The 72,089-nt window shown below is 38.5% G+C and overlaps 4 protein-coding genes across 4 annotated transcripts in view; all 4 read left to right on the top strand.

Moving 5' to 3' along the window:
• The window catches only part of LOC308273451 (putative olfactory receptor 2W6), a gene marked incomplete at its 3' end in the record, with an annotated part of 942 nt that extends 289 nt beyond the window's left edge, over positions 1-653 (top strand). Inside the window, exon 1 of the mRNA XM_080710568.1 lies at positions 1-653. This exon is cut by the window's left edge and continues 289 nt beyond it. Within this exon, the coding sequence (XP_080566694.1) occupies positions 1-653 (653 nt within the window).
• A 16,980-nt stretch (positions 654-17,633) lies between these two features.
• On the top strand, positions 17,634-18,575 carry LOC308273449 (olfactory receptor 2B6; the record flags this gene model as incomplete). The annotated part of the gene is made up of 1 exon (XM_080710566.1): positions 17,634-18,575. One exon carries the CDS (start codon positions 17,634-17,636, stop codon positions 18,573-18,575), a length of 942 nt encoding a protein of 313 aa, XP_080566692.1.
• A 21,810-nt stretch (positions 18,576-40,385) lies between these two features.
• Positions 40,386-54,383, top strand: LOC308273233 (olfactory receptor 2W3-like; the record flags this gene model as incomplete). Its single annotated transcript, XM_080710317.1, is given in 6 exon segments — positions 40,386-41,300; positions 41,302-41,423; positions 46,434-46,743; positions 50,858-50,923; positions 53,915-54,133; positions 54,219-54,383. Coding segments are annotated over 6 exon segments (1,797 nt in total).
• Positions 54,384-61,605: 7,222 nt separating this feature from the next.
• LOC308273450 (olfactory receptor 2W3-like) lies at positions 61,606-62,526 on the top strand (the record flags this gene model as incomplete). Its single annotated transcript, XM_080710567.1, has 1 exon — positions 61,606-62,526. One exon carries the CDS (start codon positions 61,606-61,608, stop codon positions 62,524-62,526), a length of 921 nt encoding a protein of 306 aa, XP_080566693.1.
• Between the last annotated feature and the right edge of the window lie 9,563 nt (positions 62,527-72,089).

Raw genomic sequence — 72,089 nt, forward strand, 5'->3', positions numbered from 1 at the left:
GCTGTGCCATCCAGCTCTACTTTGTCCTGGCCCTGGGAGGGGTGGAGTGCGTGCTGCTGGCTGTCATGGCCTACGACCGCTACGCTGCGGTCTGCAGGCCACTGCGCTACACGGTCATCATGCACCCCCGGCTCTGTGGGCAGCTGGCTGCAACAGCCTGGCTGAGCGGCTTTGGCAACTCCCTCATCATGGCTCCCCAGACACTGATGCTGCCCCGCTGCGGGCGCAGGAGGGTGGAGCACTTTCTCTGTGAGATGCCCGCTCTGATCGGCATGGCCTGCGTGGACACGGCGGCCCTGGAGGCGCTGGCTTTTGCGTTAGCCATCTTCATCATCCTGGCCCCTCTCATCCTCATCCTCATCTCTTACGGCCACATCGCACATGCAGTGCTGCGGATCAAGTCTGCCGCCGGGCGCAGGAAAGCCTTCAACACCTGCAGCTCCCACCTGGTTGTTGTGTCTCTCTTCTATGGCACGATCATTTACATGTACCTCCAGCCAGCCAACACCTACTCCCAGGACCAGGGAAAGTTCCTCACTCTTTTCTACACAATTGTCACGCCCAGTGTCAACCCCCTGATCTACACCTTGAGAAACAAAGATGTTAAAGAGGCCATCAAGAAGGTGCTGGGGAAGGGGAGTGCAGAAGCGTAGCAAGCCATGGTCAGGTTGGGTTGGTCTTTTGACCTATCTTCTTTATACAGAACGATCTGGCTTGTAGGCCCAAGAGGCACTTAATGAGATGGGGAGTCAGTGGTCAGCTAGGCTGAGAAAGCGCAATGTTCCTCTGAGTCCCCTCAAGTTCCTCTAAGCCAAGCATTCATCGCTGAGAGGGCTTTAATCAGTAGAACCGGTCATCTAGGCTAATACTAGCTGTGAATGTAGTCGCCAGACATTTTGTTACTATGCCAACTTCTATCACAATGATGTAAGTTTAACAGGTCGTCAACAAATATACATATAAAGATCTCAGAGCTGAGTATAGTGGTGACTGCAGTACCAGTACTTGAGAGGCTGAGGCTGAGACAAGAGGATCTCAGGTTCAAGGCCAGCCTCAGCAACTTAGTGAGGCCCTGTTTCAAAATAAATAAAATAGGGCTGAGGGTATGGCTCAGAGATAGAATGAGTTCAATCTCCACGAACATATGTTCTTGCTTGCGTGCACACACAGACACACACACACACACACACACACACACATTTCTGAGAGGTAGTGCAGAAGAAGCAGCTTACTTTTTCTAGAAAATTCAAATGTGCTTTTACAGTGCCAAATGCCTCAATGAGAGCCAAAATAAATTCTTAAGTATGTAGCTTTAGTACCTCCAACACCACGGACTCATGGGTTCTGGTTCTGCATATTTTAAGACATTTTTATTGATGGAGCTTGATGACATGTTTGACTTTCTGAAGCAACAAAGAATGAAGAATAAAAAATATAAAGCAAGATCATAAAGTATTTGCTATATTCTCAGGGGAGAATTTGGGTTAATATTTGCTAATGAGAAAAGAAGGCAAAGGGGTCTTGCTTAAAATGTTTGAAAAATTATTTAATCTCTACTTTTCCAATATTTTATCAGCATAACCATGAGTAAAGGCAGAGAAAAATGAGATGGATGTGGGATGACTGTTGGAATTTTTGTGAGTGGTTGTTCTTTGCTCTTCTTCACTTTTGCCTTAGTGGCCGCACAGCATTTCATCAGCGATAAAGGGATTGGATTTGAATAGTTTGTGTCAAATAAATGAGTGTCCATCTTAAAGGCAAGTGTGGTTATTCAGACCTTACATATCATGTGGATGAGTCCTGTCTCATAACTTGAGTAAATTTATATTATGCTAATTTTTTGCAAGTGAATAAGGATTAAACAGTTGATAGTATTGTCAGTGGCAGCATTAGGAGTAGAACTAAAAAAGGGCTAGCAATTCCTCATTTAAGGTTCTTCAAAAATTTTAAGAAAGATCAGGTTAATCTAGATGCCTCAAAAAATAAACCATACACCTAATAAATTTTTAAAACATATTGTTGCCAGACACAACGTGCATGTTTTCTTACTTTTGAGCATTAACTGTCATATTTTGTCCTGATAGATTAGATTTTTAGACTTTCTATAGATTAGTTAGGGTTTACAAGAATGGATTTTTTAATTAAGTTTTGATTACAAAGGATATTCTTCTAATCTCATAGGAAGGCAGACAAATTGGAATATATTTGATGATGTTTATGAAAGAGATCATTAAGTATAGCCAACGTTCAGAACTTAGGGACCCATTGTTCAACATTTCCCATCTCTTCTATCAAAACAACTTCATAGTATGCATTCTACTGGCATAAAAATAGCTTATTTATTTCTAAATAAATCCTTTAAGGGTCATTCTCTAGAGAGCAATTATAGTAAGTGTGTGTATGTATGTGTGGTCCTGAGGATTGAACCCAGTGATATTCTATTTCTGAACTATACCAGCCCTGGGTTTTTTTTTTTTATTTTGAAACAGCATCTCTCTACATTGCTAAGAGTCTTACTAAATTGCAAAGGCTTATCTTGACCTGAGATTCTCCTGTCTGAGCTTCCCAAGTACTGGGATTGCAGGTTTGTACCACCACACCTGACTGATTAATTTCTAATCGTATCCCTATGCCGTTTAGATATGCATTGCTTTCAAATCAATATCTTACAGTAGAGGCAGGAAAATGAGTGACAGAGTATATATAAACAGTGATTTTGAAAGCCCCTTTTAGGAATTTCTGACTAATTCTCTAAAAACTTGACTTTCCCTCCACAAAGTTCATGTTTTTCCTCATTCTTCTCTATAATACTTAAAACCTCTACCATAGATCCTAGGAAAAAGCAGAGGCTGGATTTCAAGGGGAAATTGTCACCATGTCCTTCGTGACCTCCCAGAGCCCTCTCACCTAGGTTCTAGATAGTCTCAGTGTTTACTCAAGTATGACGCGGGATGCGTCATATATTAAATATATTTTGATTATTCTCCTGCCTTCTTGTGGGCATTGCAGAACACTCTTCATAATAAAAATTAAATAAAAATTTTATTTTTACTCTATAAATTTTTCTTTTACTAATCTATGACTGATCCTTATTGATTGATCTTTTACATAAAAAGATGGCGGTTTAGGTAAATGATCACCAGGATTCTACCCACTGTGCTCAGTTGTGTATCTCTTAGCCGTGGCGCTTGAACTTCCTCCAAGAGAAATAAATATGACCTATATGCGTCTATGCATTCATGTTCACACTCACTGTGATTTTAAGTCAGGAGCTATGAGAGGACAGCTGAGTAAGTGATCAGATTATCCGATTATTTTTCATCTTTTCTAGAAAGGCCCTGAAGACAACTTTCGCCTGTTTATATTTTATGCTCAAGATTTTCCTCCCCATTCACTCAATAAGCAAATACATATTTGCTGGCCTCTGCAGTTTGGGATATTTTGGGGTTCAGTCCATGGCAGTCCAGGTCTGCAGAAGTCAGGGCATAGTGGTGTGGAGCATAGAGAGGGGGAGAGAAAAGCTTGACTCTCATCATGGCGACCAGAAGCAAGCAAGCTGGCAAGCAAAGCCCAGTCCCTAAGGCCACACGCCCAGGGGCCCAGCTTCTCCAGCTATACCCACCTGCCTAGGTGACCACCCAGTGAATCCATCACAGATTCGCCCACTGATGAGAGCACAACCCTCATGCCTTAATTACATCAACTCTGAACATTAATACATGAACTCTTCAGAGGACGTTCTATATCTAACGACAGCAAAGATTCAAGAAAATGCAGACTCTTCTTACCAGGACCTGAGCCATGGATATACAACTTCTAGGAGAAAGACCACAAACTCCTCTTCACATGGGGTAAGAACATAAGCTCCACATAGTTAATTCAGCTCCCATCACTGTATTTGCCCACTTCCAATAATCAGCAGTCAGTCCTGGTGACAGGAAAGATTAGTTTCTGGAGTTTGTCCTGCAAGGTTTTGCCAGGAGCCGCATGGTTTTACCATAGCCCTTCCCTGTGATCCATGGGCGTGTCCAGCTGTCCATACCCAGCACTCCCATCTGGAGCCTGGCTATACAATAAAATACTTGCTACTCCAAATCACTCTGTTCTTCCGCACATATGATAAGCCTGTGTTTAATTAAAGCTAATTTTGAAATTCTGAGGATATATATAAAATCATAGACTTGCTTGAATCCATATCCACTCAAGATTTTACCCTGGACCCATTTTCTCACTTAAAAATCTTATGGATAAATTAGTGCAACCACTTTGGAAAACAGTATGGAGAATCCTCAGAAGAATAGGAACAAATCTACCATTCCATCTAGCAATACCACTTCTGGGTATCTACCCAAAAGATAGGAAGCCAAACTACCAAACTAATGCATGTGTATCTATGTTCATAGCTGCCCAATTCACCATAGCCAAACTATGGAACCAGCCAAGATGTCCATCAACAGATGAATGGATTACAACACTGTGGGATATGTACAGAATGGAATTTTACTCGGCCATCAAAAAAAAAAAAAAAAAAAAAAACTCAATTACATCATTTTCAGGGAAATGGATGGAACTGGAGGACATTATGCTAAGTGAGATTAGTCAGTCACAAAAAATAAGAAATCAGATGCTTTCCCTAATATGTGAGAGTTAGGGAGAAATGGGTCATAGGAAGAACTCTTGAAAGAGGAAATCCTATAGAGGAGCAAACAAGACAACCTAAAGGAGGAAAGGAGGGGGGAAGAGGAAAATCTCTAAAACACACAATGTACTTAAACATATCGAAGTCAATCACTAAACCAAGCAAGGGAGGGAGGGATGGGGAGGGAATGGGGTGGGAATTGGGTAGGGGTTAAATCAGCGATGAGTACATGTTTGTACACACAAGTTTTTTTACCCCAATATTATGTTTGAATATAATGCACCAATAAAAAAATTTTAAAGAAAATAAATAAATAAATAAAACAAAAATAAATAAATAAATATTATGCCATCAAAAAAAAGGATTTCTCTTCAGCCTTAAAAGAAAACAAATGTGTAATTAAAAGTAAGGTTTTTTATAAAAACATAAAAGATAGGCAAATTTATATAATTATGAGGTAGAGAAAGCCTTTTAAAACATTGTGCTAAAGGCAGGAATTAAAACTAAAATGATTGATGTAATTGTATTTAATATTTTAAAACCAGAAAGTAATTTTTAGATCATTGAAAAATAAACATTTATTTGTAAAATATGTGATAGACAAAATTCAGTATAGTTAATGTATTAAAATTTTGTATAAGTCAGGCATGGTGGCAGACGCTTGTAATCCCCACGCTTGGGAGGCAGAGACAGGAGGATCGCGCAAGTTCAAAGCCAGCCTCAGCTGACTTAAGAGACCCTGTTTCCAAATAAAAAAAGTATATATAAAATAGGTCTGGGAGTATAGCCCGGAGGTAGAAGGCACCTGGGTTTCATCCCCAGTACCACCAAAACAAAAAAATTTGTATAAACTAATAAAGGAAAATCTAAAAATATTGACAAAATAGCATAAATAAGTTTGCAAATGAAAAAATGACTTCTCATATATTGAGATTGAAATGTTGTTTGATACATACAACTATTTTTCTGTGGCAAGTTTGTTATTGTAAAATGCATTAATGCTCAATTATTTTAATTGCCTTAGATTTTGTTCTTTAAATATAAAATACATTTATAAGTGTAATTCATCAAGCTTCAACTTTATGACTGTTATCATTCCTGAAAATCTTATGGCCATTTTGATTTTCTGAGAAGTTTTAAAATACTTTGTTTTGTGTAGTTTCTTTAATTTTTATAATTCAACTCTTTCTCACACTTGGAATTTATTTTGAATGCACTGAAAAATGGAATTAACTTTATTAACGATTTAATGGGTCTAATGTAGTACATTAGCTGTTTATTATTTTTCTAGTTTTTATGTTACATATTATTAGACATCCATTTATTCACATTTATTCATCAAATACTAAATTATTAAGTTTTGGTGAGCTATGTGGCTATTTTACTAGCATGAATATTTGAATTGTTACTGATTCAGAGCAGATTTTTGTATTTAGTAGTATTATCTACCTAAAATGTAACTCTTTTCCAATTTTTTAGTATATCTATATTTGCTTTGTTTTCCCAAATCAACTTTGTAGATTTTTAAAAGTTCTTGATATAGGTGTAGTTGCAGGCAACAATATGATTGTAGGTTATGTGTGTATCTGTGGTATATTTGTAAGCTGAACTGATGATTTAGTGGGGGAGAAACAGGTTAAAAAAATGTTATGGAGAATATTGACACTCTCAAAAGACTATTTTGATACTTCAATGAGTTAATATACAAATATATTCAGAACAGTTTCTGACCTGTAGTAAGCCCTGTATAAATGGAGTGTTGTTGTGATACCTCAAGTATAACAGAGCTAAACAAAGACCATTCAAAGGCATCTCTGCCAGAAACTAGTTCATACTAAGTTCACATGGGAAAAAAATGTACGAATAGCTAATTGACAGTGGAGGACAAAAGCCATGAAGGAGACCTGGCCCCATCAAATATTAATAGCTTAAAGCTCTATAATTAAAATAGTGTACTGGTACATTAGTAATGCAATAAAATAGAACAGAAAGTCAATAATTTACATTCAAGTACTATTTGGTAATTCAGTGTATGACAAAGATGGCATCCTAAATTGCTTACTAAAGATGAAATGTTTTTAATGGCTAAGGAACATCTAGCTCATCGTTTAAAAAAAAAAAAGAAAGAAAAGCAGATCATCCCTTTGTATCCAATAAAATAGACTAGGAATCTAAAGAAAATGAAATCATATAAGCACCAGAAGGAAACAATGAATTTCTCTTGAATCTATGTAAGAAAAGTTTTCTAATTACTATTCAAGATCTCCTCCGGTCAGTGATGATTGAAAAGTTTGATGCACAACTTTTTAAAATTATGGCAAAAACATCATAAAACAAGGTCAAAAGACAACTGACAAAAATGGAAGAAAACATGCAGAACATACAGGCAGACAAGGGGCTTAAATCTCTATCCAAAGACGCCTGGAAAGAGAAAGGGTAAACATCAAACGGAAAAATGACCTGACACAAGCCAGAGAAAAATAAACATCAAATATATGAAAAAATCTAAATGTACTCACATTTAGACTAGAGCAAGTAAACACAACACAGAAACACTGTTCTTGTTAGAGGGGTGAGAAAAGTTTTAAAAATTGGCATGTTCTTTCTGTGGATGCAAGCTCTGGCCACCAAGAGCTCTGCCATGTGGGCAGCTATTGAGTAGCCAAAGAAGGCAGCAGCTGGAAGGAAAGGAGCAGTGAGTTTTAAATTCACTAGTGAGATAAAGCAGAGACCCATCTGCACTTCCATCTTCCCCATGGAGCCCCTTAGCCCTGGGGAATCTCTAACAGCTGAAGGCCCCATCAATGGGTTAATCCACTATGCTTTTCTGCAGCCTGAAACATTGGAAGAGCCTTTTCCTGCTCTGGGACCAACTCAGTAATGGCAACCTTCCATACCACTGGTACCTAGGGCCAAGAAGAGTCCTAAATGCATTTACTTCGGAAGCTACAACTCAGAAAATCTATGAGGCATTCTTGAGCTATAAAAGGACAGCCTTTCAGAGGTTTCCCAATAGAGGTAAAAGATAATGGACTTTTGCAAACTTGGGAGACGTTATAACCATGGCTTGACATTTTCCTATGGCCAAGGAGATTCTGATGATATTGTTAGCACTTTGGATGAGTGCATCGGCTCTGAGAAATTTATCTGGGTGGAGGATCACAGTGTCCATTACATTAGGTCTGCAGAGGACTTGCATCATATTTTGTGTGGATCTCAGGACCCTGGACTTTGAGCACGATGCCATGGTTGGACAGATTTTACACTTCTCATATGGAAGTGCGGTTATCAGTGCTATATTGTTAAAATTGCTCCAATACTGTACTCCTCTCTGTATTCATGACATTTGCAGGATGACTTCAGAGCTCCTCCCACCAAAATATGAATTCTGTTTCCTGACCACCAGAATCTAGGTTGTTCTTGTGACTTGCTTTGGCCCAGAGAAGATGCGAGAGGCTTTGCCTCTTCCAACTCTCTTTCAGGCTTCCATGATTTTGCCTTGGGAACACGCTCAGGATAGCGAGCTGGAGAATGACTAGCTAGAATGACTAATTGAGCCAGGTTGACTCAGTTTCCTCAACTGAGGCCCCAGCCAAAGTTGGTAAATTTACTGTGTGAAACTGAATAAGACCTGAAAAGTGGAACCATGCAGCTAATCTGGCACGTATACGCAAAAAATAAATGTTTGATTTTGTATGCCCGAGGGATTTTGTGATTATTTCTTATATACTATTACTCTGAAGTAAAGAAGTAATACAATTTCATAATTCCTTTTATAGAGACACCATATTTTGGGTGTCAAAGATAAGAACATTACAAGAGAGGAAAACTAGACACCATTCTCTTACGAATATACATATAAAAATCCTAGACAATTATCAACAAGTTTAACATACTATTCGGATAATGGAGGAGAAACTTCAGTGGAGTCAGGGAGGTGGTGTAGAGGAAAGGGAAAAGGGAGAATGAGGATTAATGAAGGAATTGCTTCCATCGACCTTATGTACATATGTGAGAACACCAATGTCAATCTCAATACCCTGCCTGTAGAGAGAAGAGGCGGTAGAATGGGGAGGAGCCATAGGAAAGCCCACCAAGGGTTGTGCCTCTACCTCACTATTATTATGATTTACATAATGATGTAAGACTATAATGCACCAATAAAAGTATAAAAATTTATAACATAGTTTATAATACTATTTCTGCAGCCTGGATCTTTGGAAGAGCCTTTTCTTGCTCTGGGACTCACTCGGCAATAGCAACCTTCCATACTACTGATATATAGGTCCAAGAAGAATCCTCAATGCATTTTCTTCTGAAGCTACAAATCAGAAAACCTTATGAGGAGTTCTAGAGCTGTAAAAGGACAGCCTTTCAGAGATTTCCCAATAGATGTAAAAGATAATGGACAACTATTGGAGATTGGACTTAGGAATAGACTCATGTACCATTTTAAAATGGATTAATGTTATCAAACGTTTAAATAATTGAATAATCATAGGCAAATCTCTATAGATTCAGGAAAAGCATTTAATTAAAAAATCCAATCCCCCTTTTTTTTTGGTTTTGGGGATTGAACACAGGGACATTCTGTCTCTGAGCTACAGCCTCAGCCCTCTTTATTTTTTGTTTGTTTGTTTGTTTGTTTTGAAACAGTATTACTAGGTTGCTGAGAGTTCACTATATTTAAGAGGCTGTCTCTGAACTTGTGATCCTCCTATCTCAGCCTCCCAGGTTATTCTTTTTTTAAATCTCAGTCCAAAGCCAGGTGTGGTGGGACACACTTGTAATCCCAGCATTTGTGAGGCTGAGACAGAAGGTTCGCGGACAGCCTCAGATACTTAGTGAGGCTCTTTGCAACTCAGTGAGACCCTGCTTCAAAATAAAGAATAAAAAAATAGGGCTGGAGGTTTAGTTCAGAGATAGAATGTCCCTGGGTTCCATCCCCAGTATCGCAAAAAAAAAAAAAAATCTTAGTCCAGTAAATTGTACATACATATTCTGTTTTTAGACTCATCAAAAAAAGTCTAGAGAAAAGTATTTGCGAGGCCCAATGAAATGGGTACAGTCCAAGTGCTATTCATCAACTAGATAATGTCAATCTGAAGATCCTGAGAACGAGGTTGCCACTTTTTCTGTGCTACATGATCAAAGGAATCCAATCATCAGGCTGAGACCCCTATATCTCAAGTTTTCCATCTACAAAGCTTTCTTTAAAAGAAGAACTCTGAGCCAGGTGTGGTGGCACACGCGTGTAATCCCCGCACTTGGGAGGCGGAGACAGGAGGATTGCGCAGGTCCGAAGCCAGCCTTGTTGGCTTAAGAGTCCCTGTTTCCAAATAAAATTAAAAAATAAACAAATAAAATAATTCAAAAAAATTTAATTAAAAAAATTTTAAAAAGAAGAGTCCTGCACTCCTAAAAGATATCTCTCTCGCTCCAGAGGTTGCTCGTGTTTCCCTTGAATGTGTATTCTTATTTTCCCAAATAAACCTCTGATTATGTCTCTGACCAGCTTATGCTGAAACTTTTTTCTGTCACATAAGACAAGGATCCTGAAGATACTGAGTCGAGGAATTGTGTCTTCTCCCATGAAAACCCCATATAGGAATATAATATATAAAATTATGTTTGGGATATTTTAGTCACTGTTTTCTAGTTAAAAGTTTTCTTTATTTTTTCTTTCCTCTTTATTTTCTCATTCAGAAATATCACAGAGAAATATGTCTAGCTCAGATTAATTATGTTAATCAATTCCTCCATTGAGCAAGTAATTTTTTCTTCACTCTTTGCTGCTACAAACATTGATACGGTAAAAGTTTTTTCTGTCTTTTCATAGCAGTGATGCATTACTGGATGGATACTTATTAATGGTATTGCTAGTATTTTTTAAAGATTAATTATTCTATTTATTTAAAAAAGGCCAGTGATGCTTAAATTTCTACCTGTAATTTGTGAGCATAGCCTTTTCCCTTTGGCAACATTAAGAATAGAAATTACTGCTCCTTTTTTTTTTTAATGAAGAAACTTATCATTACTTTAGTATATTTCCTTGTGTATTTGAAAATTTAAAATCTGTTCATATAGATTTGCTATTCTGAGTTGTATATGTATATTATGTGGCATTTTGTATTGTATTATTTACATTTTTTCAGGACTTTATAAAAACTCTTTTTATATAATACATGCAAACCTTTTTATAATATTTTCTCATATTTACTCATCCAAAAATTGATAAGAAACTACATATTAGAAAATATAAAAATAAATCCTAAATAGAAAAAGAACTATATATAAATTTTTCTTGAAACTTACAAAAGAAAAATAAATCTAGGAGGCTGCACTGAACAGAGGGAGAACTTAACTAAATCCAGAAAGCAAAATCTATGAAAGCAAAGAATTATTTAAAACTGGGTGCAGTGGCATATACCTGCGATCCCAGTACTTGGGAGGCCGAGAAAGTAGGATCATAGGCTCTAGACCACCCTCTGTTTCAAAATAAGAAAAAAAAAAAAAAAACTGGCTAGTAGTATAGCTCAGAATACCCTTGAGTCAATCCCCAGTACCTCTCCTCCCGAAAGAGATTTTTGGCTATACAATGTATAAAATTGTTCTATGTAAACCAAAGCAATAAAAATACTTTTATAGCAAATGAAATGGAAATCTATTTTATTTTATAAACATTGACCTCAGAATTTCAAAACAAATGGACAGTTTAGTTTATCCTGAAAAAAAAAATTAATTCCCCACTCGGATGACACAAAAGTCAAACTTTATTGGATAAAGTATTTTGGTCCCTATTGTCATTCCCCTTTGTTTTGGAAAAAGTTGAGGAGAGGGTCCCCAGAGAAAGGGCATTGTTCAGCAAATGTGAATGAAGATTGAAATAGTTTCACAGAGACCTACTCTCTTTTCCCCGTTGAATATCATGGTCAATTACCACAAGTCCCAAGCATTTCTACCTCCCCTGAGAGCTGGGCACACTCCACATGAGTGAGGAAAGTTTTCTTTTCTCCTCACTTATTTTGCAAATCCGGTGAGGCACATTCTGAAAAGAGCAGTGGAAACCTTACCACTTGGCGATGTGATGCCAGAAGACACATTCTGGCCGCCCGCAGCACTTGGTCCATGTTCTCATCTTTTCTGAGTTAATCCTGAGTGGAGATTTCATAATGTGCGATGAAAGAGTGAAACAAGGGGAAACTGAGCAAACTTCATCATATTAGTTTCACAATTGTATGAAGTTGTTGACTCTGCCTGCTTCTAATTAGGTCTATTTGAATTCAAATCTCCTTGGACACACATACAGATACAAATCATCCTTTCTCTAAAGCTCAGAATGGAGGTACGTAGAGTATTTTTCTGAAAAGTGTTATATAAAACATTCTGGGGAAATTTTTAAATATGGAAACTTGGGTGTTCAGAGCACTCATCATAGTTTGTGGATGGTACTAAGGATTGAACCCAATGCACTGTAACACCAAACTATGTCCCTAGCCCTTCTTATTTTATTTTGAGACAGGATCTTGCTAAGTTACCCAGGCTTGCACTGAACTTGTAGTCTCCTGCCTCAGCCTCCTGAGTAGCTGGGATCACAGGAGTACACCATCATGCCTGGCCTGAGCTCTCATCTTATGACTGTTTATTACATAACAGAAAAATCTGCCACAGCATTGGTCTCTTAATTCCTTGTATTTGTCTTGTAAGGCTGTTTGCATGTATTTGTTGTCTCCAGTAGAAATTAAAACTTAAGAGCAGACCATTCTTGGGTTCTAATCTTCTGTCTCCTTTTGTGCTAGCTGGTGAAAATAATCTCTCCAAACTTCTAAATTTGGATTTTTGCCTGCAAGATTATTGTTTTATTGGTGTGTTGTAATCACACACTTCCCCCTACTCCCTCTCCCTCCCTACATGGTTAATTTTTGCAAAATAGTAAAACTATTGACAAACTTCCCTGTAAATTAAAGCCTAATTGCAATGTGGTATGAAAGAAATGACTCCTTTTAATGATCTTTATACTCCAGTAGGAAAGCAGGCATTAAGCGTAGCATTTAAAAGCTTTCCATACAATTACAGAGGCATGATAATTTGAGCAAATTTAAAAGCTAACCATTTTTATGTAGGGTGAAAAAGAAAAAAACATAGTTATAGAAGATTGGACTTCCCTCCGCAGCTGCCGAGGTGACTTGCCCACCGTGTGGTGGCTCGGTGGCAGGAACCAACCGTAACTGCATTCGCGTTTCTAATCCCACTGCTCCAGCCATAGCAATAGTTTAGAAAGAAGTTTCCAGCATTTTTTTTTCCCTAACTTCATCCTTTTGAATCCTCAAATCCATAAAATGGGAAAGTCTGTTCTGTAGCTAACGCATGTGCTGTCACCTAATATACAGGCAAACAGGCTAGAGGGTTGATACTTTCTAGGTAATACAAATCAAATAGCTGGAGGTATGTAGAGATAAAGGTTCTAAAAATACCAAACAGCCCCATTCAACTGCAGCTCTCCTTCCTCACCGGCTAGTGTAACCCAGTAGCTCTGCTTCCTGTCCGACTCCTTTGTCTCACCTTATTAAAATGTCTTCCTATGTTGACCAATGGAAAGCTCATGAATCAAAATGAGGATAATGCTCTCTGAAGATGCTGCAAACAGAATCCTCCTTGGGAGCAGAGGAATGGATTGTGGGGCCTTGTAAGATCCCAGCCACAACGGCCACAAGGGCAGTCAGGTTTTTTTGGCATAGTAGAGATAGTAGAGATATGGTAGGATTTCAGAGATACAGGCTTCCTTGTTTGTTTCAGTTAATGAGTCCTTCCCATCTAATGTTAGTGATAAGAATAACAATTCAGAAGAAGGGAGGAAGAAGGCTGAGGTTCATTAATGGAAAAGCTACATTCAAATATATGTATACATGTGAAAAGCTACACTCAAATATATGTATACATGTGAATATAGCATTGTTAACCTGGACACTCAGTATTGTGAGAGAGGAAAAAGGGGAAACGAGGGGGGAAGGGCACCAAGTACTGTGTGAATATATACCATTGTCAACATGATTCACATTTTGATGTGAGACTACAGTGCACCAATAAAACAAAACAGTTAAAAAAGAATAACAATTCAAATTACTTGAACTTTCTCAACACCAACAGATATTCCAACATTTTATTCAAAAGGTTCTCTTTTTAGAGTTGATATAAACCGAAATGACCGGGCATTTGAAACAAGGAGATTTGCCTCCAAATGAGCAAAGCCAAACACAAGGATTAGACACCTACACCCCCTCCCCGCCATGTGTTCCTTCGGCACCGCTTCTGGCCCACGGTGTCGTCCCCTCTGGGCTTCCTCCGTGTTGGTCTTTCCTCTACTTTGGGCTCTCACAGCTGAGGACCACAGAGGGCCATTACCCCTGAAGTGCCCACCCACACTTATGTTGAGATAACAAAAGCAAGCTCACTGCTTCTGTAATTACTGAGCAAGTGAGAACAGGTGAGAAGTTAATTGGATTTCTCATCAGCCAAGAGCTCCTTGCAGTCAGTCCTTTGGCTGAATTCTAGGAAAGGATAGCCAAGTGCAGAGCTGGAGAGAGGAGTCAGAGGAGAGAGTACACGCAGCATCCCAATAACAGTGTGTCTTCTGGACAACTGCAGAAGCAGCTCACACTTAGTATTCACACTCACACGTCAGTAGTGCTGTGAGGGAGACCCTAGAGCTTCTCATCCAGAAAGAGTACTCCTGAGAACCCATGCTCTGAAAGTATGTCAGGACAGCAGTGCACTGGGCAGCTCCCAGGGAAAGGCTGGGGCACTTGGGCACCCAACTCTGCATGGGAGGGTGTCCTACAGCCCTTGGGTAGCCGAAGGAAACCGGAAAGCTGAGATTGCCCCCTCACCAATTCCATTTGTTCTAGTTTTCAGATTTGCTAGGATAGCCTACCTTCTTTCCTCCCTTCCTTCCTTTTTTCTCCTCCTCCTCTTTCTCCTTCTTTTTCTTCTTTCTTTCTTTCATTTGTCTTTCTCTTTCTTTCTTTTTCTTCCTTCCTTTCTTATATACTAGATGCTCCCATACTCCAGCTTCTTAAAAATGTCCATATAGAAAGCCGGGCGTGGTGGCGCACGCCTGTAATCCCCGCGCTTGGGAGGCAGAGACAGGAGGATCGCGCAGGTTTGAAGCCAGCCGCGCACGCTGGCTTAGGAGACCCTGTTTCCAAATTTAAAAAATATAAAAATAGGTCTGGGAGTGTAGCCCGGAGGTAGAAGGGCTTCCAGGAACCCCAGTACCACACACACACAAAAAAAAGTCCATATAGATTAATCCAGATTTAGTCTTAAGAATCCATTCAGGGATAAAAGGTTATATTTATGTACTTTTTATAGCATTAAAATCTAAAGCAATGTTGGTCTTCATAGTAAAAAGCGGGCTGTGAAAAGACGACTAGGGCACCTACAGTTATTACATAAAATAGTTTTTAGCAACAAAACTATTATATTTATTTACTAAAAATTGAATAGAGTCAGGATAAAGTTAAATATTAAAATCTGATTTCCTTTCTTTTTTTTTTTTTCAATTTCCACTCCTTAGAACTAAGAGCTTTTAACCCTTCTGCATACTTCCAGGTAATTTTCTACATATGTAAGTAATGATATATATTATATTGGCTTATGTAAATACATGCAAGCATGCTAAATTCTTGTTTAGACTTTTTTCCCCTTGATCTGGGCATGGTGGTGCATGCTTGTAATCCTAGCACTTGGGAGGCTGAGACAGGAGGATTCCAGGTTCACCACCAGCTTCAGCTACTTAGTGAAGCCCTCTGCAGTTTAGTGAAACCGTTTCAAAATAAAGAATAAAAAATAGGGCTGAGGATGTAGCTTGTCAGTAGAATACCTCTAGGTTCAATCCCCAGTACCACAAACAGAAACAAAAAAATTTTTTTTCTTGAAGATTTGAGTATTTTTGCACATTCATATCTATATCTGAATTTATATGTGTAATATAATACTTTGTTTTATTATAGGTACAAAACAAAGGGATCATGGGAGAGGTTATATAAACCCACCTGTCACTGCTCAGAGCTAGAATAAATGAACAAAACTTAAATACAAATCTAATAATAATTCAAAAATAATGTTCCTATCATTAAATTCATGCTTTTATACCAATCAACAAAATAATAATAATAAAACAATAGAGGGTAGTGTTAGTATTGCAGATGATATTGGGATGGATACCTTTTCAACCGATAGCTTTGAATTTAGTATCTCCAGCAAATTTGGGGATCTGAACAACCTCTGCCCTGAGCAGCTGGCTTCCTGCTCTTGGCACTATGCCAAGAAATTTGTGTAAATGATCAAATTTATATTTCACATCTCTCTTGCTGAAACCAATGGTTTGGGAACTGTGGAGAGAATGGGGAGATAATAGGCTTCACATTTTGAAGAGTTGTTTCCCACTGGTAACCCTAGGATACTTAGAGAAAACCATAAACAATTCAGAGGCTGTGCGTGACTATAGTTCCTTTAGTCCACACTGAATATCCCTGTACCTGGAAGGAATTGCCACTGTGCATTTTATAGATGAAAAGCTGAAGGCTCATAGAGAATGAGAAGCATCCTCGGGACGACAAAATTAATGACATCCACAGCAGGGCCTTTGCTGCTTGTTAGGTTCTAAATTCCACTAGACTATATTCCACTGCTACTATAAACTTTTTTTTTTTTCCAGTACTGGGATGGAACCTAAGGGCATTCTACCTCCGAGCTACACTCCCAGCCCTATTTTTTTAGTCTTTTTTTTTTAATTTTTATTTGAAACAGGGTCTCACTGAGTTGCGAAGGGCCTCTGCGCTAAGTAGCTGAGACTGTCCGCAAGTCATGATCCTCTGGTCTCAGTCTCCCAGATGCTGGGAGGTTCTCAGAAACTTAGCAAGACCCTGTTTCCAAATAAAAAATAAAATAGGTCTGGGAGTGTAGCCCAGAGGTAGAAGGCCCCTGGGTTCCATCCCCATTACCACGCACAGCTTACTATAAACTTTTGATTAATGAGTTTCTACAAGTCAAAAAGTATTTCTTTGAAATGTGTCTGATGGCTTGCTAAGAATCTATATGCAAAGTTTCTTGGAAATCTAAATTGTGTGTGTGTGTGTGTGTGTGTGTGTGTGTGTGTGTGTTAATAGGGATGAAACCCAGGGGCCTTCTACCTCTAAGCTACACTCCCAGACCTATTTTATTTTTCATTTGGAAACAGGATCTCGCTAAGTTTCTGAGAACCTCACTAATTTGCTGAAGCTGACTTTGAACCTGTGATCCTTCTGTCTTGGCCTCCCAAGTACTGGAATTACAAGCATACACCACCACGCCTGGCTTATTCTAAATAATTTTAATGGTTTCAGATGACAAGGCAGTCTACTTGATGTTGCAAAAGTATTTTGTGTGTGTGTGTGTGTGTGTGTGTGTGTGTGTGTGTGTTTGTGTGTGTGTGTGTGTGTGTTACTAGGGATGGAACCCAGGGGCATTCTACCTCTGAGCTACACCCCAGCCCTATTTCTGTGAAGGGCATTGCTAAGTAGCTGAGGCTAACTGCGATCCTCCTGTTTCCACCACACCAGGCCGCAAAAATAAATTTTTTTTTAAATGAAATAAAATAATGTGGTCAGGATTATGACTGAATCTTCTTAGTTAACAGTCATCCACATAGAAAGTAGTGTAAACAAAAATTAACCAACTGACAAAGGACAAAATATACAAAAATTGTTTAAATCAGGAACTTTCATTTTTGAAATTTTTGGCTTTCACTTTTGATATAAAAATAGAAAGGTTAAATTTTAAAAATACCTAGATAATTATGAACATTTCAACTTCTGTTTCTAATAGCATAAGAAATCTCAGTTCTGAAAATGTCTTAAAACAGATAGTAAAATAAGTACTTGATACTAAGTATGTGTTATCTGACTTTATGTGAATTTTTATGTTCCAGGACATACAACGTGAGCCGTCGATCATGCGCTGGGTAAATGAGAGCATCGTAGAGCAGTTTGTGCTCTTAGGGTTCTCAGATCGACCCTGGCTGGAGCTGCCTCTCTTTGTGGTCTTCTTGATCTCTTATCTTGTGACCATCATTGGCAATCTGACCATTATCCTAGTGTCCCGCCTGGATTCCAAACTTCATACTCCCATGTACTTCTTCCTCACCAATCTATCCCTCCTAGACCTTTGTTACACCACGTGCACAGTTCCACAAATGCTGGTCAATTTACGCAGTGTTAGGAAAGTCATTAGTTATGGTGGCTGCGCGACTCAGCTCTTCATGTTTCTGGCCTTGGGGGCAACTGAGTGTGTTCTGCTGGGCGTCATGTCCTTCGACAGGTTCATAGCGATTTGCCGGCCTCTCCACTACTCAGTTATCATGAACCGAAGGCTCTGCCTGCAGCTGGCGGCTGCGTGCTGGATTACGGGCTTTGGTAATTCTGTGTGGCTGTCCGTCCTCACTCTCCAGCTGCCTCTCTGTGGCCCCCGTGTGATAGATCACTTCCTCTGTGAAGTCCCTGCTCTGCTCAAGCTGTCCTGTGTCGACACAACAGCAAACGAGGCTGAGCTCTTCTTTGTAAGTGTGCTCTTCCATCTAATACCCCTGACGCTCATCCTTATATCATACGCTTTTATTGCCCACGCAGTGTCTAGAATCCAGTCTGCTGAAGGTCGGCAAAAAGCTTTTGGGACATGTGGCTCCCATCTAATAGTGGTGTCACTTTTTTATGGTACAGCTATCTCCATGTACCTGCAGCCACCTTCACCCAACTCCAAGGACCGGGGAAAGATGGTTTCCCTCTTCTATGGGATCATCGCACCCATGCTGAACCCCCTTATCTATACACTTAGGAACAAAGAGGTGAAAGAAGCCTTTAAAAGATTGATTGCCAGAGTCATCTTAATCAAGAAATAGGGATTATGGTGTGGATCTGCAATGTCCCCTGAAAAGTTCATATGTTGAAAGGCAGGTCCTCGATGTAGCAAAATTTAGAAGTGGGGCTTTTAGGTAATGGTTGGCTCATGCGGGCTCTCATATAATCAGTGAACTTATCATTCAATGCATTATTTGAATGGATTCACTAGGAGGTGGTAAAAATGACAGGCAGCAGGGCCTGCCTAGAGGAAGCAGTCACTGGGGACATGCCCTGGGGACTATCTTTCTCCTCATCCCCTTCCGGTCTCTCTCTCCACTTTCCTGCTGCCATGAGCTGAGCACCTTTCCCCATAACCATGCCTTTCCACCATGATGTTTCTGCTTGGGAGCCAAGTGACCATGGACTGAATCCTCTGAAAATGTAAGACCAAATAAATCTCCTCTAAATTGTTCTTATCTACAAATGATCTAGGGTCTCACCAGGTCTCTTCCCCTTTCTCCTGTCCTGATGGAGAAATCTGGAGTACTTTGACAGCTCTGTGACCTGGCCAGCAGCACTTTTGTCCCCCAGGCTTGACACCAAGCCAGGCCTTGAATAGTCTCAGCTGTTTAGATTGCTGCTCTAAACCCTGAAAGAAGCTAGACTTGGACCTGCACCAAATCCCCTTACAACCTCATATAAATTCAATACTCTGACCCCCTTGTTACAGATGCGCCCAGGTAACATCCTTCACTCTCCATCAGGAGGACGCTATGAATTCCCTAGTAAGTGCTTTGGATTGATCTGATTATCCTAGCATTTAGAACTTTTTCTTGGATCCCAATCAGTTCCATCTCAGGATGGTTGGAGGCACCCCAATGGGAATTCCTCTGCTGCAATTTTGGGGCCACCCCAGCCCTGGGTTTGGCCAGGATGAAGCAAGCTTTGTTAAGGATATGATGTTTACTTGGCTCAGTAACTTCTCTTCCTGTTGCTCTATTTTCATCATTCCTATAGATAACTGCTATGGTTTCTCTCACATATAATTTCATTGACTTAGAGCTACATTTGTTTTGTGTTGCCTAAACATATTCAGTGAACAAGTCCCTCAAAGTGGCTTTCCAGATCACCGAAAACTGTAATCACAAAATCTTCAAGATTCATCAAACTTTACAACAATGTTTGTATAATTCAGTATAATTTAGATCCTCTGAATCTATGAAGCAAACCAGAAACTCTTTCCCCATTAATACCACATACTCACAAGTATACCTGTGTGTGTGTACTCACACACATATATGCACATACAAATATACAAACATACACACACACACAAATACTTTTTCACACATAGAGGTTTACTAAAATCCTGAAAACCAAACACTGTAAATTTACATGAGTTTAACAATCCTAGTTTTATATTTTCTATTCCTACATCAACCTAATAATAAGACCTATAAAATTTTTTTCTAGAATTGACCAGATTTCTACTCTCTTGCCATATTACTAAACCCATGTTTTCTTCCTAAGTGAAGTCTTCCCTTTTTATTTGCTTTATGGGTCATATCCTAAGTATTTACAAGGCTAAATTTTTTCCCTGTACTGGTGATAACCAGAGGCATTCTATCTCCGAGGTACACCCCCAGCCCTATTTTTTATTCTTTATTTTGAAACAGGCTCTCACTAAATTGCAAAGGGCCTCACTAAGTAGCTGAGGCTGTCCACAAACCACAATCCTCCTGTCTCAGCCTCCCAGATGCTGGGATTAAAAGCATGAGCCACCACACCCAGCTAGGCTGAGCTAATTTTCACTTGAAATTTTTCTTAGTTCTCCCAACCAATGATATTACTATTTTCTTAAACTCTAAAGTTTCTATAGCCTAGATTTTAAGATAGCATATCATACAATAATTTCCAGTGATTTCTTGTTTAATATGCTTTTCTTGCACAGTAATGATTTCATTAAATTATAGTTTCCTTGAGAGTATATAAACTGTCATACATTTTGTATATCAATTTTGAAGCTATCAAAGTTGTGAGCAAGTAGCATACATGTCATTATTAGTTGATTCTTTTGATACATGATCCATTCTTCTTTATTATTAAATAATTGTGTTATTATCCTTCTTACTCCATTGTTTTTTTATATTAATACATTACCCACATAGAAAATACAGTCATTGAAATATATATTTGTCATATTTCCTCCTTAAAACATATAGTAGTACTTTGAACTTTTGTCATATTATATTAACAAATAAAAGAAATAAATGATTGCCAAATTCTTATTTCAGTTCTCTTTCCTATTAGAAATAATAATCGTCCAAAGTATAAATCAAAACAAAATATTGATAGAGTATATTAAAAGGCTAAGATAATACTTTCCTCACTAAATATTCATTCCTTACTAGAGGTTAAAATAATCAATATATCCAATTACCAATGACAAATATGCATCTCAAAGCCAATGTCATATTTCACATTCAGCCAATATGAAATATGAAGATATTGAAGGAGAACAATAACTCCAGAAATTAGAATAGTTTGAGCTGCCCAGGTTTGGTGGTGCACAGCTGTAAGCCCAGTGCTTGCGAAGCTGAGACAGGAGAATTGTAGGTTCCAGGCCAGCCTCCTCAACTTAGCCACATCCCCAGCAACTTAGTGAGACTGTGTTTCTAAATTAAAAAGTAAAAAGGGCTGGAGGTGTAGCTTGATAGTAGAATGCCCATAGGTTCAATCCTCAGTGCCAATTTTTCAAATGAGGGATTAGCTGATTCAATTAATTTTATAGTAAAAGTTTTGGTTTTATGTTGATGTTTATATTGGTATACTGGTATATTTTTGTATTCTGGTAATTTCTATAACAGATATTACCTATTGCCTTGAGATATTAAACTAACTTCATCTCATTTTTTGAAATTCCAATAAACTTAATTTCCTAGTCCAAATCAGTTTTAAGAATATATTTTGAATTTTTTCAGTGTGGTAAATATACAGAACATAAAGTCAGATGGTTTAATCATTCTTAAGTGTACAAATTAGTGGCATTAAGTGCATTCACATAGTTGTACAACCATCCAGCTCCAGAATATTTTTCATCTCCAAAATGGAAACTCTGCACCCATTAAACAAATACCCAGCCTGCTCCACTCCACCACCCTGCCCCTGGAAACCACTATTTTGCCTTTCTGTGCAATTATATGAGGTAACTCTTGTTACCTCATATAAATGGAATCACACAATATCTTTGCAACTGGTTTATCTAACTTAGCATAATGTCTTTAAGGTTCATCCATATCAAAGCAGGAATCAGAATTCCCTTCCTTTTAACAACAATATTCCATCCCATGTATACACCATATTTTGTTAATATTCATCTGGCAGTGGACATTTGGGTTCCTTTTACATTTTTGGTTTATAAATGCTGCTATGAGCATAGTGTACACATTTCTGCTCAAGTTCAAGTTCCAGATTTGTTTCTTGGATATATTCCCAGGAATTGAATTGCTGTATAATATGGTAATTCTATCTTTAATCTTTGGAGGAACTGCCACACTATTTTTTATAGTGGCAGCACCATTTGACATTATTGTTGACAGCTCACAAGAACTGCAATTTCCCCACATATCTCATTTTTTATCAAGATCTTGGATAGATATAGTAGAGACACTATATATATGTTAGCTTCAATCTAAAATCTAAAGAGGTTTCTTATATTTCTCTTTTGGTTGTACTGAGGATTGAACTCAGGGGTATATCTATCTATCTATCTATCTATCTATTTATTTATTTATTTTTCTTTTTTCTTTTTTTTTAGTGGTACTGGGGTGGAACCCAGAGGCTTTCTACCTCCGGACTATACTCTCAGACCTATTTTATACTTTATTTGGAAACAGGTTCTCACTAAGTTGCTGGAAGCCTCACTAAGTAGCTGAGGCTGGCTTTGAACCTATGTGATCCTCCTGTCTCAGCCTCCCAAGTGCGGGGATTACAAGTGTGCGCCACCACGCCCGGCTTTATTTTTTATTTTAAAGAAGGCTCTCACTAAATTGTGGAGGACATCACTAAGTCACTGAGACTGGCCACGAACCTGTGATCCTCCTACCTCAGCTTCCCCAGTAATGGGATTACAACCATGTGACACCATACCTAGTTTATGATATATTTCTAAGACAGAGAAATAATAACCAGAAAATAGTGATTATGTTTGTTTTACTACTTGTATATCTTCATTCAAAAGCTGATTAATAAAGCATTGCTCCAGAAGAATTTTATTGCAGTGGTACATAAATATCCCCTTTTAATACATAATACTTAATATCTTAGATTAAGGTGAAAAGGGCATACTTATTAGAATCATAGATGACATAAAACAGAGAGAGAAAAGAGAGAGAGAGGAAGAGAATCACAGCTAATACTAAAGGATATAGGAATAGATTAAACATAAGAGCAATAAAAATGCTAAATTAAAACCAAATGATAGGTCTGGGCATGGTGGCAAATGCTTATAATCCCTATACTTGTCAGGCTGAGACAGGAGAATTGCAGGTCAACATCAGCTATGTAGTGAGGCCCTCTACAGTTTAGTGAGACCCTGTTACAAAATAAATAATAAAAATGGGGCTGGCGTTGTAGCTCAGAGGTAGAATATTTCCATCCCTAGTACTTAAAACAAACAAAACAACAACCATAAAAAAATAAAATAATAGGATGAAACTCAGCATTAGTTTAAAGCTTTTACTGGATGGTATATTCTATAGGATAGTGGAAATTTTAAAACTGGCAGTGGTCTTCAGAAGAATAAAACTAGGGATACATATTCACTGTACCAGTTGTAGCTAACTGAATTCAGTTCAGTCCTGACAGCTTATTTTTACAGTGAATATACTTGTCCTTATAATTCTGTCTTGAGAGTTCTTGTGATGAAATTACATGCATTCTCATTGAGGACCAAAGAAACAAAATAGGGAACAGAAATGATAAATATATACAAACATTTGAGGAAAAAATGCCATGTAGAAGAGAAGTTATACTTAAATTTGTATGGTTTCTAGAAAAAAAGAAGGGTGGGTAATAGTGCTGTAGCTCAGTAGTAGACCACTTCTACAGATCTGTGTTCACAAGATCTTTTGCACCACAGACACACAAAAGAACTAAAGGAAAGTTACACAGAAAACAATCCTGACTCAGAATATAGACGGTCTCTGAGTCCTCTACATATAGTATGGGACAAAAATGGAATGGTGTTACTGGACAAATAAATTCCCTCGGTAATAATTACTCCAATATCACCTTGTCAGTATAGTTTGTGGATATAGTTTATATGTTATTCAAATACTAGAAAGGTGATTGGAGTACATGACTTGTAGGATCATTTCTTACACAAGAATAAGTACAAATGTAGAAGTAAATTTGTGAGACAAACGTAAAAGGAATTTAATTCAGGAACAAAAATAATTAGTTGACGTCAAAATTATGTTATAATGAAATCTTTAGTTAAATGTTAGCATGAGACAGCTAATATATAGATATTCCAAGCCATATAACCTATTATACTCTAATTAAGGATCATAACATTAATTTGTTTTTTACTGCCTAATGATTTTTAGTAAATATATATACCCATATGTATACCCTTTTACCAGGTGAGGTACCTTATGACTTACCCCAGTTTGGGTTATTCTGACGAATGTTTATCTGAAAATTCACATACAAGTCTACATATTTTCATTTCCCATGAGAAAATACCAAGGAGTAGAAATGTCAGCTTTTATGATAAATTCATGCTTCACTTTTTAACAAACTACCTGTCTTCCAAAGTGGTTGTGCCATTTTACATTCTCTCTACCAACATGCGGTTTCTAATTTCTCCACATTATCAACAACACACAATAATTTTAGTGTTTTTGATCAAAGCCATTCTACAGTAGGTGAGGTAATAATTCACTGTGACTTTAATTTGAATTTTTCAGCTGATTAATGGTACTGAATTTATTTTTATTCATTTATTATATATATATATATCCTTTTAAGTATTTATTAAATGTTTGCCTATTCAATTGAATTTTTTCTTCTTAAAAATGGTCTTTATATGCTGTAGATATGAGTTCCTTTTCAGATATATGTTTAGAAATTATTTTCTACCAGTATATGACTTTTTGCTCCATTTTCTTTCTTTCTTTCTTTCTTTCTTTCTTTCTTTCTCTCTTTCTTTCTTTCTTTCTTTCTTTCTTTCTTTCTTTCTTTCTTTTGGTGGTACTGGGGATCCTGGCTTCTACCTTCGGGCTATACTCCCAGACCTATTTTATATTATTTTTATTTGGAAACAGGGTCTCTTAAGCCAGCCAGGCTGACATCAAACCTGCGCAATCCTCCTGTCTCCACCTCCCAAGGGCAGAGATTACAAGCGTGTGCCACCACGCCTGGCTTTCATTTTCTTTTAAAAATATCTTTATTGAAGTATAATTCATGCATGATAAAAATTCATTAATTTAAAATGTTCATCTCATGGGCAATTGAATAGACACTTCATAAAAGAATAAATACAAATGACCAATGAGTGTATAAAAAATGTTCAACATCATTAGCAATCAGGGAGATGCAAATCAGAACTACACTGAGAGTCCAGCTAACCCCAATGAGGATGACAAACATGAAGATGTCAAACAATAATAAATGCTGGTGAGGATGTGGAGAAATGGGAACTCTCAAATACTGTTGGTGAGATTTCAAATTACTTCAACCACTTTTGAGATCAGTGTGGAGATTCTTCAGAAAACTGGGAATGGATTCACCATACAATCCAGCTATACCACTCCCGGGTATCTTTCCAAAGGGATTAAAATAAGAATTATTGTAGTGCATAAGTATCCATATTTATAGCAGCATGACTCACAAAATCCAAATCATGGAACCAACCTAGGTCCATCTCTCCATCAACAGATGGATGGATCACAAAATTGTAGAATATACACAAAATTAAATTCTACTCAGCAATAAAGAAGAACAAAATTACATCTTTTGCAGGGAAAATAAATAGACCTGGAGAAATCATATTAGTGAGATTAGCCAGTCAGAAGAAGTAAAGGCTCATCTATTTTCTCCCATATGCAGAAGCTAGGGAATAATTGGGATACAAGAAGGACTTTAGAAAATGGAGGAGAAACTCCAGTGAAGTGATGGAGGGGGTAAGGGGGAGGGTGGTGGGGAGACAGAGTGAGAATTAATGAAACACTTTCATGTTATGTACATAAGTGAAATTATCAATGCCAGTCCCAATATCATGTATGGAGGAGGGGAGGGAGTGGAAGGAGCTAGGGGAAAGATCACCAAGTGCTGTGTGCAGATATGTGCCTGTCACTCTGAATTACAGTATGATGTGAGACTTCAACACACCAATAAAACTACATTTAAAAACAATAAAAATAAAAATGAACAAAATAAAATGTCCATTTCAATACTTTTGGGTATATTCATAAAATAGAATAAATAGCACCACAATCTAATTTTAGAACACTTCCATCATACCCCAAAGAAACTTTGTACATGTGATCAGTTATTCACCAGTCTACCTCCTAACCCCCAATCTAAGTCCCTGGCAAGTTAAAAGGCAGCATCTATGTGTCAGGAAATGGGTCCTCATCAAACACTGAATCTTCCAACACCTTAATATTAGACTTTTCACTTCTGAAACTGTGAGAAATAAGTGTCTACTTTTTATATAAACTATCTAGTTTATGGTATTTTGTTATAGCAGGCTGATTTATGATGCTTGGTGAATGTTCCATAGGCACTTTAAAAAAAAATATCTGGTCTGGTGGTGTTGGTTGCAGTGTTCTGTGGATGTGAGTAATTTCTGTTGGTTTTCTATAGTGTTGGGATATACTATGTTCATGGATTGGAAGACTCATTATCACTAAAATAGCAAGGCTTTCCAATTTGATCTATAGGTTCACTGCAATCCAAATCAAATTCCAGGTATATTTTATTAGGGATATTTGATTCTGGTTAGCAGAAAGAGGCAGAGCTAATTCTGGATAATAAGGTCAGGGAAGAATTCATGTGGAATAGAGTAACCTATTTGGGAACCTTCTGATAACTACTCACCACATTGTTACCATGGAAAGACAGATGCAACAACTCCAGACTGAGATGAATCTGATTACACATGCATCAGAACTTCAGAAAGGAAGATCTGAGTCATCCTCTCATGTCAGTAACAAAGATATATCAAGACCCAGTTTTCTTGAGATGCTCTTTCTCCTTTGCAATGTTCTCAGGCTACACATGGGCAAAAGAATATGTTTCAACAACTAAGGTCTCACCTGCACTCAATATTTTTTCTCATTGTTTGAATCTAGTAAATAGTCTCATTCCTTTTTCCTCCTCAATATCTGTACATTTCTTTAACTTGTTATTACTTTCCATGTCCATCTCTTGCCTATGTTTCTGAAACACTATCTAATTTCTCTCTTGGTCTCCAGTCTTGCTTTCCTTGAGTTTCTTCCCAGAATCCCATGAAACACTCATGCTGAAGTATAAGTCAGTTTAGTCATCTTACAGCATGCTGCAGATTAAACCATCAAAGTTACTCACCCCAAACCTTCACCATAATTATTAACATTTAAACTGTTAATGCTATGACTCCCTGCACCATCACCCCAGCCAGTGCAAAATTTTCTCTTTTATTATATAATGTCATTTACTCTCATGTAAAATTCATTTCCTGTAGTGTAGTATATTACTTTGTATAAGTAGGCTGTATGAGCATATTAGGTCTTCAACTAATATTCATTCTATTTTCTACTATTATAGGTAAAGTAGTTATCAATGTTCTTGTATTTATCCCTTGGGTCTGTGGTTTTTGTTTTGTTTTGTTTTTTGTTTCTTTGCAGGTTTGAGGGTGGAACCCAGGGGCATTTGACCTCCGAGCTCTGCTCCCTGCCCTATTTTTTATTCTTTATTTTGAAACAGGGTCTCACTAAGTTGCAGAGGGCCTCACTAAGTAGCTGAGGCTGTCCTCTAACCACGATCCTCCAGTCTCAGCCTCCCAAATGCTGGGATTACAAGTGTGCACCACCACTCCCGGCTTGGGTCTGTGTTTTCTTATAGGTGAGGATTTCTGAGAATCTGGGAATAGTATATGTGACTCTTCTATTTTACTATATGTCACCTGTTTTCATTTATTTATATTTGTTGTTTTTATTTATTGTTAAGCTACATGTATACAATGATCGATATTACATATGGGATATGGAGATACATGAAGCAGAAATAAGATATAAATGATCACTCTTTTATTGTCAATATAAAGTTTAGTGCTACAATAATTTGCCTTAGAATGTACTCCATCACCATTATTTTTACTTTTCAAAATACTTATTGTAAAGCCAGGCGTGGTGGCACAGGCTTGTAATCTGGGCATTCAGAAGGCTGAGACAGGATGACTGCAGTTCACAGACAACCTCAGCTACTTAGTGAGGCCCTTTGCAACTCAGTGAGACCCTGTTTCAAACTAAAGAATAAAAAATAGGGCTGGAGGTGCAGCTCAGAAGTAGAATGCCCCTGGGTTTCATCCCCAGTACCACAAAAAAATGCTTATTTTGAAGGTTACAAATCTACATATGTTATATTTACTATGACTTTATATAGTAACTGATACAGCCAACAGGTATCTATTGAGACACTACCAGGTACCAGCACTCTGGTAGGCACTGGGGAATGCAGCAGTACAGACAATACCCACCAGAAATGAAAATCCCAATGATGGGAGAAACCTGAACAGTTAACAAACACAGTGGAACAGACAGTCCAGGTTGGTCTTTGCTGGGGAGCTTAGGGAGGTGACCTTGTCAGAAGGCTGCAACTTCCTCATGCCACCTTCTTGGATGGCAAGATCCTCAAGGGCAGGTAAAGGACACTTATTTACACACTAGGTGTTTTTCACAGGTCCTGGAAATGTTTGAAGAAACATTGCATCCTCAGAGTAATGTCTCACTAAAAATGTTTAGTGGGAATTATTACCATCATTATTATTAATTCTGGTACTAGAGATTAGACCCAAGAGCATTCTACCTCTGAGCTACACCCCTAGCCCTATTTTCTTTTTTATTTTGAAACAGTATCTCACAAAGTTGCTGAGGGTTTTGCTAAGTTACTCAGGCTGGCCTTGAACCTGTAATCATCCTGTCTCCCACCTACTGAAATTACAAGCTTGTGCTACCATGCATAGCTTTCGATGGAAATTATTGCTGGAGGGTTAAGTACAGACTATGGAAAGCCCCTGGTGGAGGGCAGCTCTCCCAGGTAGTCACCAAATCCCTGGCTAGTGCCTTTGGCAATGACGGGTGGTTCTGAGTCTAGTCTGAAAAGTTTGAGAGGTGATGTAAACAACAGCGCTGGGTGTGTCCCCAGGGAAAGCAGGGTGACACGCACAGACTAACTTCAGCACCATTAGAACCAGCCCTCAACTCCCAGTTTCTCCTTCAAGACTGAAGACCCTAGAGATTGCTCCATTTTGTGAATTATTATGAAACACATTTGCAACTTTTTTAATAGCTGCACTCAATGGGAAAAAACACTTTAACAAGTTCTGCTCTTCTAAGAGTCAGATCCCTGTGGGCCTGGAAAGAACTCCTCCTCATGGGCTGTGACCGAAGTCGTCATTGTAATGAGATCTCCTGGGCCCGGTTCTTGTCAACTTCTGTAAAGAATTGTAGGTGCTGAAAAATCTCTCTCAGGTATTACCCAGTGGCCTCATCATCCAGAATCCCTCAAGATTTTTCCAGTTACACAGAGGAGATCACATGGGTAAATGTAGCCATCCTTCCATTTCACCAGAAAGCAGAAACGGCCCAAGAAAAACTACTTTTATCAATAAATCCAATCATTTCTCATTCTTTTAAATTTATAATTCTATCTTTCCTTTCTTACCTTCTTCAGAACACAGCTTTCAGAGTAATTAAGTCAATTTATTAATAAGCTGCATATTTTTTCAATTAGAAGACAGGCGAAACGGGAGGAAAAAAAAAAAACCCACAACAACAACCAAAGACTCAAGCTCCAGTGTTTTCTTCTAAGTTACTTAGATTTATTAATTTTAGGCTCATGCAAAACAGTGCAAAACACTTATAGGTAGAAAACAATGTATTATTGTATCTGGTCTTCTTCCAAATGTTTTTAAACCATTACTTTGAAAAACGGCAAGAAAGTTAAGCTAATTTGTTGACAAATTAGTAGTTTGTGAAAAATGCTTTTAGTAGTATTATGTTTACGGGTGTTATTTGAACCCACAGAATCAAACTATAGTTTAATTTAGAGAAAACATACAAATATCTGATGGAAACCACACCAGATTTTGTCAGTAGAACTATGATCAGGTCTCAGTTTTACAATTAATTTTTCTGTTCTTACTTTGAAAAAACATTTGTTTTCTATACCTAATTGTCAGTTTATGAAAGAAGCAACATTTTTTCCTACCAAATTCTTGGGTGTTCTGAGGAAATAATGGAATGATGAATTTAATAATATGTGACTGAGGAAAATTAGACACTTGGAGGGCTCTCTACCCAGGTTATCCTAGGTCACTATCAAAGACAGAATCATTGGCTAACTCATGCATGTAACAGATTGCAGTAATTATTTATGCTTTAGGAATGAGAAGCAAAGATATATGTTCTTTGTGAGGTTAAGTATTTCTGAGGATAAACTATTAAAATCAAGGAAAATTATTTTAATTTACTTCCAAACTTTTATTTAACTTTTAAATATTAAAATAACAACAATGATTATATATGTTTATATGGTTATATGTTAACTTTGTGTGTGTTGTGTGTGTGTGTGTGTGTGGTACTGGGGACTGAACCCAAGGGCATTTTACTGCTGAGCTACACCCCCAGCCCTATTTTATTTTTTATTTTGAAACAGGATCTCACTAAGTTGTGGAGGGCCTCACTAAGTAGCTGAGATTGACCACAAACTTGAGATCTTCCTGTCTCAGCCTCCGAAGTACTGGGATTGCAAGCATAGGCCACTATACCTGGCTATATATTAACATTTTAAAACATTTTCGATGAATACCAAACAGAACTGGGCATGGTGCACACATCTGTAATCCTAGTACTTTGGAAGGCTGAGGCAGAAGGATCACAGTTTTGAGGCCAGCCTCAGTAAGTTAGTGAGTCCCTCAGCAACTTAGTGAGTCCTTGTTTCAAAAAAATAAAATAAAATAAAAATGGCTGGGGTGTAGTAAGGAAGTAGACGCCTCTAGGTTCAATTCCCACTTAAAAAAAATTAAAAATCCATTTCTGCCAGTTACCGTGGTGCACGCCTATAATTCCAGTACTTTGGAGACTGAGGATTACAGGTTCAAGACCAGCCTCAGCAAATTAGCAAAGTTCTCAGCAACCTAGCAAGACCCTGTTTCAAAAACAAGAAATAAAAAGAGTAAAATGCCCCTGGGTTCAATCCCTCGAATCAAATAAATAAATAAAAATTAAAGTCCATTTCTTTCAAACTCCAGTCATCTTTACATATGTATATAAACTGTACTATTTTAGAAATAAGTGTACAATATATCTTAAATTGAGAAACATTACTTTTTTAAAAAGTTTAATGTAGGGAGACTTCCGGGAAGATGGCATCGAAGGAAAGCGGGGCTTACGAGCCCCGCTAACAACCAATCTCTATTACCACCTTTCATAGCCTTTCATAGCCAGAAAACACCATCAGCAGAGAAACAAAAAATGTAATTACAAGGGACAGAGAAAAAGAGGGCTGGAAAAACAAGGCACCAGAAAGAAACCAGACCGCAGTGCTGCAGCCGGAGCCTGCAGCGTGGAACGGTGCGGGCAATATCTTTTCTTGCAGCACCAGGCTCCAGAGAGGAGGGGGACTCAGAACGGAGCTTAGAGCCACAGAGGAGATACGCCCGCCGGCCTAACAGCCGAGGACGTGGCAGCAGCGGCGACTTCACCGGATGGCTACGGCTCCAGACCAAGGCACTCAACAGCCCACCAGGCTCCAGAGAGGAGCGGCGGACAGCGAGCCAAGGTGAGCCGCTGCGGATCACCCGGGCAGGATTCGGCAGATTTCTCGGCGCAGCGAGCATCTAAAGCTCCCAAGGGCTGGGCTCAGCACACCTTGCAGGGACTCAGAGCAGAGTTCAAAAACAGAGAAGAAATATGCCACCCTCACAGCCGAGGGCATGGCAGTGGTGCCATATTGCTACCGGTGGCAGCAGCAGCGAATTCACCGAGTCCACTACAGCTCCATCTGCGCACTCAACAACGGTGAGTCAAATTGCAGGCCCTGGAGGAGAAATCCCAGTACTGCACTCCCAGGGACTTGACCCAGTGGGGGAGTGGTGGTGGCAGAGATATCACACCATAGGAGAACGCCCAACCTGGCACCCCCCATGGTCTAAAGCAGCCTTGATTGACTCCCTGGGTCTGAGACTCTGCGATACAACCCAGTAAAGGAGTTGTGGGGTCTGAGATACCACAGACTCGAGATCCAGAGCACCTTAAGTGAAGTCGTAGTGACCCAAGGGAAGAACGCAGAGAAGGCACAAACTTCTGAAATCATGGGAAAGAGGAATAATACTGGAGCAATGAATGCCCACAACCCCACAACATCAGAACCTGATAAAACAGAAATTCAGAGATTTCTAGAAGATCAAATCAGGAAAATAACTGTAGAAATAATAGAGGTGTTTCGAAAAGAATTCAAAGAGAGTCAAAAAGAGATAAAGGATGCAATTAATGAAGTAAAGGCCTCAATTCAAAGTACAAACAACCGACTAGACCACATGGAGAATAGAATCTTGATCTTAGAAGAAGATCATTCAAAAAATGAACGCATAGTTTCTAATTTAGAAAAAAAAATCCGACAGCAGGAATCTGACACTGAAGAAATATGGGCCCATTTTAAGAGAGCTAACCTAAGAATAATTGGAATAGAGGAGGGAAAAGAAGGTGAAACCAAAGGGATAAGTAATATCTTCAAAGAAATAATAGCAGAAAATTTTCCAAACATAGAGCAAGAGGTCAATACACAGGTCCAGGAAACTTACAGAACTCCCTTTAGACAGGATCGGAGAAGAGGATCCCCACGCCACATAATTGTCAAAATGACCAATGTGGAAGCCAAGCAGAGAATCTTAAAGGCAACAAAAACAAACGGCCAAGTGACATTTAGAGGCAAACCAATTAGAATCACTCCAGACTTCCCAAACCAAGTCATGAGAGCCAGAAGGGCTTGGAGTAACATATTCCAAACTCTGAAAGAAAACAACTTCCAGCCAAAAATTTCCTATCCAGCAAAACTTTCTATCAAATTAGATGGGGAAATAAGAAACTTCCATGACAAACAGAAACTGAAGGAATTTATGTCTTCAAAACCAGCGCTAGAGAAAATACTCAAAGAGATTAACTACAAAGAAGAAATAGGTAACACACACCAGAACCAGAGAAACAAGATTTTCTATCCAACAGACAACTAAGATTGGTTATCTGTGCAGATTCATTATTTATGTTAGTCTTTTACCTATCTCTAAATTGTATTGTTTGCTTTTATTGTTGCTAATTTTTAGGATTTCTAGTTGGAATACTAATATACCTTCAGATATAGCATTTGGAAATATTTTATCCCATTCTATCAGTAACTTTTAACTCTGTTTACATTGTCTTTGGATATACAATATGTTTTTATTTTTTAGGGAGTTTGTTTACCCTTTTGTTGCCTGTGCTATTGAAATCATATCCAAGAAATCACTGCCAATTTCAATGTTGTGAGGTTTTATGACCCAGATTTTCTTTTAAAAGTTTATAGTTTTAAGATTTATATTTAGGTCTTTTATATATTTTGAGTTAATATTTGTATATGGTGTTAGGTAAGGGTCCGATTTTATTCTTTTTCATGTAATTATTATTTTTCAACAATATTAAGTTAAAATATAATTATTTCCTCCACCAAATGTTCATGGAAACCTTGTCAAAAATAACTTGACAATATATGGAAGAATTTATCTCTAGGTTTTTATTTAACTCCAATGGTTTATATATCTGCCTTTAGAACAGTACTACACTGTTTCAATTATTGTAGCTTTATATGGTTTGAAATCAGAAAATATACATCTTCTAGCTTTGTTCTTTTTCGAGATTGTTTTGGGTATCTAGAGTCCATATTCCATATTAGGATAGATTTTTTGTGAAAAATAAATAAATAAATATATGATAGTTTCACCTTAAAAAAGAAAAAGAAAGAAATATTCTCTGGTAAGAAAGAAAGCAAAAAGAAATATTGAAATGTTATCTTTAAGTCATCAAAAGCTTGGTATCAGACAAATGAAACTGTTATGTGAGATTATCAACGTTAATATTGGATAAATTGCTATAATACTAGATGTCAACCACTAAGCCAAGCATGGGAAGGAGGGATGGGGAGGGAACAGGGTGGGGATCGGGTAGGGGCTAACTGGGCGATGTGTGCATGTATGTCTACAAAATATTATTTTTATCCTATTATGATGTATGAATACAGTGCACCAATAAAAAAATTTAAAAAAAACAAAAAAAGTTTAATATTTTAGTGTATAATATTTGAATAATTTTATTAATTTAATTTTAATATGGTATCTAGCATAATGTCTATCTAACATATACTTAATATAATTTAAACATACTTAATAAATATATTTGAAATATTCACAATAAAAATATGCTTAAAATATATTTAACATATTTTGGTTTTGCTTGTGTGTGTGTGTGTGTGGTACTGGGGATGGAACTCAGGGGCATTCTACCTCCAAGCTACACCCCCAGCCCTATTTTTTATCCTTTATTTTGAAACAGGCTCTCACTGAATTGCAAAGGGCCTCACTAAGTAGCTGAGGCTGTCTGCAAACCACGATCCTCCTGTCTCAGCCTCCCTAATGCTGAAATACAAGTGTGTGCCACCACATGTCAGCTTGGTTTTGCTTTCATATCAATGTGCATCACATTGTGACTTTGTTAATTATTTATTGCCATACAAACTTTATTTAGAAATTATTCAGTCAATGGACATTTAGTTTGTTTTTTAGCCACAATGCTATGTATATATCTTTATGCATTTTTGCAAACATTCTTTTTTTTTCTTTTTGTAGTACTAGATATTGAAACCAGAGGCATTCTACCTATGAACAACACCCCAAGCCTTAGTTTATTTTTCATTTCAAAACAAGGTCTCACTAAGTTGCTGACTGTCTTGTTATATTGCTGAGGCTAGCTTTGAACATGAGATTCTCCTGTATCTGCCTCCCAAGTACTGGGGATCACAGGTGTGCACCACCATGCCCAGTTTGCGCAAACATTACTAATAAAAAATCCTGAGAAGTGGATTTAATAGGTCAAAGATATATGCATTTACTAAATTTCTAAGTTTTATAAAAATCATTCTCCAAGAAAATTTAAATTGATTTACATTCTCCCACAGTGTATGAGTGTTGTCCTCTTCTATTAACAGACTAAATATTACCAAACTGAAAAGTATTTGCAGTTACATGTACAAAAATAATAACTCATTTTAATAATGCTAATTTGTTTTTAATTATATACAAGGTAGAAAAATATATTTTGAGGCCATATGTATTACTAGTTCAGTAAACTGTATCTCATTATCTTCTGCCCTTTTTTCTTATCCAGGTAAGTGTAATCTTTATTTGAAGAAGCCGATTTGTTGGAAAAAGCTTTTTGATTACTAAAAATATTTGCTATCTGTTCCACATATGTGTTACAAATAATTGTCACTGCTTTAAAAATCTATTGAGTCAGGGCAGAGGACCTGGAAACAGGAAGGATGAAAAGAAGCTGTCTGTATAAAGAACAAAAATAAGGAAGGTAAAGGTAACAATGATCAGGAAGGACTATGGAAATCAAAACGAAACTTCAGCCCCTCTGTGGGATGCATCCTGAGGACAACCTGTGTGAACAAGTATGTTCTCAGGTGAACAGACAAGTGGCACCAAGAGATTAGATCCCCCCAGGCCGAGAGAGAACAGATTCAAATTAAGGACTGAAACTAGTCAAAAGGCACTGGGTCCTCAAGACCCAATTCTGGCCAATCACAAAAGAACAGAAGGAAACTTCAATCAGATATAAAAGTTCACCTCTGGGAAATTCCAGTTGTAACTCTCTTCCAGGGACTCCTGTGTAGACAGAGCTATTTTTGTTTTCTATCTTTTACTTAGCTTACAAATAAACTTTCACATTTCTATGACTTTTATTAGCCCTTGGGCTTCATGTATGGAAATCCACTGGACAAAAACCCAATAAAAGGTGATACCCCATATCATTTGCAGAATTTATCTGGAATTTATTTATTTATTTATTTATTCATTCATTTATCTATTTTGCGGTACTGGGGATGGAACCCCAGGGCATTCTACCTCTGAGCTACACCCCCAGCCCTATTTTTTATTCTTTATTTTGAAACGGAGTCTCACTAAGTTGTGGAGGGCCTAAGTAGCTGAGGTTGGCTGAGAACCCGCGATCCTCCCATCTCAGCCTCCCAAGTACCGGGATTACAAGGGTACGCCACCATGCCCGGGTTATCTGGATCTTACTGAGCCATTCAGTTTGTTCAGTGGCCATAACATTTGATTTCTACATTCTCTTTTTTTTCTAACTTCATTCTTATTTTTATGATAGCTATTAAAATAATAAAATTTAAGCCCAGAAAACCTATGTATATATAGAAATTTCTCTGAAGAATACATTCCCCTGTTCTTGTCTGTGGCGCCTGTTACCCTGCTCTGTGCAGCACACGCACCCCCATATACATGTTGTGATTCTGAAATGAGCTTTTAGGGTTAAGTCGTGAGTTTCCAATGACATCAGTTTGAAGAAAATGTGTGAGCATTAATATCTCAGCGAGTGTGCGTCATGTTTATTCTTAGGCTACCATCACCTTCAAAAGAATCTCTCCTGCCCTTAACTTCACTGAGAGTCATTCTGGAGCCTCTTGGGAGTCAATTGTTCCTTTCCCAAAGAATAATCAGTATTTTTTCAGCCTTCTGTTTGAATATAATTTAAAGAACATCAGTTAATCAAATTTTGTATATTTAAATTTACTTCATTTTATTAACTTTACCCATCTAGGTTAAAAAAAAAAAAGTCATGTCAAGGGTGGTAACAGATTTCCATCAACAGATGAATGGATAGCAAAACTTTGGGAAATACACACAATGGAATTCTATTCAGCCATAAAGAAGAACAAAATTATATCATTTGCCAGAAGATGGAAAGCCCTGGAGAACATTATATTAAGTGAGATCAGCCAAGCACAGAAGGAGAAGGTACATATGTTTCCTCTAATATGCCCAAACTAGGAAACACAGAGGATACCAGTGGGACTCCAGATAATGGAGGGGAAATATCAGCAAAGTTTGAATGGAAAGATAGGAGAGGAGGAAGGCTGATCTTGATTAATGAGGGTCTACATCTGAACATGTGTAAAATTATGAATATGACATGGTTAACCTGGACAACCATTGGTGGGAGGGGGGAAGGGAAAACGGGGGCAGGGGGGAGAGGGCACCAAATATAGTTTAAATGTATACCATTTATGTTCAATAACAAAAATAAAAATTTGTTTAAAAAAACATACTCTTTTAGTTTATCCTCTTGAAAATTACATTAAAATAAAAAAAACATATGAATTTAAAATTTTTTCCTCATAAAACTAAATCTCAATATTTCAATTCAATATGCAGCTGTGTTCAAAAGCTGTTTTTATTTGCACTGTGTCACCAAACAGCCTATTGGACGCACCAAACACCACAATAGGATAACATCTATGGCCCCAGATAGAAGCCAAAAAAAGAACCTTCTTATGTTATTTCAGTATTGCCCCTGGGATACGCAGCACCAGGTAATTACCCAAAGGAGATGCTTCCCTGGAGTTGACGGGAGAGCTCTGTCGCCAACTTCCAGGTATGTCTCTGATGCCAGGAAATTAGTCCTTGGTGTTTTCAACCTGGTCTTTAAGAGCTTCCACAACCTGTTGGATATTTTCTGGGGCCAGCAGGAAGTCCTTGCCTTGGGCTTCGGTTGCAGGCTCCTCCAAAAAACTGAGAATCTGGCCCAAATGGCAAGCTGGGGAGGAAGGGAGCCTGGGTTGCTTTCCATCAGGAAGGCCTGGCTGCTCTGCAGTTCCCTGCTGTAGGGCCATCTCTCCCTTCCACCATTTACTCTTATGATTTTGATCAAGTTATATGAGTAAGGAAACAAAAGGCTTTTACACGTTTATCTTCAGAAAGAAACCAGAATCCAAAACACAGAAGAGTCAGGGCTTGTCAGCCAGGTTATTGACAAGTTTGTAACCATCTCTACATTTTCTGGTGTGTTCATCGCTCAGTCTCATTTCTACCCATATTAACTGCATGGTCTTCCACAAGACACCAGATAACCAACCCAAACCGCAGGAAAGATCATTAACATGTGTTCTCCCTTTATCCTTTGGGAAAGTTGAAACCAGGTAAGAGTAAATGACTAGATGAGATGGGGATATTTGTCTTTTACTTCAATGCACTATGTTTGGCTCTAAAAAGTAAATTTACAACTTCAATATGGAACTTTCACCAATGATGTTTTTTTAGTTTTAAAATCAAAATATCTGCAACAAAAAGTTAAGTTGTACTCTGCCTTTATTTTCTTCCTAACTTACTAATTAAATATACTATTCTCAGAAGTAGCCCATAACTCCCTAGATCACACAGCAGTCAGGTATCTTATAATATCCACTTAACAATTTAATTTTGCCATTTCTGCTGAGGTTACCAAAGACAACATGCCAGGGGTGTGAGGTGTGTTTCCCTCTGTCTTCTGGCCTATGGTTTTTGTTTGCCTCCTATTCTGTGTTCCTGGGATCCTTTAATCATCCTGGGATCCTTTCGTCCAATTATGAGTGTTGTTTATGAATCCAACTCTCTTTATACTTAGCTATTTTAGGATCAATTGTTGTGTGTGTATGGAGATTGAATCCAGGGGTATTCTACCTTTGAGCTACACTGCTAGCCCTTTTTAATTCTTATGTTTTAAACTTTTTGAAATAGGGTTTTGCTAAGTTATTGCACACTGGACTCACAACTATGATCCTCCTGGCTCAGTCTCCCAAGGACCGGGATTATAAACCTGTACTATGATAGGATCAATGTTTAGGTTCATAAAAATTACTCTTTCTGAGAAGGGACTTATGTTTTCTCTAATATGCCCAAACTAGAGAGTATTAGGAATACCAGAGGGACTCCAGACAATGGAGGGGAAACCTCAGCAAAGCTAGAATGGAAGGATGGGAGTGGAAGAAGCTGAGGTTGATTAATGAAGGCACTACATCCGAATTTGTGTAAAAATATAAATATAATATGGTTAACATGGACACTCATTGTTAGGAGGGGGGAAAGGTAATTGGGGAGGGGAGGTACCAAGCATAGTCTGAGTGTATGCCAGTTTCAATATGTTCCACCTAAAAATAAAAAAATAAATTTAAAAATTACTCTTTCTAAAGTTATTCTTTATCATATTCTCCTTCCCTTTCTATTTCTATTGCCATGAGCCTCTCTTCTTTAATTGAATCAAGTTGCTTGGATGTTTCTAAAAGGTTAGTCAAAGACAAAAGATATGTAAAACTGTTGTTTTATTTCTGGGTCCCTAATTTGGCAGTCTAGAATGTAGAATTCTATTACTTACAAAGAAATGCATGGTAGATCTCTGAGTTGACAGCATTCCACAGGAATTAGGAACTAGGGTAGTGGATGCAATCACACCCTAAGCAGAAAGCCAGCACTTACTTTGTGAAGCGACTGCATCCTTATGACACACTGATGGACTGTAACAGTCCCTGCATGGTAGGTGGTAGTGTTCCTCTACCCTGTGCTTTCAAAAACTCAGGTACTGAGTTCAGCCTGGTTGTCACATTTTCAGAATGTCATTGTCAACATTACGGCACTAGGATAGCCACTAGGGTGGTAATATACCTGATCACCTGTTATATGAACAACAGTTGGAAGAAAGCAAATGTCTTGCCCTAAAGAAATTTAGTTGAGCTGGTTAGAGTGGCATGCACATTTGATCCCAGGTTCTCAGGAGGGTGAGTCACGAGGATTGCAAGTTCAAGACCAGCCTGGGCAACTAAATGAGACCCTGCCTCAAAATAAAAAATAAAAAAGGCTGGGTTCAATTCCCAGACATGCACGCGCGCGCACACACACACACACACACACACACACACACACACCTACTTGTAATGAGGTAAAAAACCTATAGATATGTTGATGAAAAGATATGTGACGTATACTCAATAAAGTTAAAATATTTTGCTTTATGAGTCATAAGGAGAAAAATTCTACTCAATAAAAATGATTCTAAGTCAAAATAGTCAAAATATTCCAACACAACATAATTTGCCTGTGTGTGTTTGAACAAATAATGAATACCTTGTGTAGTTGGGCAGAAGCTATTCTGTTACTGGAGAGATTGATAGCTCTGTGTCCCCCCAAAGCCTGTGTGTCCCATAGTTTCTTTTTACTTTTTTTTTTTTTTTTGGTGGTACTGGGGGTGGAACCCAGAGGCTTTCTACCTCCAGGCTATACTCCCAGACCTTTTTTTATATTTTATTTGAAAACAGGGTCTCACTAAGCTGCTGAGAGCCTCACTAAGTAGCTGAGGCTGGCTTTGAACCTGTGTGATCCTCCTGTCTCAGCCTCCCAAGAGTGGGAATTACAAGTGTGCACCACAACGCCCATCTGTGTCCCATGGTTTCTAAAACAGGAAGGTTAAATAATCTCCATTTTGCCCCCCCCCCAGCTGTGCGGGTGATGTGAGAAGAAGGCAATGGAGAAGTCCAACGGCAGCTCAGAGTATGGCTTCATCCTGGTGGGCTTCTCTGACCGTCCCAAGCTGGAGCTGGTGCTCTTCATAGTGAATTTTACGCTGTACACAGTGGCCGTACTGGGAAATTCAACCATAATCCTCGTGTGTATCTTAGACCCTCATCTTCACACCCCAATGTACTTCTTTTTGGCAAATCTCTCCTTTCTGGATCTCTGCTTCAGCACTAGCTGCATCCCACAGATGCTGGTAAACCTGTGGGGCCCTGATAAGACCATCAGCTACGCTGGCTGTGCCGTCCAACTCTTCTCCTTCCTTTCTGTTGGGGGGATCGAGTGCATCCTTCTGGCTGTCATGGCCTACGACCGCTACGCCGCCGTCTGCAAACCTTTGCACTACACGGTCATTATGCACCCGCAGCTCTGTTTACGTCTAGCGGCCCTGGCCTGGGGGAGTGGACTGGTCAATGCCATAGTCATGTCCCCACTAACAATGACTCTCTCCAGATGTGGCCGCCGTCGAGTTAACCATTTCCTCTGTGAGATGCCAGCCCTGATCAAGATGGCCTGTGTGGACGCGCGGCCTGTGGAAATGCTGGCCTTCGCCTTCGCCATTCTCATCGTGCTCCTGCCCCTCACACTCATTCTCGTCTCCTACGGCTACATCGCTGCCGCGGTGCTGAGAATCAAGTCGGCTGCAGGGAGGCAGAAGGCCTTCAACACCTGCAGCTCCCACCTCACGGTGGTCTCGCTGTTCTACGGAAGCATCATCTACATGTACATGCAGCCGGGGAACAGCTCTTCCCAAGACCAAGGCAAGTTCCTCACGCTCTTCTACAACCTGGTGACGCCCATGCTGAACCCGCTCATCTACACCTTAAGAAACAAGGAGGTGAAAGGGGCTCTGAGAAAAGCTTTGGGGAGGCGGCCGTGAGCTGGAGAGGCCCATGCAAGCGACTAAGTCCTGCCAGGCGCTTGTGCAAATGCAAATGCGTTTATTTGTACTTAGAATAAATCCAGCCAGCAAACCAAACACCCTCGGGTATTTGTTCATAAGGTTAAACACACTGAACTGTATTCAAGTCAATATGAATCAACCGTAACTACACACGATATGGGTCAGTGTCGGTGAATTGATGTTTAGTAATAAGAATGAAGTCCCAGAGGATGATCCCAGACTCTGATGTAAATATAAAATAGACATGATTTAAGGATTTGTTCAACTCTGTGCATGAGAGAAACATTGTGAATAAGTGGGGTTCACAAGTGGCACACAGACTCCCAGGGCCTGTGTCACATGCGCTCTGCTGAGGAACCTTGTCTTTGCTGCCGAGTGCTTGGGTGTATGTGTAGCTCACCCAATACTCAGGCCCAGCCTTATTTCCCCCCCTCTCTTTGTACAGCCCTTTACATGCTGGACATGTTAGAGAGTTTTCAAAAATTTAAAGTTCCCTCATTTCACTTTAGCTCTTAATCCCATGATAGCATCCATTCTCACACTGCCCCATGAAAATCCTTTGATGGAATCTTTCTCGTGCTTTAGTGGTCAGCGTAAATGCAACATATTTGTACAATTGTCGGAGATTCTTTGACATAAAGATGTCACTCCTTTTGCCTATGACAGTTTTATATACTGAAATGACAGTTTTTCTATTTAATATTATTATATTTATAAATTTCATATGTCTATTACATAAGCTTCTTCTTAGCATCATTTCATGTATTAAAGTTAATAAAGTACCTTAGAGAAAGTAAGTGATCAGTAATAATTTGTGATTGTTAATTTAACTGATTAGTTATATCTAGAAATTATTCACTTTTTTTTATTAACGATACTGGGGATTGAACACAGGGGCATTCTACCTCCGAGCTAGACCCCCCAGCCCTATTTTTTATCCTTTATTTTGAAACAGGGTCTCGCTAAGTTGCAGAGGGCTCGTTAATTAGCTGAGGCTGGCTGTGAACCTAGGATCCTCCTGTCTCAGCCTCCCAAGTACTGGGATTACAAGGCTGCGCCACCACGCCCAACTATCCTCTCACTTTTAATCAATGTCACTCACTGGGGTAGTAAATAATCAATAATGCTTGTGGTGATTGTTAATTCAATGGATTAATTATATACGCAAATTATTCTTTCATTTTTAATGCCACTCTATTTGATCTTCAAAATTACAAATAAATCTTGCATAAAATGTTTTTTCTGTTTAAATCTGTCAAACATTTTAAGTTTTTTTTCTCAACTCAATGTGAACTCTATGATGAGAGAAAAGAATTAATCATTGAAAAATCTCTTTCCAGAGGAATCAAAAGTCATCTGCAGATTTGGGGAACAAAATTTTTTTTTTTTTTCTGAAATGTGATGGTAAGCCCAAGGGAATCACTGTGAATTCTACCATGGTCTAGAAAGTGTTTCTATGCACTAGGCTGGCCCAAGGCAATTCTGCATTGTTTAAAATCATAAGAAATTCTGTCTAGGTGTGGTGGTACACACTTGTAATCCTAGTGCTTAGGAGGCTGAGACAGCAGGATCCCAGGTTCACGGTCAGCCCCAGCAACTTATTGAGGCCTTCTGCAACTTAGTGAGGGCCTCCACAACTTAGTGAGATGCCATTTCAAAATAAAAAGGGCTGAAGGTATAGCTTAAAAGTAGAATGCCTCTGGGGTCAATCCCCAGCACCAAAAAATAGGGACAGAGAGAGAAAAAAAAATCTGCTTTCTCATTAATTTTCTTGCATATCTCCTCCTACTTCATTATTTTTGCTACCCATTTACCATTTATACTTGACTATTTTAACCAGTGAAAATAATTTCAAACAAGGCTTCTGGGAAACATAAGTGGAATATTATGAATATTATATAATGACAAATTATATAGATATGTTACAATGCTACAAATTATGTTATATGTTGTGAAATTATTTTCATATACTACCAGCTTCATATGCAAAACAGAAATTACTTTTAATGAATGTATTCTGATAAGCAGGAGGATACCATGCTCTAAATGAACATATCTTTGTCTCTGACGCAGAATTGTAAATATCATTTCTCAAGGCAATAGAAATTGAAGTTAGAGAACACCTAAACTTCTAATCTTGTGACTATGTTAACACCCATACTGTGTGTTATGTGTCTGGTAATTTCCAAAATATGCTTTCTTTAACTTAAGAAAATATCAATAAGCCAGATGTGGCGATGCATACCTGTAATCCCAGTACTTGAGAGGCTGAGACAGGAGGATCACAGGTTCAAGGTCAGTCTCAGCAAGTTAGCAAGCACTTCAGCAACTTAGTGAGACCCTATTTCAAGATAAAATCGGAATGGGGGTGTAGCTCAGAGGTAGAATGCCTGGGAGTTTGATCCCCAATATCAAAATAATATCCCCAATAAAAAGAAAGAAAATATCAGTAGATATTTAATATCTTTAAAAGACACATTCATTTTGCATATTCTATTTTTACAGAATACTTATTTTGAAATAATATACTGAGGGTATTGTAAGGCTGAAAATAAAACAAAAATGTTTGTTTTGTATTAGAGACCTAACATCCTAAAATAATATATGAAGGTATAACCGAATCTACTCTAAAGCAAGCCATGTGGACTCTCGTTCCCATGTGACGCCCCTTGGATCCTAATGCGCTCCCTGTGAATTTTTGACCATAAAATTCTTTATCCTGTTCTATCACAGTGCCGAAGATACTCTTCTGTTGAATCTCAGAAGATTTAATATCTTTAGTAGTGTTAAAAAAGATAAATTAATGCAAATCTCTTTCTACTGGAGTATTTAATTATATGAGAGGACCATTATTTTTAACTATAACCAAAATGAATGAGTTCATAATATGAGAATATCAGTCATCTTTATGACGCTTATGAAAAGTAAGTTACCAACTTGAGAAGAGAGGAGGGCTTTTCAAAAGTCCACAAAGACAGCTACCCACAGCCATTCTGTGTGAACAATTATAATTGATAAGAATATTTAAATTAAAAGTATATTTGCTTTTTAAGTATAAAAAGACGCTTCTTTTCTCTGTTTTTTATTAAAATGTCAACTTATTCTTCATGTTTATGGAGAAAAATAAAAGAATTATTTTATCTATGTAATTAATAATTTCTGAAATTCTAGAATGATTGGCTCTCTTGAAAAACAGAAGTTTATCTCTACCTGAATTTTTTTACCATAATTTTTAAAGCCATCAACTAAAATCCCCATGGTTACAAGAATAGGGGAGACTTCTTCAAAAATATTATCTAAAAGGTGTCCCTATAAAGATAATTAATTCTCACAAAAATATCAATAGGATTTAGAACTTGTTATCATTATTTTTATAGATAAGAACACTGTGGCAGAGGAAGGGAGTCATCTATGACCACACAGCCATGCCGCAGAGTTTGCTTGAGCCTGGCTATCTGAACCCAAGCTGCATTCCTGAATGCATCCATAGACTCTGGGCTCTCTTCAGAAGCTTTAACTGCTCATCTTAAGAACCATGGTCACTGAGGATAAAGGGTCACAATAAGGTGGCCATGCTGGCGAAGAGAGAACGTAATGATGAAAGAAAATAAAGTGTCGCATAAAGGATAAAGTGGAATGATTCAGCCAGGTAAAAAGGGAGGAAGAAAGTAAGTTGTAATTTTAGAGAACAGATTTCAAGGACAGGAAGAGAGAAATGGTTCACACATCCAAGAACTTAGGCTATGACGGCAGATGGGGCAAATGAGAAGAGAGGTGATCGCAGGAGGAGATAGAAGCCAAACTACACATGACCCAGGAGGACTAATAAGGAGTTTCTCTTTTAATCACAAAAGAAAGCCACTGGGGTGTTATATGCACCAGGATATTGTCCTAGTCTGTTCTGGCTGCTATGACCAAATAGTACAAACTGAATGAGGTATAAACAATGGGCATCTATTCCTCACTGTTCTGGAGGCTGTAGTCCTGAGGCCAGGGTCCCAGCACCCTCGGCTCTGGCCAGAGCCCTCTTCCAAGGCACCAGCTTCCGACTGCCTGAAGCTGGTTACTCCTGCAACTACTATAGTTCAACACTGTGCTGGATAGTAAAGCCAATCCAAGGCAAGAAAATAAAACAGAAAGCACTCCTACTGGGAAAAGTAAAACCCCTTATTCATAGGTTACCTGTTAGTTTATAGGGGGAAAAAACTTTGAAAATTTCATGGAATCTACAACAATTGCTATTAAAATTATTAGACAAGTTTAGAAAGTGTTGTTTATACCATACTGATGTAAGAGGTTAATAATAGAGAAAACTGGCTATGGGGTACAGGAGAGCCCCTTGTAATATCTTCCCAATTTAATCTAAAATTTAAATGTAAAATGAAAGTAAGACGCTTACTCAAAAATCAGCTTTGAGTTTATTAAAATGTCCTATAATGACTTTTTATTTAATTTCCAACTTATAGTTTAAAGTTGGCTTGTCTAGCTGGGCATGGTGGAGCATACATGGAGTCCCATTATTTAGGAGGCTGAGACAGGAGGATCACAGGTTGGAAGCCTCAGCAACTTATGAGGCCCTCAGCAACTCAGAAAGACTCTGTTTCAAAACAAAGATAAAATAGGGCTGAGAGTATAACCCAGAGGTAGAATGCCCTGGGTTCAATCTCCAGTACCACATACATACACACACACACACACAAATTAGCTTGCCAAGTTTATTTAAAAATACTATGATGATGTTTTAGTGGAAGGAGAATGAATTTATAAATTCATTTGAAAGAAATTAACTTTATGCTACTGATATTTTTCTTCTGAGAATATTGTACTCAGGCCTTTGCTAAAGCTGGTATTTTTCTTTATTATTTTTGGTTTCATTAATAGCACTTTCTCTTTTACTTTCTAATCGGCTATTTCTGGCACATTTTTCTTTTTTTCAAAATTTGTATTGGTGTGTTATAATAATACTTAGTAGTGGAATTTGCACATTCATGTAACAAGACTTGCTCACTTTTGCTCCCTAGGGTCCTGTCTCTCCCTCCTCCTTCCCCTGGTCCCCTCTCTCTGCTCTTAATGTGGTCCCGAGGTTTCTCTCAGGGCAGGGGCTGTGAACTCTGGCTCTGCCCGACAGGCCCCGGGGTTTGGTCCCTGTCTGCAGTGTGCCTTTCAGGGAGCAGAGCATGACCCGGTGTTGCTGTCACAGGAAGTTTTCACGTGGGCAGAAGACCTGTGGCTCTTGTGTGGCCTGTGTGTGGTTTATTCTTACCAAGGAAGCAGCTCCCTAGAAAGCCCCACCTGGGAAGAAGTGATGGTCAGTAGGATGGTCAGGCAAGACACGGAGGTGCCAGATGCAGCTTATGACTTACTCAGAGACCAGAGAGAGGAAGCAGCGGGCCTGGCATGGTCAGTGAGACAGAAGGAGAAGAAGATATTATTCCATAATATCCTTAATCCTATCCTTGGGCAAGTGGATCTGAGGTGTGTTCTCCTGTTTCCACATGTGACCACCTCATTCTTATTTTTATTTTTTTAATTCAGTGTGTGAGCTGGGCGTGGTGCACCACGCTTGTAAATCCCCACACTTGGGAGGCGGAGACAGGAGGATCGCACAGGTTGGAAGCCAGCCACGCTGGCGTAAGAAACCCTGTTTCCAAATAAAAAAATATAAAATAGGTCTGGGAGTGTAGCTCGGACCTAGAAGGGCTTCCAGGAACCCCAGTACCACCAAAATAAATAAATAAATACATAAATAAATAAATAATTTAGTGTGTGTATGTGTATGTATGTACATATGTACGTGTGCATGTGTGTGTGTGTATGTGTGTGTGTGAGAGATAGACTGGAGATTGAACCCAGGTGTATTTGACATCTGAACTATATCCCCAGCCCTATTTTACTTTTTATTTTGAAACAGGGTCTCACTAAGCTGCTGAGGCTGGCCTTGAGTTTGTGATTCTCCTGTCTCAGCCTACTAGTACTAGGACTAGAGGCATGCACCACCACGCCTGCCTCACATGTGTTCATTTCCATGATTGGCTTACTGCCCAGAAGACAAGGTTGTAGAAGGCAGACACCTGGGATGGCTACATTGAGAGCTAGGAGTTGGAGAACTCAAGACTGTCAAAAAGGAAAAGGAAGCAGAGGCAACATAAAATCACAAGTTTACACATCTGGAATACAGCAGCAAAAGCTGGTTTGTTGTTCATTTTGCACATCGGTCTGTTTATTAACACTCATTAATTCTATTAGTTTGAGTGTTAATTCTTCTGTTAGTCTTTTTCACACCTGTAGAGCACATGTGAGTTTGGAGTGGCAGCCATCTTTCTGAAACCAGAAGAGAGTGCCTGAGGATGAAAGCATAGTCTACAGATAATGGAACAGAAATGCAGATACAGCCTGGGTTCTATGATGACATTGCTGACACCAAGGCAAACAGACATCTAGTTGTATAAGTCACTCTAACTGCTTTTTTTTTCTTTTTGTAACTGGCTGGCGAGTGACACGAACTCTGAGACCCCACAGTCACAGTACGGAACATCAGTGACTGTCAAATTTGACAGCATGCCTTTTGGTATCCACTTCCTTTTTTATTTTGAGGAACTGAGGGTTGAACCCCAGGACCATAGCCCTATTTTTTATTCTTTATTTTGAAAGAGGGTCTCATTAAGTTGCGGAAGGGCTCACGAAGTAGCTGAGGCTGGCCACAAACCTGTGATCTTCCTGTCTCGGCCTCCCAAGTCCTGGGATTACAAGCATGTGCCACCATTCCTGGCCTCACTTACCCACATTCTATCCATTGAGATCTTTTGAATTATATACGAAGTGTTTGTGTACGTATGTACAAAGAAAAAGGGAGAAATCGAAGGCAAATAATTTTATATTTATGTGCAAGGTATTATTTGGTGATAAGTATCTGTCCTGTCACTTTTTTCAGCTTAAGCAGTGAATGCAGTAAATTATACTTGTAGATTTTGTGATGTTAAGTTCTTTTTGCTTTTACGGAATAAATGCCATTTGCACAACTGACCTTTGTTGCCCTTGCTCTATTTTAGTCTGACAACAGTATCAGGATGATCCTACCCTTGGAAAGTGGTCTGAGTAGCTTCTCATATTCTTTGGTGGTTTGAAATTTCTGTGAAAATTTGTTGTTCTGTAAAAGTTTGATAAAGTCATTCATAAAACTATATGTCTTCTGAAGAACAGACTCTTTTACTTCCAATTGCTTTTATGCTATTATACATTGCATTTAACAATTTCACAATGAGAGCCATTTATGGAAATTTCATAGACTATTGAACTTTATACTGATTTCACTGATTGATAAAAAGTTGAATAATATTCTTTAGTACTTTAAAAACAACACTTATAGCCGGGCATGGTGGCACACGCCTATAATCCCCGCACTTGGGAGGCTGAGACAGGAGGATCTGGCAGGTTCGAAGCCAGCCTCAGCTGGCTTAAGAGAACCTGTTTCCAAATAAAATATAAAATAGGTCTGGGAGTGTAGCCCGGAGGTAGAAGGCCCCTGGGTTCCATCCCCAGTACCACTAAAAATAAAAATAAAATAAAAAAATAAAAACAATACTTATGTACTTTTTATTCTTTCATTCTAATATGTACTTTTTATTCTTTCATTCTAATGTTTATTTGTTCTGATTTGTGAATTCTTATTTCAAGATCACACTGTCCAATTGTCTATGTAAAGCAGTCTTTTAACAGAAAATATTAGGTAGATAAACTATCCTTTATTTTTACTTTTTTCTATATTTTTATGTTTATTAACTTCTCATTGAAACTCCTTTGATTCAACTTTTCTGTTCTTTTTCTATCATCTTGAATTGAAACATTTTTGTTCCATTTTGTTTCTGCTAAAAGCATTTAATGCAGCTGGGCATGGTGACGTATGCCTATGATCCCAATACTTGAGAGGCCGAAACAAAAAGATTACAGGTTTGAGGATAACCTCAGCAAGTAGTGAGACTCTCACCAACCTAGTGAGACCCTGCTTCCAAATTAGAAATAAATTCAGGCTGAGGGTGTAGCTCAAATGTAGAACACTCTAGCATTCAATCCCCATACCACACACACACACAAAGTACGTAATGCTATAAACATTCCTCTGAGTTTCTTTTTATCTATATACAAATATTCATAAACAATGATTTTTTTGTCTTTCAGTTTTAAATAGATTATAACTGTTGCATTTTCACTCTGAGTTTATTTCCATTTTCACTCTGAGTTTATTTCAAAACATGCTGCCTGTTATGGTTTAAATTTTTAATGTACCTCTAGACAAGGCAGCTATGTTGGAAGCAGAGTTTAGTTGCTGAGAAGGGGTCCCTCCCTGGAGGTGTGGCCTTGGGGTAATATATGGTCCTTCTTCCCCTGCTCACTCTCTGCTTCCGGCCTCCATGATGTGAGAAGAGAAAGTCCTTGTGCTGTTTTCTCTCTGATCCCCATACCATGCCCTGAACAGACTTCACCCAGACTAACATAGACCGAACCTCTGAAATCTCCAGAACTGTGAGCAAATAACTTTTACTTCCTCTAAGTTGTGGTGGTCAGGTTTTAGGATTACAGAGTACAAAAATTCTTTTTCTTTCTTTCTTTCTTTCTTTCTTTCTTTCTTTCTTTCTTTCTTTCTCTCTTTCTTTCTTTCTTTTTTTGGTGGTGGTACTGGGGTTCCTGGAAGCCCTTCTACCTCCGGGAAACACTCCCATGGGCTACACTCTCAGAACTATTTTTAACTTTTTTTTTTTTTTAATGTGGAAACAGGGTCTCTTAAGCAGCGAGGCTGGCTCCAAACCAGCGCAATCCTCCTGTCTCTGCCTCCCAAGCGTGAGGATTACAAGCATGTGCCACCACGCCTGGCTCAGAGTACAAAAATTCTGACTTAAAACACTTCCCATGTTTTAGGGCTGCAATCTGGCAGCACCTGTCACTCAATCTTGGTGAGAGAGAGCCCTAAGATCTGTGTGGTACACTCTCTTGGGTGAAAATTACATGTAGTATGAAGATACCTGTACTATGGCCACTCTCATATCTATCTTCACTCCATTCCTCAAATAGCCTTGTCCTCAACCTTCCAATTTTGTTGCTTCCTTCCTGGTATCTCAGCCATACCCATTCACCACTGCTCAGGAATACATGCACATACTTACTTCACACATGTTTTTACCTCCATGTAAAGTCAGTGACCGAATGGACTGAGATGTGTCCATTGAGAGGATTTCCCTTCACCAGCCTTTTTCAGGGATATCCCTCAGTGGTAGTGTAGACCAGCAGCAAACCTTTGCTCTCACCAGCACACCTAACTGACTCATCTGTTAACCATGCCTGTGTTTTCCTTCTTTTTTCATGTGGCCCTTGTGCCTCTCCCAAGAGTTTAGTGACAAAACAGAAATATAAATCATTGTTGGTGAAATAAAGGTAGGTGACATAAAAATCTGGACCACCTATTTACCCCAGACCAGTGGATGCTTAGAAATGTTATTAATGTTGTATAACCCTAAATCTTGTAGTTTGTCTCTCGACCCTCCAGGGTTATTCCAGGAAAAATCTGGTTAAAAGAAGTGGCTGCTGTAGGCGTAAGTTTCCATGAGACCAAAGAAAGAGGTAGTTCCAGGACTGCATGAAGTGTAATTTATTTGGGGCCACTGACAGATGTATGCATGGTCAAGAACAGAAGCAAGACCAGTGTATCCCTGTGGCTGTGGTCAGAGGAGCAGCTCTACATAGTGGTCAGGACAGAAGTGGCTCCATCCAATCCAAAATTCACCTGGCTTAATTCAAGCTAACAGTAAGGGCATTAATTATGTTTCTGGCACTGACAGTAGCCCAGGTCTTGTCATAAAGTTTCCCTTGCTACCTTAATGGTGTTGTTTATTTATAACATGTTGAGAAACTATACCAGGAGGAGAAGAAAGGACAGGCTCTTCAGGGCTGCAGTTAAGACAGGTTGGGTCCCCGAAAGAATCTATGTGTCCTAAAGAACATCCTAGAGATGTTTTCATGTCCCTGTTCATCAGACCAACTGGCATGGCATCATCAGTGTGGTCAACAGCCCCAAGTTCTTCAAAAATATCCGTTTGACCAAGGTCCCCTCAGGCTCTAAAATCACTGAAGACAAAAGCTAAGCTATCCGGATCTAAAATAAACTGTAATCGTATACTGTTGTTTATGTCAAGTAAATGCAAACTGCCTTGAGAGTTGGTAAGAATACATTCTTATCGGTAGGATCAGTGTCAGAGTTGAAAATCATTACAAAGTTTAGAGTGGGAACAAACTTCTGGCATCTAAGAGATGGAATGATATCAGGCCTAAGTCTCCACGGCCTCAAAAATAAGCTGAAAGAGAGAGATGTTGCCCACCCCTAGCCCGCCAGATATACTCAAAGTCTATGAGAGGCTCAGAAGGTAGAGATTTTCCTAGTTATGTCCCACTGGTCTTCCTTTCTGGACAGCAGCAAACTTGTCTAATTGCTTCAGTGGAGCATGTATTCCCAAAGGCTCCAGTAAAGAGCATGAAGCATTTTTAGTTCTCCAATCTGAAATGTTTACCCAAAATTTAAGGTATAAATTGTATTTATTACTTCAGAATAGTTCTTTAGGAGTCTGAGACCAGGTCCTCAGACTCCTGGTGTGGGGTCTGCTGGAGTCTTCCAAGAGCCTCAAAATGACTCCACAAACCAAAATTGTACAAACGTAACAGAAATCCTGCCACCGTGTTTGCGTTCGAGGCTCATTAAGGATCTAAGCAATTTGGGGTCAAGTTATAATGTGAATCCATATTTGTTCGGTGAGTGGTTGCTGTCTCACACTGGCCTCCTTGTAGGGTTTATTTATGCGATTTCAAAAGTTAGCTACAAGGTAAAGTCACAGAAGGGTAAATATCAAGAGCAAAGACAAGTGACCAGCTTTATGGGACTAGAATTAATTTTCAGAGGAAAGAGAGAAAAGACTAAGAGAAGAACTAGAATGGAGGTAAACCTTGATCTTTCCTTAGGGACACTACACAAAGAGGCAAGTAATACTTTATTTCTTTATCTTCTAACAACAAATTGTTTTTCTTGCCCTAGTTATTTGTGTCTTAACCACAAGTGATAGTTGTACGTAATAATATTATTTAGGGTTGTTTTCCTTGGAAGTATCAAAGAAAGAAAGTAGGGACAACTGCATAAGGAAGGAATACTGGAACATAACTTTAAATATAGTTGGTAATAGAAAGAAAACTGTAATTTGTAGACAAATGAGGTACTAAAATGAAATTTGTTTTACGAAATTTCAAATCATCAAGTTAAACATTTTTGGATACCCCTAGAGACTTCTAACAAACCTTTAAGAATTCTGCGTATTATTCATCTGTGAACTATAATGTCAGGAGCACAAAATTACATTAACATTCTCCATCTTATTTTTTTGTTCATGTTTAGATATTGTTTAAAACCTTTGTAAAAAAAATCCATATGTCTTGATATAAACTGTAGGAATAACATATTTAAATGTTTAAAATACTGTAAGAAAAATTAATCTTAAAAATGCCAAGATTATATATCTTTAAATCCACCAATAATATCCTTTATTTGTCACACTGGACAAAATTCCACTCAAGTTAAGATATCATTAATTCAGATTAAAATGGATCTGGCTATTGATTTAGGGAAAGCCTTTGATTTTCTTGGAGATCATTCATTATTCTCTAAATATGGACAGATGTGAGCATTTTATCAGATCAGTCTCCATTTTGAGAGCACATTGACTCAAACTTCTGCAAATTGATCATTTATGTACCTCGTTTGATCTAGTGGTTAATTTTGAATGAAACATTAAATACTTAACCTACTAGCAAAGTTAATTGTTTCCCAAGTCTTGATAAATTCTACAGGTCTTACTGCTTAACATGTGGCTAACTTTTAATTTTTAAAAGAAACTGAAGGCCGGGCGTGGTGGCGCACGCTTGTAATCCCCGCGCTTGGGAGGCAGAGACAGGAGGATCGCACGGGTTCGAAGCCAGCCGCGCGCGCTGGCTTAGGAGACCCTGTTTCCAAATAAAAATGTAAAAATAGGTCTGGGAGTGTAGCCCGGAGGTAGAAGGGCTTCCAGGAACCCCAGTACCACCAAAAAAAAAAAAAAAAAAACTGAAAATTGCCCCGAAATTCCTTGTTTTCCATGTAAACAAATCACACACACACACATGCACCATGCACACACGCACGCATACATGTAATTAAATATCAGTGTTTGGAAAAGTGGGAAAAGATGCAAATGTCCACAGCCTATTAGACATGTTAAGCACAGGGTCCTGTAGGAACCTCATGCTTACTTGGCTCCCAGATTATAACCCTTGTCCCCATCACTGCTCTCCTCTGTGTACCCGCCTCATTACACATCTGGGCAGCAGCCAGATGCACAGGATCCTGTCTCACCAGCCTTCTTACCTCCTGTGACATCTCCTCTGCTGAAGGTTCTGACTCAGCATGGCCAGATCCCTGCACACTGTTCCTGGCAGCTCAGGCACCAGACCACCCTTGGTTTTATTTAGGTTACTGCAACCATCTTATGCGTATCTCCTTCTTCTAGCACCACTCTCCCAATTACTACATCCAGAAGTTCTCAGTTTCAAACTCAATTATATTTCTCCTGGATATCACTCATCGCTTCCATTACTGTTTACAGAACAAGACCCCTCAACTGGAGCCACAAGACCGTGCATGTATGAACGTTGCCCACCCTGCCAGTCTCAGTGAAAGTCCTTCTTCCATCATTTTCCATGATGCTGAGTTTTTCAACTTTTCCCATGTACCGCGTATTTTTATTTTTTGACTCCATAAAGCTTTGATCCAAGGTTTTACTTCTGAGAATACAGTCGTCATCTGGGTTTCAGGTGAGTAGCCATCTGTCTGCGTACTGTCCAGTCTTACAGTGCCGTGTGTTCTGCTGCAGTTGCCTCTTCTTCTGCAATCCCACGTGGACTTTTCTCCCTGTGAAGGCCAGGATCTGCTGCACCTTGCTGGCCGCTACCCACGGAATTGGCCACAACGTGGATTAGAGGAGAGCCCTGTCTTATTTTTCACAGAGTCCTGTCTTTCATGCTTTCCAAGCAGGACACCTGCAGTTGACTACACCGTTAGAGGCTCTTGAAGATACTAGACTGGAAAAGGTGAATGATAAAGAAATTTAAAAATGAGAAGGCAGCCCATAGTATTTGGTGCAGCGGGACAGGCAGTAGCACAGAAGAGGAAGGCGGTGAGTGTGGATGTGGTTAGGCAGAAGACAGACTGAAGTGCAGTTACTTCATTTCTCCACTCTCGGTAAGGTGGGCCCCAATTTTACCTGCTCCCTGCAGAGGACAAGGGGCCCTCTCAGCTCTCATTACAGTACACTGCTTAGGCGAACCTGGTGGCTGCAGGTACACACCACAGATGCCACATGCCACACCATAAGGTGGCCCTTCTTCAAAACCCAGTAGTTCTTGACCCAAGAATATTTACAATTCCCCATTGCCTTACCAATCTACTTCAGAACCAAGTGTTATTGGCTCTGGGATTAGGATGTCTGGGAATGTCTAGAGCTAATTTGCTTGGAAGACTGAAAAAGGCCTGGTACATAATCACATAAACTAAAAGTGTACATTTATTATGCTTGATGGCTGTCCTCTTAACCAAAATATATAAGTATGTCAATTCAAACTCATTTGAGCCTCCAAACAATTCTCAAAAGTTGAACTACTATTCTACCCATTCTACAAATGGTACAGTTGAAGCGCAGGGTGTTTATATAACTGGTCCAGTGTCTCTTAGCTACTCAACAGCATCACTGAGACCTGAAATCATCCTCCAGAGTATGGGCTTGTACTATCAGTCTGCCCCATTGTTATCTCTGAAGTGAAGAGAGTCAGAGAAAGTTGAATGTTAGCTAGGCATGGTGACACATGATTGCAATCCTAGTACTTGAGAGACTAAGACAGGAGGATCTCAGGTTCACAGCCAGCCTCAGCAACTTAGTGAGGTGCTCTGTAGCTTGTGAGAGCGACACTGTTTCAAAATAAAAAATAAAAAAGACTGGGAGTGTAACTCAGAGGTAGAATGCCCCTGGGTTAAATCCTCAATGTCACAAAAAAGGTTGAATGTACAGCCTATATTTCAGAATAAATATAAGAGTAATTGATTTAGTAATCACCAGCATATAAATGAAACTTAAGTCTAGCAGAAAGGATGGTCACTCTAAGTAATGTTGGAAATGGACTGGGTCCTAAGTATGAGAAACAGAAACATTAACACTTGAGATTTGTTCTGGACAGGAAGTTATTTTTTTCTATATATAATAGACCTTTTTTTTTTTTTTTTTTTTTTTGGTGGTACTGGAGATGGAACCCTTCTACCTCCAGGCTACACTTCCAGACCTATTTTTTTATATTTTTATTTGGAAACAGGGTCTCTTAAGCCAGCATGGCTGGCTTCAAACCTGCACGATCCTCCTGTGTCTGCCTCCCAAGCGCAGAGATTATAAGCGTGCGCCACCACGCCTGGCTCTAATAGAACTTTTTTATTGCTTAAATTTTTGCATATATTACTTTGCTAAAAAATACCCAGTCACACAGATAGAAATTTATAAAGTACAGTTCAAGACAGTATATTATGACAGTTGTTGCAAAATGCAAGCTTATGTTCTTCCAATCAAATGTAGTTTCAAAGAGTGGCTCTTTCTTACCAGTGGAGTGTGACATTGTTGAAGATATTTACTGCTGTGTTCTCAGTCTCCTTATCTGTTAAAGAGGGATGGTAAGCCGGGCGTAGTGGCGCACGCTTGTAATACCCGCGCTTGGGAGACAGAGACAGGAGGATCGCGCAGGTTCGAAGCCAGCCGCGTGCGCTGGCTTAGGAGACCCTGTTTCCAAATAAAAAATGTAAAAATAGGTCTGGGAGCATAGCCCGGAGATAGAAGGGCTTCCAGGAACCCCAGTACCACCAAAAAAAAAAAAAAAGAGGGATGGTAAGATGCATATCACAGGATTTCGGTAAGAATGGTACTCTGTATAATTATGTTGGATCACATATTAAGCTGTATATCAACGATGTAATAAAGAGTATTGTTTTGCTTCTATTATATTAATTTCATGAAATCATTATTCTCTCTTCCTGATTCCATTGCTAACTCTTTTCCATTCCATTATGAAATGCAACATTTCTAGGTTTTTTATCCATCTTTCGTGTGTTTTTTGTTTTGTTTTGTTGGTTTTTGTGTTGTTGTTTTTGTTTTTTGTGGTACTGAGGGTGGAACCCAGGGACATTGTACCTCGGAGCTACACCCCCAGCCCTAGTTTTTAGTCTTTTTTTATTTTTAAAACAGGGTCTAACAAAGTTGCGAAGGGCCTCACTAAGTAGTTGAGGCTGTCCGCAAACCATGATCCTCTGGTCTCAGCCTCCCGAATGCTGAGATTACAAGCATGCTGCAACTATGCCTAGCTTTGATCCATCTTTTGCCGACTCTCACTCTTGTGCAGGTTGGGGTTTAATTCCATTCTTCTACAAATTGACAACCAGTTTTCACAACATCATTTGTTGAAAAGGCTATCTTTTCTCCAGCATATACTACTATTTTATTAAGAATTTTGCATCTATGTTCATCAATGATATTGATATAAAATTTTATTTTCCCATGGTATCTTTATTTGGTTTGAGGATTAAGGTGATGCTGACTTCTTAGAATGAGTTTGGTAGTATTTCTTCTTTTTCAATTTCATGAAATAACTCAAGGAACATTGGGCTTAGTTCTCCTATAAAAGTCCTGTGGGATCTAGCTAGAAATCCATCTGGACCTGGACTTTTCATTGATGGTAGACTTTTTTTTTTTATTACTCTTTTAATCTCTTTGTGTTCTATTAGTCTGTTTAGATTTTCTCTTTCCCCTTAGTTCAGTTTAGGTAGGGTGTAGGTGTCTAGGAATTTGTCAGTTTTGTCTAGGTTTTCCAGTTTATTGGAGTATACATTTTCAAAATAGTTTCTAATAATTTTCTGAATTTCCACATTATCCATGGTGACAGCTCCTTTTTCATCTCTTATCCTAGATATCTGGGTCGTTCTCTCTTTTAGTTAGGTTGGCTAAGGGTTTGTTAACCTCAGTTATCTTTTTAGAAAACAAGCTTTGAGCTGGGAGTGGTGGCCCATGCTTATAATCCCAGTACTTGGGAGGCTGAGACAGGAGGATTGCACATTCTCTGACAACCTCAGCTACTTAGTGAAGCCCTCTGCAACTTAGTAAGACCCTGCTTTGAAATAAAGAATAAAAAATAGGGCTGGGCTTGGAGGTAGAATGTCTCTGGGTTCAATACCCAATACTGCAAAAAAATAAAACAAGATTTGTTTTATTGATCTTCTGGATTTTTTATCATTTTTATTTCATTAATTTCTGCTCTGATTTTGATTATTTTCTGCCTCTGTTGACTTTAGGGTTAGTTTGTTTTTGTTTATCAAGGGCCTGTGGTGTATCATTAGACTGTTTATTTGCAGTCTTTCTGTCTTTCTTATGTAGGTGCTCAATGCTATAAATTTTCCTCTTAATTCCACCTTCAGAGTGTTCCATAGATTTCGGTAAGTTGTGTCTCTATTTTAATTTGATTCTAGGAATTTTTTATTTTCTCCCTTTATTTCTTCTCTGGCCAGGCTTCATTAGTAGTGTATCATTCAATCTCTATGTATTTGTGTGCTTCCTCTAGGTCTTCTTGTTGTTATCTCTACTTTCCGTCCATTATAACTTGTAAGGATGCAAGAAGCGATACCAATTTCTGTGAATTTGCTGGTGCTTGTTTTGAGGCTTTGAATATGTTCTACTTTGGAGAAACTTCCACAGGCAGGTGAAAAGAATGCGTATTCATTCAGCTATTGTTGGATGGACTATTCTATAAATATCTGTTTAAAAAGGGCATTTTAGCAGTTCATTTTGGTATATAGTGTTATATTTTACCATTTTTACTTAAAATCCAGAAACATCTAAACTAATAATTCTTTCTCTTTTATTTGCTTTAGAAAAATAAGTTATAGAGACATCTCTTTCACTTGATTTATTTCATATAGACTTGACATTTTTCTGCAGTTAGAACCAAACCAGTGATTACAGAACTTGAGGCACTCATTTTGCCTCGATTTAATCAAGGGTGGTATTTGGAGTCGTGGCTGAATACATTTTCTTTCTAGTTTGAGAGTGTTCTTTCTGGCTTGAGAGTTGAACAGGCCTGGGTCCAAATCCCAGCTCTATAACACCCTAGCTGTGTGCATATGGTATACCTATGTAGTCTACTGATGATGATGGGTATGCGTAACACTTTTATCCTGCAAATTCAGGCATGAGGAGTGAATGGAGCAGTTCAGGAAAGCACTTAGCACAGTGCTCAGCACTAGGGCTCAGTACTGTTGACAATCATTATACGTTCATTATGTGAGTACTAATAAATGTCATTTACGGCGGGCATGGCGGCACATGCTTGTAATCCCTGCGCTTGGGAGGTGGAGACAGGAGGATGGCGCAGGTTCTAAGCCAGCCTCACTGGCTTAAGAGACCCTTTTTCCAAATAAAAATATAAAAATATGTCTGGGAGTGTAGCCCAGAGGTAGAAAGGTTTCCAGTACCACCAAAAAAAAAGTCATTTGCTAGACATTTTAATAATTATGTCTAGCATATAAGTGTTTAACATATAATAGATGATAAATATTTGCTGAATATGGAATTATTTATCAATATTAAATTTTTAGTAACTTGCATTTCAAAGATGATAGTCTTAACTTCTCTGACCTAAGGCTATATTAACATTTTATCAGCACAGCCTTTTTAATATAAAAAAGGCAAAGGTTTTTCTTCTCAGGCCATCTATATGGCGATAATAATCTAAACTAACATTACTTAGTTTTTGCTAATAGCATGCTAATATTTATACTTAGCATAGCATGGGGAAGGTTCTTCTGAACATGATCTGGTCTTTCCTGTTTATAATAGTAATTGCTGGTGTTTATAACCTGGTTTACCACATGCAGGGTACTTTGCAAATGTCTCTGACTACTGTGTGGAGACACTGCTGTGCCTGTGATGCTGATGTGCAGGTACCAGTATACATGAAATGTAAATGTGCAGGTACCAGTGTGCCTGAGATGCTGATGTGCAGGTACCAGTATACATGAGATGTAAATGTGCAGGTACCAGTGTGCCTGAGATGCTATGAGTCATAAAGCTCTTTACCTGGGGGAGAGGCAATATTGCAAGCTGTAATTTCATGTCAACCCTGTGAGGTACTGAGATTTTAATTTTAATAAGATGGCACCTTGACTATTGAACCAAGGTCTTCTAACTTCCAGTCCACATTCTGAAAGTGGAGAAGAGGAAGTAACTTTATTCATTTAACGTGTTCAATAATGTGTTAGTATATGACCGGCCTTGAGTTTATCTTTGAATGTCTTAAATGATCTGATCTTAATGTTTCCTCTAAAATTTACACTTCTTTAGTTACATAATACAATAAAGGAAATCTTTGGTTACAAGAAGTATTAAAAAGCCTTGAGATTTTTCCTATGAAAAAAAGTTTTTATAAAATCTATATGATTCTTAATTGGTTCATCATTTTGAAATATGAAAAAAATTTTACTTTAATGCTTTTTACTTGACATCTCTTTTCGGGAGGAGAAAAAGCATGTTTTTGTTGTTGTTGTTTTGTTTTGTTTTGTTTTGTTTTGTTTTGTTTTGTAGTACTGGGATGGAACCCAGGGGCATTCTACCTCCAAGCTACACACCCAGTCCTATTTTTTTCTTTATTTTGAAACAGGGTCTCACTGAGTTGCATAGAGCCTCACTAAGTAGCTGAGGCTGTTGGCAAACCGTGATCCTCCAGTCTCAACCTCCCGAATGCTGGGATTACAAGCATGAGCCACCATGCCTGGCTTAAAGCAGCATGATGACACTTTGTGTTGGTGTATTAAATTTTCTAGATCAATCTTATTTTTAAAATTTATATCACTTTTAAATTTAATTTATGAAGAACTGTCTATATGGTAAATGTTCTTCATAAAAAAATTGTTAAAATATTATATTCACTAAAAACTGCAAAATTTTGTATAATATTTTAATTTTATATGATAAGGAGTATATATTTGTAGGAAGGAAAAATAAGAACTTCATATAAAGAATAAATTAGATTAAGGATTTTATCATTTGCCAAAGAATTAATATATTGTTATGGATTCAACTGCTGAATACAAATGGAAAGATTATGCCTTTTATTCCACTGAGTGAAATGTAGTCATCCTTTCCTGCTTTCATTGGCAGAAGTCACTTTTAGGTTCTATTGACAGACTTTTCTATGATGTGACAGGCTAGCTCAATGACAAAAAGCCAAAGTTTTTTCAAATGTTGAGAGCTAATAAGCATCAAAATATCAATCAACTTCCCTGTTAATAAATTCAAATTTAAAAATATGAGCTATCCATTTGGACCAAAGAATTACCATAAATGTAGGGAAAAGCATGCTGATCAGAGCACAGTAAATCAAGCACATACCCAATTCATCAAGACATGTAAAATAAAGGAAATATGACCAACTGTAGAGAAATGTTTGTATAAATGTTTGTGTATATGTATATATACACAGACAAATATATATATATATATATATATATATATATGGTGAAACTAGGGAATGAATCCAAGAGCAATCTACCTGTGAGCTATACCCAAAGCCTATTTTTCCCTTTAAATTTTGAAATATGGTATACTAAGTTACAGAAAGCCTTGCTAAATTAGCCACTAACCTATGATCCTCCTATTCCAGCCTCCCAAGTACTGGGATTACAGGTATGCATCACCATGCCTGGCTAATGATGTAATATTTAATTAAAAAAATAATATTTAATGAAAAACTTCAGATCATAAAATTTTAAACATACTGCTTTAGGGTGTGTTAAGTTATATGTATGCATAAGAAAAGACTGAAAGGAGATACAGCAAAAGAGCCATAGTGGTTGTTTCTGGGGAATAGATAATCTTTCCCTGTTCTTCTTATAAATACAGGATTTCCAAATATTCAAGGGTCTGTACATCCTTGATATCCAAAAAGAAACAAAAAAGAAGCCAGTAAGAAGGGTTATTCTTCCCCAAACATATTGGTTTTATGTAACTTTTTTGCATGATCACGTGATTATCCCATCTCCTGGCACACCCCTAGTTGTCTGGTCCCGGACATGGTGTGTTCTAATGGGCTTCCCTTCAGCAGGTCCTGATCATCCACTGTCATGACCAACCAGAGCTGCCAGGCACAGTTCATCTTACTCGGCTTCTCAGACAGACCCAGGCTGGAGCAGATCCTCTTCGTGTTTGTCCTCATCTTCTACCTTGTGACCTTAGTGGGCAACATCATCATCATCTTGGTCTCTCGCCTGGACCCCTGCCTCCACACACCCATGTACTTCTTCCTCACTAACCTGTCGTTTCTGGATCTCTGCTTTACCACCAGTTCCATCCCTCAGCTGCTTTTCAACTTAGGTGGCCGGGACAAGACCATCAGTTACACCGGCTGTGCCATCCAGCTCTTCATGTTCCTGGGGCTGGGGGGTACAGAATGTGTCCTCCTGGCGGTCATGGCGTATGACCGCTTCACAGCGATCTGCAAGCCCCTTCACTATTCTGTGGTTATGCACCCTGTGCTCTGCTGGAAGTTGGTGTCTGTGGCCTGGGTGGTTGGACTCCTCAACTCCCTGGTGATGTCTCCGGTGACTATGAGGCTGCCTCGGTGTGGGAGATGCCAGGTGCAGCACTTCCTCTGTGAGATGCCCGCTCTGATAAAAATCGCCTGTGTGGACACGGTGGCTGTGGAGAGCACTGTCTTCATCTTATCGGTGATAATTGTCCTGGTGCCCCTGTCCCTTATCCTCATCTCTTACAGCTACATTGCCTCCGCGGTGCTGAGAATCAAGTCAGCTGCAGGAAGAAGGAAGGCTTTCAACACATGCGGGTCCCACCTCACTGTAGTTTCCTTGTTTTATGGGAACATTATCTACATGTATATGCAACCAGGAAATCATTCTTCTCAGGACCAAGGGAAATTTCTTACCCTCTTCTACAATTTGGTGACTCCCATGTTAAACCCCGTCATCTACACACTGAGAAACAAGGAGGTCAAGGGTGCACTGAAGAGGCTTGTGTCTAGAAAATAAAATGGAATCTCCTTTCCCACAGTTTCTTATTTATTTAATAGAAATAAGAAATAAGAAGTGGTGTGGGGGATGGTACTGGGGACTGAACTCAGATATTCTACCTCTGAGCTACATCCCCAACTCTTTTTTTTTTATTTATTTTTATTTTGAAACAGGGTCTTGCTAGGTTGCTAAGAGTCTCACTGTAATGGTTTGGATTTAGAATGCCCCCCTAGCCCTCATAGGAACAAGGTAGTAATGTTGGAGGTGGTGCTTGGTTACTGAGAGTGTGGCTTTGGGGATGGTAAAGTCTCTCTTCTCCCCTGCCATCTCTTTGAGTCTGTCCTCCATCATGTGAGAGTAGAACCTAGTTTGTTCTCTGTCTCTGTCTCTGTCTCTCTCTTTGTCTCTCTTTCTCTCTGTCTCTCTATTTGTCTCTCTGTGTCTGTCTGGTCTCTCTCTCTCTCTCTCTCTCTCTCTCTCTCTCTCTCTCTCTCTCTCTCTCTCTGCAGACCCCAGATTCACATGGACTGGACCTTTAATCTCCAAAAATCTAGAAGCAAATAAATCTTCCTTCTCTAAATGCATGGCCAATTGTTTTGTATTATATCACTGAGAATGTTGACTGAGACACTTGCTAAGTTGCTAAGGCTGGTTTAGAACCTGCAGTCCTCTTGTTTCAGCCTACCAAGTGCTGGGATGACAGGCATGCACCACCATGCTCCACTAGAAATAAGTAATTCTTAAAGCAAAACTTTAGAATTTACTTAAATATTTTAATCTACTCAATAAGAACCCCCCACAGGTAGGGTTTGGGAATATATGTTGCAAGGCCAGAAATATGATGTTGATGATTAATTAAATTATAGGTAACATTTATTTATTTATTTATTTATTTATTTATTTATTTATTGGTGGTGATAGGGATGAATCCAGAGGCATTCTAACTCCCCAACCTGATTTTTTATTCTTTTTTTTTTTTTTTTTTTTGGTGGTACTGGGGTTTTCCTGGAAGACCTTCTATGTCTGGGCTACACTCCCAGTCCTATTTTTATATTTTTTAAAATATGGAAACAGGGTCTCTTAAGCCAGCAAGGCTGGCTCCGAACCAGCGTGATCCTCCTGTCTCCGCCTCCCAAATGCGGGGATTACAAGCGTGCGCCACCATGCCCAGCTTTATTCTTTATTTTTGAAACAGGGTCTCACTAAGTTCCAGAGGGCCTCACTAAATAGTGAGGCTTGCTGCAAACCTGGATCCTCCTGTCTCAGCCTCCCAAATACTGGGATTACAAGTGTGCGTCACCACGCCCGGCTACAGGTAACATTTAATTCACATAACATCTTGTGCCTGACATGTCAAATCATCTGTGTCCTCCTCCTGTCCAAATTGGCCACATCCAATTAAAATTCAACAAAACCATGATCCAGTGTTTCAGAAGTGTGGGTTAACTAACAAGTTATGCTACAGTAGAAATCATGATGATCTTTTTCATTGGCAGTTTGTCTAATTATCACTTTTACTATGGAACTAAGCCAATGTAATACCAAAATAATAATAAAACTTTAGTCTTCTGCTATCTATTGATTTTGCTATCTGAAGAAGATAAGGCATTAGCCTAGATATTGCCTGTGACAGCATTCAGATCTTTTTAGGTAAATGCTGCTTCACTGATTACTGCATTAAAATCACATGTTAGAGTCAGGTGCAGTGTGGCAGGCTTATCATTCCAGTATTTGGGAGGCTGAGACAGGAAGATCACAGGTTCATGACCAGCTTCAGCAATTTAGTGAGGACTTCTGCAATTTAGCAAGACCCTGTTTCAAAACAGAGGGTAGAAAAGGCTAAGACTATAGCTCAGAGGTAGAATGCACCTAAATTCAATGCCCAATACCACACACACAACACACACACACACACACACACACACACACACACACACACACATATACGCATACACACATCACTTGTATATATGTATATTTGTCCAGAGACTCTGATATTTAGTTAGTTATGAAATATTTGTGTTTAAAAGCCCCTCATGTGCCGGGTGTGGTGGTTCACACTTGTAATCCCCGCACTTGAGAGGCAGAGACAGGAGGATCGCGCAGGTTCAAAGCCGGCAGCGCTGGCTTAAGAGACCCTGTTTCCAAAAATATATAAAAGTATAAAATAGGCCTGGGAGTGTAGCCCGGAGGTAGAAGGACTTTTAGGAACCCCAGTACCACAAAAAAAAGCCCCTCGTGATTCTAAAATGGTTTCACATTTATAAACAAATGACATATTCTGAATCTTTTCATATGACAGATTAGGAAACATCTTCAAATAAACTACAAACAGTAAGATCAGAAATGAACACAAATGTCCGGAAGTATTAGGATTATTATAATTGTTCTGAGTTTTTAAATACCAATTTTATTTAAGGAACTGTTCAAAGTGATGATAATAAAAGCCAGTATAGAAGATGTATGTATATGTGTGTTTCACTTTTACATACAACCGTTGTGCTTGTCCAAAGTGACAAATGGCTGACTTGTACAATACATGGGGAAAACCAGGAGTTATGATCCTTAGAGTTCTCTGTCACTCACTCATATACACGAATGAGAAGGCATTTGTGGATAGATAGATAGACAGACAGACAGACAGACAGACACATGGGGGAGAGAGAGAGGATACCTTCTCACTATTATTCATCTTAAGCATAGGGGTACAAAAATTTTACCTTGTTGAATTTTTTAAATACATCCAAGTACTGGAATTATAACTGTACAACACCACACCTAGCCATGTGTGTGTGTGTGTGTGTGTGTGTGTGTGTGTGTGTGGTACTGGGGATTGAACCCAAGGGACATTCTGCCTCCGAACTACTCTCCCAGCCTTATTTTATTTTTATTTTGAAACATGCTCTCACTAGGCTGATAAAAGTCTCACCTACCACTTGCTGAGGCTGTCCTCATGCCTACTAACCTCCTGTCTCAGCCTCCCAGGACTGGGATTACAAGCATGTGCCACCACGCCCAGCTCCATACCCAGCCTTTCGATCAGGTGAGAAGAGAAGACTGCTTCTATTCCTCGGTTATTTTCTCAATTTAAGAAGCAACTTCAGAAGATTGTTAAATATTTTCTCTTTTTTGACATAAACATCATGATTATTACATCAATTTATTACTATTTCCATCCAGAAATGTATATGTATATATAAATTTTGACAAATTAAAATGTATCTGTATTTTCTAATAGTCAACAGTAGTATTTCCTGCTTATAAGTTTTTATATTCAGATTAAATCATTAACTGTGTGTAATCACTACAAAGTTTTATGAATACCTAACAAGGAAGCCCCAAAAGGTAAGATTCACTCATCAAATTATTCTCTTCCAAGGATGCATCTAGGCTGTTTTATTTTGTTTATACATACATTTCTTTCCTACACACAACATAGTTTATTTCTCTTTTCATTACATTTGTCTAATGAGAAGTGAGTTCTCTCAGTCTGAAAACTCAGTTCTTCAACTTGGAAGTTTTATTTTTATTTCACATATTAAACCTACACAAAACTACTATTCTCAGGCCAAAATCTGAAGTGCACTTCATAAAATTATAGATACAGGACTTTACATTGATACCATTATGAAGAAAATAAATAAATGTCTGGTCCCAAATACAAAGATGAATGGGTAAAAAATACTAAGTATTTTCACTTATCAATTTGAATTGTAGAATGCTTCAGTTAGATTTTATATAAATGTCAGCAGTTAATATTTCTTACAAGGTCCAATGCATTTGTTAACAATGTATCTTCTGTAGGTATTTGGGTTTCAGATCCCTGTCTAATGTCTTTCTTCTCCTTATTAATTTATCTCTTCTTCTTTCTCTTTTCTTTCCTTATTTTCTCCTGTCTCTGTTCTTTCACATTTCACTCACCTTCTCCCCTCAATCTACCATAAAGAGTGATTAATTTTGCAGTTAAATAATATATTTTAAAAGGATATGGCCCTGCCGGACGTGGTGGCACACACTTGTAATCCCTGCTCTTGGGAGGCGGAGACAGGAGGATAGCGCAGGTTCAAAGCCAGCCGCACTGGTTTAAGAGAACCTGTTTCCAAATAAAAATATAAAAAAGGTCTAGGAGTGTAGCCTGGAGGTAGAAAGGCTTCCAGGAACCCCAGTACCACCAAAAAAAAAAAAAAACCCAAAAACAGGATATGGCCAAAACATGCAAAATACCTTGCAAGTATGTATGTACATATTTCCTGGTGAATTTTTTTATTATAAATCTTCTGTAGTATTCCTTTTTCCTTGGCTAATTTTAAGTCTAGCAGAAATAAATATTTGCTACAAATAGAATCTCTAATGTTTGTTTGTTTGTTTATTTATTTATTTATTTATTTATTTTGGGTGGTACTGGGGATTGAACCCAGGAACATTCTACTTCTGAGTTACACCCCTAGCCCTTTTTATTTTCTGTTTTAAAACAGTATTTCACTGGGTTACTGAGAATCTCACTTCGGTTCTGAGGCTGGCCTTGAACTTGGGATCCTCCTGTTTCCGCTTCCCAAGTACTAAGATTACAGTCATATACCACCATGCCCGGCTCTAGTAACATTGTTTAACAATATCACAGAGATGGTACTCTCTTCTGAAATGAGCTCCATGCTCTATCCTATAACACCTATCCAGATGTTGCTATTTTATACTACCAACAGTTAGAAGGGTAATGGAATTTCATGTCCTTTGGAAAATTCAAGACTTCAAGAGGAAGAAGGTCTCTGTTCTCTTAACATGCATTAAAAATATGAAGTATAAATGTATAATATTTACTTTCAATAAAATAAATAAAAAAGAAAAAAAGAAAAAAATATGAAGTATTCATTAAAACAATAAAGTAATACTTTCAAAAACATTGCAGAACAACCTGGGGGTGTAGCTCAGAGGTGGAATGCCCCTGGGTTCAAACCCCATTACCTATCCAGCTCCCCACACACACAAAAAAAGAAAAGAAATCATTCCTCATCATAAAAAATTGTGAAATTTATAATTCATATATACATTTATAATTAATTCTTATAAACTATGAATTTGTAAAAAATTATATATACATATATATGTGTGTATGTATGTATTGGGGGATACTGGAGATTAAACCCAGGAAAGTAATAGAGTTGATAGATCTATTGAAAAAAACTACTTTGAGTCAACAATAGCACAAACATAAAACTAATATGGAAAAGAGAAGGCAAAGAAATTTATGCTTAATGCCTCCCTTTCTTCCTTCTAAGTAAAAAGAAATATTTCCAAAAATAAGTGTAACAAATTTAAAGGTTGGCCCCCAAAATGCCATAAATCTACTAGATATAGAAAATGGAAGTTTAAGAGACAATAGGTTCACCTAAGTCAACTTGGCAGGAAGAGATTGATTGTCTGCTGAAGCCACCTCTCCAGAGCCTTCCTCTTTCATCCCTGGAGATAGCTGAGCTCTGGGTACCTGAGCTAATGAGCTACATGGGCAGGACGCTCCTGGGGCTACTCAGAACAGAAGCATCCTCAAGCACCGCAGTCCCTGAAGCAGCTACCTTTCTTTTGGGTGGCTTATAAGAATACTCTTTAGATGTCACATTAGCCCTTTTGATTCAAGGGCAGAGTCTACAGTATTCACACTCTGGCTCAGTTATAGGCTTCATTTTCCACCCTGTTACACTCCCTCTTTTGACTGCAACACTGTAAAAATGAGTGGAACAATCTTCCTAGGAAAAATGTAGGAGTGACCTAGCGATGCCAACAGTGATTAAAGGAATTGGTGCTAACTTCAACAGGGTCTGAGTGAGTAGCAATTTGTACTTCCCTTGACTTTGGTGATCATCTATTTTTAAGGACTATCCTGCCCATGGATGGCATACTTAAAGCACACTTTTAATCTTCGACATGTATATTTATTCTAAGGATTCTGTTCTACCCACTTTACCCCTAAATTCTTTGTCCAGCTTCATGACCACGCCCTCCGTTTGGTGATCACTGAATGTGCTGTACTTGAGCAGCATTTGAGTGGTCTCACTTGCTTGATATTAACTTGCCTAGAATACGTGAGACTTTGGGTTCAATCCCCAGACACACACACACACACACACACACACACACACACACACACACATTGATTCCTTTGACAAATATTCAATTAAGGCTTTCCAATATACATCTCTGTTACACTTTACAAACCGAAAACATCAATATAGATTACACATTTATAAGACCTAGTGCCTAGAACTTGGTTTGAGTGAAAAGAAAATACATCCTTTTCCTTCTCTGATGCCAGAGTCCCCTAATCTAGAGTTCAGATTCCTCCTCGAGCCCAGGACTTACTCTAACAGCTTTATCATGCATAGAACCAATTCTTCAGGTAGACCACCACCTTTGGTCTAACACCATGACAGTCTTCAGTTTCATAGAACTACCGAGGTCTTTAAAAGACCATATTTTTTCTTCTAGAAAGTAGTGGAAGTTGTATGATCATTGTTATTCTTCTGCGGAAGAAAATGTGAGTCCTTGGTCCAACATGCACTCAGTTGCTCCTTAGGCCAGCCGGGGCTGTCCCTCACTCCTAACCCCTTAGATACAAAGGTAGTAGTAGTCTACCTGAAGAAATTATTTTATGCATGATTTTGCTGCTAGAGTATGTTCAAGACTAGAGGAGAAATCTGAACTCTAGATTAGGGGATTTCCTAGCATCCGAGGAGGAAAAGAACATATTTTCTTTGCATCCAAACCAAGTGCTAGTGCTAGGTCTTATAAGCATGTTATCTGTATTGATGTTTTAGGTCTGTAAAGTGTAACAAAGATATGTATTGGAAAGCCTTAATTGGTTATTCCTCCCAAGTTAAAGGAAGTGGGTATGTGTGTGTGTGTTGCTGGAAATTGAACCCAGGGCCTCACTTACACTCGGCAAATGCCGTACCACTAAGCTACATCGCCCGCTCTGGAACCAGCCTCTCCTGTTACTGTATTTTTTCAGTACCTGCCCACAAATAGAAATAAAATGAGTAGTAGCATTACCAACAATGATCTTAACAATGATCCTGCTCACAATGTACTTACTTCATTTATGAACTTGGAGTAGAACTAATACCTTCATTGCAGGCTTTTATAATAAGACACCATAACAATTTGACAGGCATGATTAAGTTATACTGTTTTTATAGGTTGACCCTGGATGCACAATCCTAAACTGTGGTACTTGTGAATGTGCCTTTATTTGGGGAAAAAAAATCTCTTTGCATATGTAATCAAGTTAAGATGAAGTTTTTGTCAATTGCAGTGGGCCATAATCTAACATAACTACTAACCTTATTGAAAAAAAAAAAAGAAAAGGAAGCCACCGTGCAAGAGGAGAAGACACTTGACTGTGGAGCCAGAGACTGAGGGGCTCTGGGTACAAGAGGGGCAGCACGAGGAGTACCAGCCAACCACCGGCCACACCAGAGATGCAGAGAGGATTCTGCCCACAGGCAATCCATTTCTGCTGTCTTAACTCATCCACTTTGTGACACTGCTGCAGCATCCCAGGAAACTAATCCAACCATACAGAAATGTAGGTTAAAAGTAGCCTATCCTAATTTCATTCTACTCTTGTGGCTATAATGAATTGCACATGTCTAATGAGAATGTATGTTTTTCTTGGTTCAGATTGCCTTTTGTGTATTACTGAGAAGAACAAAATTATTTAAAAGCATTCTCTAGATTAAGTTATGAAGCATTAAAATAACTTCCAAGGAATCACAGACTCCTAAAACAATGTAAGAGGCTTCAACTGAGCACCATGCTGGGCTAGAGAAGAAACAAAGGTAAACCCTAGCATTTGTCAAACATTACTCCAGGCGTTAATGATATGATTATAATTCTGAGTATCTTGAAACGAGGCCTCATAATCTTTAAGGTATAGAAATTATGAACCATGTTGTAACTGAAGAATGTACCAAGACTGAGGAGTACTTATTCAAGATATGACACTAGTGTGTGTAATATAAACCTACCCAGGCTCCAGTACACAGCTAAAAAGTAATATCTTTATTTTACTTGAAGAAGAAATGGCTAAGAGGCAAGAGTGGGATACAGACTTTAGCATCTCAAAGCTTATTACTGGCAAATATATGCTGATAGGTACTCGGATTCTTATTTTATTATATCTTAGAACTTACTCCAAATCAATTACATACTTAGGCATGGCAGTAACTGCCATTAAAGCAATACTGAAAACATTTAGGACACAAAGGATTAGGGGCACCAAAATTCAAGTAAAGGCATAGTAGAGGGCAAAACAGTCTCTTGACTTCTCATGGATTTTACTAATAGAAAGTAATATTTACATGGTTTCATGTAATACAGAATTTAAAAGTTTAAAGTTTGAATCGGCACAGCTGCTTTATTACTATGCATCTTTAATGTGTGGGAGAAAATTGAATCTAACCTACATCTTTCCTAATAGAGCAAGTTTCTCAGGCAGTTAAAGTTTTCCTCATATGGGAAGTAATATAAGTACTTAATAACCCTCATTTGAGACTTTTTCTTTGCACACTTGAAAATGTCTATAACCCCTAAAATCAATATCAACAGACCATAGCTCTTTAGCTACTTCTATATTTTTATGCACCCAACAAGTATTTTTGTGTCTATATGCCAGACTTCTTTCTAGGTTATGGTGACATTACCGTATTATTCTTGTCCTGGTGTGGGGAGTGTAGATCAGTGGTAGACATGTAGACATGTGCTTAGCCTGAAACCCCGAGTTTGATTCCCAGCCCCACCAAAACAAGCGAATAATAATAATAATATCATTATAAGATGGCACTTTAATTTAGGGTTATTTACTGTCAAACTTGCATCATGGGAGATATGAAGGAGAGAAGAGAGAAAGAGAGAGAGAGAGAGAGAGAGAGAGAATTTCAGTACCAATAATTTAATTTAAAAAGTAAACTCTTTTTGTAGATTGATATTTTAGGAGGTGCTGAGTGAGAAATTGAAAAAATAAATTGCTTTATTTCATTAAAAATTTGAAAGAGAGTTATAAGTTGGGTATGATGGTACACAATTGTAATCCCAATACTTGGGAAGCTGAGACAGAAAATCTACAGGTTTATGGCCAGCCACAGGAACTTAGTGAGGCCCTCCACAAATCAGTGAGACCCTATTTCTTTTTTTAAATAAATTTTTATTGGTGCATTGTAGTCACACATCTCAGTGGGATTAAAAAAAAAAAAACTTGTGGAGATATACATGCACACATCACCCAATCAGCCCCTACCCAATCTCTAACCCCTTCCCTCCCCCTCCCTCCTATCCATGCTTGGCGTCCTGATTGACTTTGATGTGTTTAAGGACATCATGTGGTTTAAAGAGTTTCCCTTATTCTCCCCAGGCTTGCTGGGCATTGGTGGCACATGCTTGTAATCCCAGATTCAGGAGGCTGAGAGAGGAGGATCACAGTTTGAGGACAGCCTCAGCTACTTAGTGAGGCACTTTGCAACTCAGTAAGACCCTGTTTTGAAATAAAGAATAAAAATAGGGCTGGGGGTGTAGCTTGAAGGTAGAATGCC

The sequence above is a fragment of the Muscardinus avellanarius genome (genome assembly GCF_963383645.1).
Source record: "Muscardinus avellanarius genome assembly, chromosome: 14".
Taxonomy (NCBI): Eukaryota; Metazoa; Chordata; class Mammalia; order Rodentia; family Gliridae; genus Muscardinus; species Muscardinus avellanarius.